This window comes from Macrotis lagotis, chromosome X, assembly GCF_037893015.1.
Source record: "Macrotis lagotis isolate mMagLag1 chromosome X, bilby.v1.9.chrom.fasta, whole genome shotgun sequence".
NCBI lineage: Eukaryota > Metazoa > Chordata > Mammalia > Peramelemorphia > Peramelidae > Macrotis > Macrotis lagotis.
The window spans coordinates 653,841,914-653,914,002 of record NC_133666.1 but is presented as its reverse complement, the minus strand read 5'-3'; the positions used below and the strand labels follow the sequence as shown (position 1 = coordinate 653,914,002).

The 72,089-nt window shown below is 37.3% G+C and overlaps 1 protein-coding gene and 1 pseudogene across 1 annotated transcript; both read left to right on the top strand.

Annotated features, from left to right (window-relative positions):
• Positions 1 to 1,200: 1,200 nt before the first annotated feature.
• LOC141499557 (natural resistance-associated macrophage protein 2 pseudogene) lies at positions 1,201 to 2,929 on the top strand (annotated as a pseudogene).
• A 28,062-nt stretch (positions 2,930 to 30,991) lies between these two features.
• Positions 30,992 to 71,280, top strand: LOC141501219 (ceramide synthase 4-like). Its single transcript, XM_074205014.1, is given in 13 exon segments — positions 30,992 to 31,464; positions 31,654 to 31,846; positions 46,340 to 46,513; positions 50,439 to 50,523; positions 50,526 to 50,558; positions 52,007 to 52,125; positions 52,281 to 52,338; positions 54,421 to 54,471; positions 60,022 to 60,114; positions 60,705 to 60,833; positions 67,431 to 67,537; positions 67,882 to 68,038; positions 70,404 to 71,280. Coding segments are annotated over 13 exon segments (1,626 nt in total). The 5' UTR covers positions 30,992 to 31,208; the 3' UTR covers positions 70,575 to 71,280.
• The last annotated feature ends 809 nt before the right edge of the window (positions 71,281 to 72,089 follow it).

The following is a 72,089-nucleotide window of genomic DNA, read 5'->3' as shown; positions in this document are numbered from 1 at the left end:
GGAAGGGGCCTCAGCTGCAATGGAGGCATGGACTCAGAGTTACTCAGACCTGAGGAGCCCAGGGATGGTGTCTGCAACTCTCCTGTACCGGAGCTCTCCCCCCAGCCCTGTCAGCAAACTCCAGAGGGTCAGTACCAACACCAGTGCCTCTGCTCCCTAGTTGACTCAAACCCCAAGCAGTCTAGCCCCACCACTGTTCCAACAGGTCCATCTCTCCGACCCTCAGACTCCCTGGTTCCAATTCAGCTGCTAATCTGGCTGATCCAGGGCTGATCCACCCTCTGCAACTGGACTCACCTGCCCAAATTCACCCAAAGCTGCAGAAGACAAATCCTGAGATAGATATTCTTTCTCCTGGCTTTTCTTTCTGGATTTTGTGGGTTGGATTTCTGTTAAGAGGTTTGTTTCACATGATAGATGGGAGACTTTAGGAGACTTTAGAACTGTGCCTGTCTTCTCTCTGCCATCTTGGCCGGAAGTCCCAAGAAAATAATATTTCTAAAAGTAGAATATCCAAATGAAAAAGGAAATACAAAAGAAAACTGAAGAAAGTAAATCCTTAAAAATTAGAATTGGACAAATGGAAACAAATGACTCTAAAATGTATTAAGAATCCATCAAAATCAAAAAACTGAAAAGAGAGGAAAATGTAAAGTATTTCACAGGAAAAATGTTAGACCTAGAAAATAGATCCAGGAGAGATAATTTACAAATTATTGTTCTACCTATAAATCCATGATCAGAAAAAGAGCCTGGCCAATATCTTTCAGGAAATTATGATGGAAAACTGTCCTGATATCCTAGAATGGGAAGGTAAAATAGTCCTTGAAAGAATCCACTGATTACCTCTAGAAAGAGATCCCAAAATAAAAACTTCAAAGAATATTGTCACTAATAGAATTCTCAGCTAAAATAGAAAATTCTGCAATAAGTCAAAAAGAAACAAATACCTATGAATCACAGTCAGGATTGTGTAGGACATAGCAGCTTTAACAATAAAAATAGGAGGGCCAGTAATATGATATTCCCCAAAACCAAGAAGCTTGGATTATAACCAAGAATCAATTTCCTTGCAAAATATGTTTAGGGGAAACAATGGATATTCAATAAAATATAGACCTTTCAAACTTACCTGATAAAAAGACCAGAACTATATAGGGGCAGGACCAGACTCGGGAGAGAGCAAACCAGTTCTGCACCATGGGGAAGAAGCTGGGCCAGGACGGGGCTGCGCCCATCTGTGAGCTGAAATCCTATTCTAAGTCCTTGAATGTACCACCATCCACCATGACATTAAGTTCTAAAGAGAAGATGTCTGCTGAAGGTGGTTCTGGAGACCATGGGGACACCGCCAGCCTGGGTGCAGTTAACACCATCTATAGTAATCAATCCCCTTCACAAGCACCTGCATTTCAAGAAGAGCCCTTCAGCACCTACTTTAATGAGAAGATTTTGGTTCCTGATGAAGAGTATTCTTGTTTTAGCTTCCACAAACTCTGGGCCTTTACAGGACCAGGCTTCCTCATGAGCATTGCTTATCTGGACCCAGGGAACATTGAATCTGATTTGCAATCTGGTGCTGTGGCTGGGTTTAAGTTGCTCTGGATACTCCTCATGGCTACTCTGGTGGGGCTCTTGCTGCAGCGCCTGGCAGCCAGACTGGGTGTTGTCACTGGTCTGCATCTGGCTGAAGTGTGTCACCGGCAGTATCCCAAGGTCCCTCGAATTATTTTGTGGCTGATGGTAGAGACAGCCATCATAGGCTCTGATATGCAAGAAGTCATAGGGTCAGCTATTGCCATCAATCTTCTGTCTGCTAGGAGGATTCCTTTGTGGGCTGGAGTTCTTATTACCATAGCAGATACCTTTGTATTTCTCTTTCTGGACAAATATGGTTTGCAGAAACTTGAAGCATTTTTTGGCTTTCTTATCACCATCATGGCCTTGACCTTTGGATATGAATATGTTACAGTGAAACCTAACCAGGCTGAGGTGCTGCTGGGCATGTTCATACCCTCTTGTTCAGGCTATTGAACCCCACAGATTGAGCAGGCTGTGAGCATTGTGGGTGCTGTGATAATGCCACACAACATGTATCTGCACTCTGCACTAGTCAAGTCCAGGCAGGTGAACAGGTCCAGCAAACAGGAGGTCCGAGAAGCCAACAAGTACTTCTTCATTGAGTCCTGCATCGTCCTTTTCATCTCCTTCATCATCAATGTCTTTGTCGTCTCAGTCTTTGCCGAGGCCTTTTTTAATCAAATGGACAGGAAAGTGCATGAGATCTGTGTCAATAATAGCAGTCCTCACAGTGACCTTTTCCCTCAAAATGACACTATTGAGTGTAGACCTCTACAAAGGGGGAGTAGTCTTGGGATGTTACTTTGAGCCTGCTGCACTCTACATCTAGGCTGTTGGCATCCTGGCTGCAGGGCAGAGCTCCACCATGACTGGAACCTATTCTGGCCAGTTTGTCATGGAGGGATACCTGAACCTAAAATGGTGACGGTTTGCTCAAGTGATCTTGACATCCTCTATCGCTATCATCCCAACACTGTTGATTGCAGTCTTCAAGGATATGGAGCATCTGACAGGAATGAATGACTTCCTGAATGTATTGCAGCGTTTACAGCTTCCCTTTGCCCTCATCCCTGTCCTCACATTTACCAGTTTGCATCCAGTGATGAATGATTTCGTCAATGGACTCATTTGGAGAATATTAGGTAGGATCCTTGTTTTTCTTATCTGTGGCATCAATATATACTTTGTGACTGTCTATGTTCAAGACCTGGGTGACTTGGCACTTTATGTGGTGGCTGCTGTAATCTCTATGGCCTATCTCTGTTTTGTGTTTTATCTGGTGAGTGATTTCCAAGGAGTATTTGGGGAAGGAGCCAGGGTCATGGAGGCTCCCATTGTATGTTGCTAGATGGGTTTTAAAACCCATGAGAATGACACCCGTATGCATGTTGCCCAGTCTCCTAACCCCTTAGCAAGATACACAGGAAACTCTTTGAAGATCAAAAATGTAAAGATTTTGCACAAAAGAAAAAATAAAAAAAATAAAAAGACCAGAACTGAATTGTAAATTTGATCTTCACATACAAGGCTCAAGAGATGCATAAAATGGTAAACGTAAAACTAAGCTGTTTACATCTCTACACAGAAAGATAATGCTTGTAATTATTGAGAATTGTAGTTCTATTAGTTGGAAGGAGTATACTTAGAGGTCATGGGTGTATATTGATTATGATGTGATGATATAAAAAAAGAAAAAAGGGGAGGCAGTAAAGGGTAAATCATCACACAAAGAGGCACAAAGGACTTATTATAGAGAGGAAAAGAAGGGAGGGTGTGACCATAGATTGAATTTTACTCTCAACATACACTTCCAATTGGGTTTAGAAATTTATTTTAACCTACAACAAATAGGAGGGGAAAAGAGGAAAGTACAGCTTATAGAAGGAAGGACAGATGTAGGAGGGGGAAAGGGAAAGGAAAAAGGGGAAAAATGACAGAAGGGAGGGTAGATTGACCTGAGGTGGAGATCAAACACAAAATATTGGTAAGGAAGAATAGGATGAAAGGAGAGAAAAAAGTATAAATGGAGGAAAAGAGGATTGAAGGAAATACAGAAAAAAAGTGACCATAACCGTAACTATGAATGGAATGAACTCTGATTAAATGGAAGCAGATAGCAGAGTGGATTAAAACCTAGAATCCTTAAATATGTTGTTTACAAGAAACATATGAACCATCACAAAGGTAAAGGACTGGAATAGAATATATTATGCTTTGTTTGAATTAAAATAGAAACAAAGGTAGTAATCCTGATTTCAGAGAAAAACAAAAGAAAAAATATAAAAATCTAATTAATAGAGACAAGGAAGGAAATAACATCTTTCTGAAAGATATGAAAGACAATGAAGTAACAGCAATACTAAACATATATGCAACAAGTGGTATAACATCCATATTCTTAGTGGAGAAGAAAAGTGAATTGCAGGAAGAACTAGACAGCAAAACTATACTACTGGAGGACTATAATATCCTTCTCTCACAATTAGATAAATCAAGCCACAAAAAAAGCAAAAAAGAAGTAAAGGAAGTATACAGAAACTTTGAAAAGTTAGATATGATAGATTTCTGGAGAAAAATAAATGAAGATAGAAAGGAATATACTTTTTTTCTCATTAGTACATGGTATCTGTACAAAATTGATGATGTATTAAAGCATTAACACTTCACAATCTTATGCAAAAGGAAGAAATGTTAAAAGCATCTTTCCAAGTTCTCAGATCATGATGCAACAAAATTACATGTAATAAAGGCTCTTGAAAAGATATTCTAAAAATTAGTTGGAAACTAATAACAATCCTAAAGAATGAGTAGATCAAACAACAAATCAACAGTTTCATCCAAGATGAGTGACAATAATGAAACAACATATCAAAACTTATACACGATGCAATCAAAGTAGTACTTAGGGGAAATTTTATATTTCTAAATACATACATGAATGATACTGAGAAAGAGATCAATGAATTGGACAAGAAACTAAAAAGTTAGAAGAGGAACAAATTAAAAATCCCCAATTAAATACTAAAGTGGAAATTTTGAAAACCAAAGAAGAGTTTAATAAAACTAAAAGTAAGAAAGCTATTGGGCTAATAACAAAACTAGCAGCTGATTTTGCTTAAAAAACTAATAAAATAGGGGTGGCTAGGTGGTGTAGTGGATCAAGCACCAGCCCTGGAGTCAGGAGTACCTGGGTTCAAATCTGGTCTCAGACACTTAATAATTACCTAGCTGTGTGGCCTTGGGCAAGCCACTTAACCCTATTTGCCTTGCAAAAGCCTAAAAAAACCTAATAAAATAAATAAGGTTTTAATTAATTTGATTAAAAAAATAAAACCAAATTACAAGTATCAAAAATAAAAAGGAAAAATTCCCCACCAAAGAAGAGTAAATTAAAGCATTAATTAGGAGTTATTTTGTCCAAATGTATGGGGAAAATATAGATAAATATTTACCAAAATATAAATTGTTCATGTTAACAGAAAAGGAAATAAAATACTTAAATAATCCTATTTCATGAAAAGATACTGAACAAGCTATAAATGAAATTCCCAAGAAAAATTTCTCCAGGGCCAAATGGATTTGTAAGTGAATTTTATCAAACATTTAATAGAAAGAAAATTATAGACTAATTTCGTTAAAGAATAGTTACAAAAATTTTAAGAAAAATATTAGGAAAGAGATTACATCAATTTATTGCAAAGACTATACACTAAGATCAGGTAAAATTTATACCAGGAATGCAAAACTAGTTCAATATTAGGAAAATTATAATAATAATTGACCATATCAATAACAAAACCAACAAAAAGCATATGATTTTTTTCAATAGATGCAGAAAACTTTTTGACAAAATATGTACCTATTCCTATTAAAAATACTAGAGAACAAAGAAATAAAAGGAGTTTTCCTTATCATTTACTCATCATTTGATAAATAGTATTTATCTAAAAACATCAGCAAACATTATCAGTAATGGGGCCATGCTGGAAGCCTTTCCTATAAGATTGGGATGAAATACTATTATTCAATATTGTCTAAGATGAAGTGGGGAGGTGGGTGGGAAAACCTTTGACCTGTCATCCATATTGGTCTGGAATTGCCAAGGGTAACTACAAATGGGACTCAAAATTCAATAAATCTACTAACTTTTTAGGGGTGAATGAATTTAGCCCATGAATGATCCTTTAGTAGACCTTTGACAGGAAAAAAGGTTCCCCTGGTCTAGGAGAAGGGAAAGAAATTGAAGGAATTAAAATCAGCAATAAGGCAACAAAACTATCATTCTTTGCAGTTGATATTATGGTATACTTAAACAATCAAATAAAAAAAAACTATTTGCAACAATTAACAACTTTAGGCAAAGTTGCAGGATACAAAATAAGCCACATAAATCATCAGTATTTCCATATGTTACCAAAACACTCAGCAAGAAGAGATAGAAAGAAAAATTCCATTTAAAATAACCATAGATTGGGGTCGGCTAGGTGGCGCAGTGGATAAAGCACCGGCCTTGGAGTCAGGAGTACCTGGGTTCAAATCTGGTCTCAGACATTTAATAATTACCTAGCTGTGTGGCCTTGGGGAAGCCACTTAACCCTATTTGCCTTGCAAAAAAACCTAAAAAATAAAATAAAATGAAATAAAATAAAATAACCATAGACAATATAAAATAGTTGGGAGTCTATTTGCCAAGACAAACTCAGGAACTATATAAACACAATTACAAAACATTTTTCACACAAATAAAATCAGATCTAAACAATTGGAAAAATATCAATTACTCATTGGTAGAGAGCTAATATAATAAAAATGACAATTCTAAATTAAAAAAGCTATCTTTACATGTAATTAGAAAAAATAAAATATTACTTACCCACTTATATAACTCTATATAAGGTCATAAAAATTATTCCAGTGTTACATAATGGAATTATTTTCTGGAGACATTCATTCTGTGAAATATTCCTTTATGCAATAAATATGGTGTAAACATGGGAAAAAGAAATTGTAATTCATTTTTAATTTAAAATATATTTTTCTCACCTCATTCGTCCTATCTTTCCTCCCCATCTTGAAAAAAATCCTTTATATTAAATCTGCACATTTATTATAAATGAAGAGATAAAATAACAGATAAGACATTTCCAAAAATAACTGTCTCAATGCACTCTGAGTCCATGATCTTTTTGTCTAGAGATGCATAATTTTTTCATTTTATCATTTAATCATAAATCCTCTAAAATTGTGATTGATCATTAAATTGATCTTTCAGAGTTATCTGTCTTTATAATGGTGTTAATGTATAAATTGTTTGTTTGATTCTGTTCACTTCATTATATTTGAGTTTTATATGTCTTCTAAGTTTTTTCTAACAGATTCCTTTATCATTTCTTGTAGTGGTATAGCATTTCATTGTATTTATATATCTTAACTTATTCGGTCATTTCCCAATTGATTGGTACTACAAAAAGAACTGCTTTTATTTTCATGCCTCCTTTTTCTCTTTCTTTTATCTCTTTGATCTATAGACCTAGAAATATTAGGTCTGAGTCAAAGGGTATAAATAGTTCTGAGCCTAGTTCCAAATTGCTTTCCAGAATGGCTAGACAGATTTTTAATTATACCACCAGATATTTTATGTCTGGATTTCCAACAGCCCCCCCAAACTTTTACATTTTCAACTTTGCAAATTTGAGGAATGTGAGTTTAAGCCCAAGAATTTCTTTAATCTGTAATTATCTAATTATTAGTGATTTGGAGAATTTTTTAAATGACAAAAGTTATTATTGGATTTCTTCATCTGATCCTTTGCGCATTTACCAGTAGGGGAATGGCTCTTATTATATAGAAGCAGTTAGGTGGTGCAGTGGATAAAGAACTGGGTCTGGAGTCGGAAAGACTTATCTTCCTGAATTTAAATCCAGCATTTCAGTTTCCTCATCTTTGAAATGCTTGAGTGTTGCATTAAAACAGGATCTCTGGTACAATTAGGAGTAAGAAATTGTAAGCTTTTAATGCTCCAAAAATCTGATTCAGAAAAAAAATCTGATTTCTACTCTCTTGGTATGAACTCTGAATCTGAATTTGGGTCTTTGCAAAACACCTATGGCCTTGTCCTCATTGGAGTTCAAGTAAACTGCTGTTGGACTCAGCTCTTATCAGTCAACTGGAAATCTCTCCAGGTTCATAGTTACAGAAATGCAAACTTCCCTTTGTTTATGCATTTCTGCCTTGTTTATTCAGCTATTGACTTCAGATTGAAATGGAAGCTAAAACTGAGATCTTCCCGGCTGCTGGGATCACACAGAATTTGCTTGCTCACCTTGGAATACAATCCTTAAACAAAATTACCCTCCTTACTTTGCCCAAGATCTGTAACCTGGAATTAGCTATGAAATAATGACTAATAAAGCTTCCATTCCTGAAATGTAAATAGTTTAAATTCCTCTGTGTTGAATCTGAGACCTGTTTTTGTCCTGATACATATTCCCTCGGTTTATTGGAATGGTTTTCATGGCTACTTCTGGAGAGAACCCATTCTGAATGTCTGGAGACTTCTATAATCATCTCTCTCTGCTGACATGGGCTAGAAAAATGACTCAATGTGATTTTTTTTTTTGATTTATCAGTCAGGACTCAATCTGATGCAATTTTAAAGATATTTTTGGAAAAATCATTGTATACAGCTTAATTGAACTTATGTCCTGCCATTGTGCCATCTTGGCTTCATATTCTTTTTCCCATTAGAGTGTAGATATTTCATTTTCATTTGATCCTTTTTGATATCTTAATCATAGTTTTCTTTTAATGTTTCTCTTAATTCTAGGTTTTTAATTCAGTGTTTATATCCATTCTTGTCTTTTCATCAAGAATGCTTGAAAGTTCCCTATTATATAAAAAATCCATTCTCAGGCAGCTAAGATGGCACAGTGGATAGAACACCAGCCCTGGAGTCAGGAGGTCCTGAGTTCAAATCTGGTCTCAGCCACATAATAATTACTACCTTGGGCAAGTCACTTAACTTCACTTCCTTGCAAAAACTAAAACAAACAAACAAAATGAATAAATAAATAAATAGCTAAATAGCTAAATAAATAGATATAGAGATAAATAAATAAATAAATGATCCATTCTCCAAAACTCTCACTTCTATTAGATAGATGTACTGGGACAGTTATTCTTAGTTGTAAGCTCAAATATTTTGCCTTTTGGAACATAATATTCTAAGTTTTCTACTCTATTTTTAATGGTGACTGCTAAATCTTCTTTGAAACTGTGACTTCTTGGTATTTGAATTCTTTCCTTCTAACTTCTTTATTAACCTAGATATTCTGAATTTTGCTTATGAATGATTTAATTTTGAGTTTGTTTTTAGAAGGTTTTTTTCCTTTTTGTTTTCACTTTACCTTCTTCTAAGAGATCTAGACAGTTATCTTTCATGAATTCTTGAAATATGATATCTAGGCTCTCTTTTCACTCATGGATTTCAGTTAGTCCAGGGATTCTTGGCATTTTCTCTCCTCAATCAGTTTTCCAAGTCATTTGTTTTTTAGTTGACGTCTTACATTTTATTATTTTTTCAATCTTTTTTCTTTAATATTTCTTGTTTTTCTTGTTGAATCATTAATTTCTATTTGATTCATATTAATTTTTAGGCCTATTTCTTGGGTAAGATTATCACCAGGAAAGAAATAAATTCTGTTATGTCCTTCTTTCTTCTTTTGTAAACTGTGGGAATTGTTTATTAAACCATCTCAAATATTGTATCTATCCAAGACATATTTATAAAAAGAGTACCTGACTCACTGGGCTGCTCTTCTAGCTATAAAGATTAATTGAGCCAGCAAATATTTTTTTTGGATTTTCCTATATGGATGTCTAGGCAGATTTCTTTTGAATGACTGGAGTTAATAATAAGAGTAATAATAATAATAATAACAATTATATTAATAATTATTTGCTTTTCTGTAGGATTTCAAGGCTTATAAAACTCTTTTTCCCCAGCAGTCCTATGAAGTAAATTTTTGCTATTGCCATTATTGCCATCTTACAGATTAGGAAATCGAGGCTCCAAGAACTACGACTAGCTTAAAATAACCTAGTCTATGAATCATAACTTTAATTAAGAGTACCTTGGCCCTTTTTCTTATCTTGGGGTCAAGTTATTTTTATTAAGAATGGTTTGAGGAAGCTAGGAAGCTCCCAAAACTTTGCTTAAAACAACTTTAAATGAGGACTCTAAATAGACACTCAAGTGACAGTATCCATAAAAAAAACCAAAGTGAAAAAAGTTCTCAACTCAAGAGAACCTGGAGGAACTTCAGTAAAGATCTGTTTCATGTGGGTAAAAGGGAAGTATAGCCCAACACAGGTGAAAGAGCAAGTAAGCCAGCAACATGCTCTTAGATGCAGTTCATCTCAGGTCCTGGCTCAGTAAGCTAGAAATGCAGCATGCCAGCCATGAGGGTACCAACCACAACTCAAAAGACAAAATTCAAACCCAGGAGCACTGGTGCAATAGAGAACAAACTGCTAGCACCAACCAAGCTGTAAGTTAGGGATCAGACCCCTGACCCCAGCACAAAAAACTCCATTTGCACCAAGAGCAGAGTTCAACCATCAAAATGAACCCCCCACCAAAATCCAGCACCAACCATAAAAAAATTATAATACTGATAAGGATTATTAAAAAATGCCTTCTCAGAAGAGGAAAGCAGTGACACAATGCATACATGTGAAGACTCAAAGCGGTTTTTGAATTGTTCTCAAATCCAAAAAGACTTCTTGGAAGAACTCAAAAAGGATTTTAAAAAAAACAAAAAAAAAGAGGAAGAAGAAAAATGAAGAATAGAAATGAGAGTGATAAAAGAGGATTATGAAAAATTGATCGAAGAAAACAGCTTTAAAAGTGAAATTCACCAAATAGAAAAAGAGATCAACTTCTCCCAATTGGGTTAACCAAAGAAAATAAAACCTTAAAAATTTGGATTATACAAATGGAAACTAATGACTTTATGAGACTCCAAGATTTCATGAAAAAAAACCAAAAGGCTAAAAAAAATATGAAAAATGTAAAGTACTTCTTAGGGAAAATGACCAACCTGGAACATAGATCCAGGAAAGATAATTTCCCAATGAATGGTCTATCTGAAAGCCACAATCAGAAAATCATGCAGGAGATTATCACAGAAAACTGCCCTAATATTCTAAAATAAGAAATTAAAATAATCCTTAAAAGAATCCATCAATCACCCCCAGAAAGAGATCCCAAAATAAAAACTCCAATGATTATTGTAGCCACATTTCTAAATTCTCACCTAAAGGAAAAAATATTGCAACCTGCCAAAAAGAAGCAATTTAAATAATAGGAAGTCACAGTCAAGATTACACAGGACTTATCAGCTTCAGTTTTAAAGGATCAGAGGGCCTGGAATATGATATTCCAGAAAACTTGGTTTACAATCAGGAACCAATTACACTGTAAAATCCAGAATATTTTTTTCAGGAAAAAGGATGGTTCTTCAACAAAATAGAAGATTTTCTGATTAAGATTATTTGATAAAAAGATCAGAAACAAAGAGAAAATTTGATCCTCAAATATAAAACTTAAGAGATGCATAAAAAAGTAAACAGAAAGAAAATGTAAGTCAATAAGATTAAGAAAAATGTTAGTCAATAAGATTAAATGGGAAGACAATACCTATAAACTTGAGAATTGTAACTCTTTTAGGACAGTTGAAAGGAATATAATTAGAGTCTGGACATAAATTGATCATATTATGATGATTTACTTTAACCAATGACAGAGGGTATGGATATAAATTGATCAAGAAGTGATGGTAGCTCATGAGGGTTATATTTCTATTGGGAATGTTGAGGAGAATATACTTGAACTGAGGGCATGGGTATGAATTGATCTTAATGATAATATTGCTTATGGTTTTTGAGAATTGTATTTTCATCAAAATAGTTGAAAGGAATATTCTTTGAAAGAGGTTATTGGGTATACAGCAGTTATAAAAAATTAAGAGATGAAAAAAAGAATTATATGGGAGATGAAGTTGGAAATATTAGAGGATAATTAACAGCACATGAAGAGGCACAAAGGACCTATTATAAAAGAGGGAAAGGGGAAGAGTGTAAACACTTGAATATATCTTACTCTCAACAGATTTGGCTCAAAAAAGGAATGACATATATATATATATATATATATATATATATATATATATATATATATATACATATATGTATATACATATATATGTGTGTGTGTGTATTTTTTTTTAATTGGATTTAGAAATTTATCCTACCCTACAGGGAAACAGTAGGGAAAAGGGGAAAGGACAGATTAAAGGAGACAGTAATCAGACATAAAAACAATGGTAAGAAGGGAGAAAGGGGAAGGAAAAGGAAGAGTAGAAATATGGGAAGATGATGGTAATATTTGTCTTTCAATTGTGAAGAAGACTATGATACCATATGATGACATGACAACCACATGGATCAGATTTGAGTGAGAGGATGATGTGCTAAAGCACCAACCTCACTTTCTCCTCCAGTGTCATCTGGGTCCAGTTAACAGATATGAATCAGGGCCACTGGAGATGGCCCTGGATATAAGACAATCAGGGTTAAGTGATTTGCCCAAGGTCACACAGTTAGGAAGTGTTTAGTATCTGAGATGGGTTTAGAACTTTCATACTCCTGACTCCAAGGACAATACTCTATCTACCACAGCACCGAGGTGCCCAAATGAGGGAAAATAGGATGGAAGGAAATAAAAAAATTTTGATTTTGTTTCTTTATCTGTCATGATCTTTTTTCCCCTAAGTTCTAATTCTTCTTTCACAACATGGAAATATGCTATATATGACTCTACATACCAACCTATATCAGAGTGTTCACTGCCATGGAGAAGTGGGGGAAGGTAGTGGAAAAATGAGAAACTCAGAAACTTGCAGAAGGATGAATAGTTTTCTATCTTTGCATGTAATTAAAAAAAACAACATGGAAAGCCTTAATATGAACTGATGCAAAGTAAAATGAGTAGACCTAGGACAATCAGGGTTAAGTGATTTTCCAAGAACAGCAATATTATTGTAAAATGATCTATTGTGAATAACTTAGCTATTTTCAGCAATACAACGATCCAAGAAAATTCTTAAGGACTTATGGCAAAAGGTGCTATCTATGTCCAGAGAAAGAACAAATGGAGTCTGAATGCAGATACTTTGCTTTAATTTATTTTCCCGGGGTGGGGGTGGGGTAGGTGTTTAACTGTGAATACAGCATGATTTATATGGAAATGTGCTTTTCACAACTACATATGCATGACTTATTTTAAATTGTTTGCTTTCTTAATGGGAGGAGGGGAAGAAGAGAGAATTTGGAACACAAAATTTGAAAAAATAGTTGAAATTATTTTTCCATGTAATTTAGAAAAAATAAAATATTAAAGAACAAAAACAACAAAAGAATGTATTGGAAACCAATAGAAAGAAGTCAATTCTTCCTTTTCTAAAGAAAAAAAAAGAGTGAATGAGACTAGAATTGGGATCATTCCAATGATTAGTGTCAATCTCTCATTTAATCAAAAGTAGGGTACAGCAGACTCCACTTGTATGACAAGAGGGCTGTCTCAGAGTAAGTGAGGTGGTATTTCAGGGTGGTATGTGAACTCCAAAGAGCACTTCCTTGCTTTCCCTTTTTGTATAGTAAAAGTTTCATATTTGATATGTGTTAGGGATGACCCCTGGCTCTTCAGGGATTCCAGGATGGTTATTAGAGGGGAGGCAAATGTCATTTGCCATCTCTGATTCCAAATCAAAACTATAAATATGTAGAAAATTTAGTACAATGATTAGTTGAGGAGAATGAGACTATGGAACTATAATACTTGCTACTTTATCCAAAGGTAGCTAGGCAACAGGATATGGAATATCTTTTCTCTGATGCTAGTTGCTATGGAGCAATTTGGACCCACATAGACACATGATGAATTTATTATGGAATAAAGAGGGAGACATGAAAGTCATTGGAATTACTATATGAAAAAAACAAAACCAAGAGGAAATAACAGAAAGAAAAATCCTATTTAAAACAACTGCAAAAGGCATAAAACAATTGAGAGTCAATGTTCATTTCTTGCTTAGATTCAATTACAAAAATTTCCCTAAAGCAATAAAAAACAAATTACTTCTACATAGGATGACTACTAGAACAGAAGGCATAGAAGCTTTCCACCATATATTTTCTTCAGCAAAGTCCTGAAGTCTCCATCAGACCAATGAGCAAAAAAACCAATAAGAAGCTACAACATGTGACTTCTTCCCCTAGATAATAGGCACAATGGACTGACAGAAGCCAGCAAGTAATAGCAATATGGACCATTAATATAGCCAGTTCTAGTACAAGTTAGCCTCTAAACACAACCAGAAATGACTATGGATGTGTGTAGCCTACAAAGCTCTGTGTCCCCCTAAGAGCAAAACTGGAAGAATTGACAGAGAATTTCCAGGACAGAGAGGAGTACTGGAGTTTGCCATTATAGGAGATGAAGTTGCCTAGTCACAGTTCTAGTGCAAAGAGGAATGTTAATGCTTGTTGCAGAATAGCAAATATTCTTCCTGGGTAAAGACAAGAGCCAGACAGAAAAGCAGTATAAACCACTCCCCAGATCACACCATCTTAGAAGCACTTAAAATTTAGAGACCCCCCCACCTCAAATTTGTTCTGAAAACAGCAGTATGTAAAAGCTTGAAAACTTGGGATAGCGCCACTCCAACCTTTGGTGAACAGAGTCCAATTGTAATATAAAATTCAAAGTCAAGAAATAGGCTGGAAAAATAAGAAAACAACAACACTTGATTCTACTATAGGGGCAGGTAGATGGTACAATGGAGTCAGGAGGACCTGAGTTCAAATGCAACCTCAGCCACTTAATTACCCAGCTGTGTGACTTTGGGCAAATCACTTACCACTCCCCCCAAAAAACCCCTAGAAAATGCTACTATGGTGTTAGGGAAGAACAAGGCATATAGAAAAAGACAATAACATAAAAACAGCTACAAAGAAAAGTCTCAAAAAATACTAAATGGAATTCTTGGAAGAGTTAAAGACATGAGTAGTAAAAGAAAAAATGAGCAAAGAAAGATAAAGAAGCAAGAAAAAATGTTTAACTTTGAAAATCCCATCATTTTATTTTATTTGAGATGAAAACCAAGAAAAAAGACTGAGAAAGGTCAGACAGGTAGACAGAATAATAGGAGAGAGTGGTGGAGTTGACCTTAAAGATACATCTTGTGGCCATGATTAGTTATTTCAACCATACTCCCTTCTGTTAAATGAAATATTATCCTATGAAAAGGTTTCATATGTTTCATGTCAATTGTGGAGACTAGACTGGATGATCTTTAGTGTTCCCTCTGGATGTAAATCATATGTTGTTATAAATATAAAGGGATTGAGAGTTGGAAGAAAAAGTAATTCAGGAGGATGAGTGATTTGTTGGCATATGCAAGGTGCTTACCATCCTGTAAGAGGCACCAATGGGGAGAAAAACAAATAAGAATTTTTTGACACCCAGAATTTGAAAAGCTGTTTATGTGTGTGTGCGCGCGTCTGTGTGTGCGTGCGTGCGTGCGTGCGTGTGTGTGTGTGTGTGTGTGTGTGTGTGTGTGTGTGTGTGTAAACCTGGAATCACAACCTTATGTAATACAGAAGGGTCTTAAAATCACTTAATATTAGAACAGTAAGAAATCTCAACCAGTACAACCCATAGTTGGAATATTAATCAGTTTTACAGTATTCCTAACAAGTGCTCATCCAGCCACCATGGGAAAACCACCAGGTATTGGTAGAGGCAGCCCATTTCTTTGACTTCAAGCCTCTGACTGTCTCTTAATAATTTAGTAACTCCCATTGCTGCTATTCTCTCCTCTGAGGCCAAAGAAAACAAGTTTAATTCCACTTAAAGTCCTTAAATGTTTGAAACTTATGGTCCAATCATTCAAGCAGTATTTCCTAAGTACCCTATTATGCACCAAGCACAATGTTCCCATTCTCACTTTTGCAAACGGTTGAAGGCTGCTGAGGTCCTTTTAAGCTCTGAGTATTAAAGACTCCTTTGTTCCAACTTCCCAAAGCAAAGAGACCATGTTTGCTTTGAGAAACCCACTTTGACAATGAAGGTGACAGTAAATCCAGCCCTGTTCACCACTCTACCCTATGCATATACACATTATATTGTTTATATGAACACTAGATACTTATGTGTCTATGTATATGTGTTACATGTATTTAAAAAACCACACTTATTTATAATTTCTGACCTAAAGCAATAAAAAGGAGCATTTTCATAAATACAGCTGATCACCAAGAGGATTTTTTATGAAACTGTGAGTCCCTTGCTTTCATATATATGTGCTCATCAATATATATATATATATATATATATATATATATATATACACATATCTACATACATGACTATATCTATATCTCTATAACTATGGTGGATTTTACCTCTACCAAATTCTCTGACAATTGAAAAACAAAATGATCAACATATATAATTAGTGAGAAAAGAGGTATAAATATAGGTATAGATATAAACACATAGGATCTGCAAAGTCTTAGTGTTTGAGTCTTAAGCTATTAAATCTTAAAACTGAACTGAAAATTTTATCACTATTTTTATATTTATATAACATAAACATTCAACAAAATTTTCTTTTTCAAAATTCAATTTTATTTTATTTTCAGATTCACATTTTCTTTCTCTCTATCCTCCCTCTCTCCTCATTCCCATTGAAATAGCAAGTAAAAAAAAAATTACAAACATTTTAGTCAAGCAAAATTCCTATATTGAGCATATCAAAATAAATTATAAATTTAAAAAATAAAACAAATGCATTCTGATTCTGTCATTTCTCTATCTGGAAGTAGATAAGAAGCTTCATCATATTCCTCAGAAGTTGTGGTTGATCATTTTGTTTTTCAGTTCTCAGAGAATTTGCTAGAGGTAAAATTCATCATGCCTTGAGCCTTGCAAGTCTCTACAGATGCTCATCCCAGAATCCAGTCATCTCCTTAATATTCAAATGAGTCTATCTTAGATCTGAGATTCTAGATAAGAATTTTTTTTTTTAGTTTTTGCAAGGCAATAGGGTTAAGTGGCTTGCCCAAGGCCACACAGCTAGGTAATTATTAAGTGTCTGAGACCAGATTTGAACCCAGGTACTCCTGACTCCAGGGCTCCTGCTTTATCTACTGCACCACCTAGCCACCTCTGTAGATAAGAATTTAAAGGGGAAAGTAGGTGAAGCTAGAATGACTAAATAGAAGGTCAGATGAAAGTAATGGCAAGAAATCTTTGTCTCTCTGTAGAGGTTTGGGATATTCCCATTCTCCAGACTATGTCAACTCTCAACTTCACCCAACCTCTCTATTTTTGCCACTATATTCTTTTAAATTTATTTTTTTTATTCTCATTTTGTACAAATGTTTTTTTACATTAATAAAACATTCTTTTTTACAAGTAAACAAAATACCCCTCCCCCCATGAATATAGATAGACTTGCTTGGGCAAAAAAAGTAAAGGGGAGAGAGAAAAAATTAACATAAAAAAATAGTAATAATTGTAGGTATGGCCAGGTGGCGCAATGGATGAAGCACGAGCCCTGGAGCCATGAGCACCGGAGCCCATATCCAGCCTGGTAGACCCAACAATCACCCAGCTGTGTGACATGCAAGCCACGCGATCACCACTGCCCTGCAAAAACCAAAAAGAAGGAAAAAAAAGAAAAAGAAAAAGAAAAAAAGAAAAGAAAAAAAGACCTAAAATAAAATAAAATAGTAATAATAGTAGGGGTGGCTGGGTGGCAGACAGAGCATTGGCCCTTGAGCCAGGAGCACCTGGGTCCGAATCCAGCCCCAGACACCCAAAGATCACCCTGCTATTTGGCCCCAGGCAGGCCACCCAGCCCTACTTGCCCTGCACCCTCCCCCAAATAATAATAACAAAAAATGTGCCTCAGTCTTTGTTCCAACACCAACAACTCTGTCATGGGTGGATCTCATTCTTTATGATAAGTCCATCACAAAAGTTACTTCCATATTTTTCCAATGTTGCCATTGCTGATCGCAACTCCCTCCTTTCTTATTTCTCCACTACCATGTACTATATTTTCTCTCTCCTTTCACTCTGACTCTGCTGTAGAGTAGCTGAGTGGCGCAGCAGACAGATCCCTGGTCCTGGGGCCAAGAAGCCCCGAGCCCCCATACCACCCCTTAGGCCCAGAATCCACCTGGCCCCATGGTCCTGGGCAGGCCTTCCAATCCCAGCCCCTTGCAAGAAGTAAAAAAGAAAATGTGTTATATCTGACCAGTCTCCCCCCATGGTCCATCCTCTCCTCCTTTATGCACATCCCCCCCCTTCCCCCTGCTCCCCCCTCCTTCTTACTCCAGATGTCTATACCCCATTGAGTATATTTGCTGTTTCCTCTCCTAGTCATCTCTGATGAGAGCAAAGGTTCCCTCATTCCCCCTTGCCTCCCCCCTTCCATATCATTGCAATAGCTCATTGTAATAAAAATAATCTTATTATATGAAATATCTTGGCCTATTCCCCTTCTCCTTTTTCTTTCTCCCATTCCATTTCCCCTTTTTCTATTGACTCCATTTTTACACCATATTTTATCTTCAAATTCAGCTTTCTCCTGTGCTTCAACTATAAAAGCTCCCTCTACCTGCTCTATTAACTGAGAAGATTCATATGGGTATTATCAGTGTCATTTTTCTATGCAGGAATACATGCAGTTCATCCTCATTAAGTCCCTCATATTTCCCCCCTCTCCTCCAATCTCCATGCTTCACCTGAGTCCTGTATCTGAAGATCAAACCTTCTGTTCAGCTCTGGCCATTCCAAAAGGAACCTTTGAAATTCCCCTGGTTCATTGAAAGTCCATCTTTTTCCCTGGAAGAGAACATTCAGCCTTGCTGGGTAGTTCATTCTTGGCTGCATTCTAAGCTCTTTTGCCTTCTGGTATATTGTATTCCAAGCCCTACGAACTTCCAATGTAGTTGCTGCTAAGTCCTGTGTGATCCTGACTGCAGCTCCACGATATTTGAACTGTGTCCTTCTGGCTGCTTGTAATATTTTCTCTTTGACTTGGGAGTTCTGGAACTTGGCTATAATATTCCTGGGGGTTGGTTTTTTGGGATCTCTTTCTCTGGGGGATTGGTGGATTCTCTCCATTTCTATTTTGCCCTCTGCTTCTAGAATATCAGGGCAATTTTCCTGTAGTAATTCTTTGAAAATGATGTCAAGGCTCTTTTCCTGATCATGACTTTCAGGTATTCCAATAATTTTTAAATTATCTTTCCTAAGTCTGTTTTCTATTATCAGTTGTTTTTTCAATGAGATATTTCACATTTTCTTCTAATTTTTCATTTTTTTGGTTTTGAAGTATTGATTCCTGATTTCTGGTAAATTCATCAATCTCCCTGAATTCTATTCTTTGTCTGAAGGATTTGTTCTCCTCAGAGTTTTCTTATCTCTTTTTCCATCTGGCCAATTTTGCTTTTTAAAGCATTCTTCTCCTCAATAACTTTTTGAACTGTTTTATTCATTTGACCTAAGCTGGTTTTTAGCGTGCTATTTTCTTCAGCATTTTTTTGGATTTCCTTGACTAAGCTGCTGACTTCATTTTCATGTTTTTCCTGCATCTCTCTCCTTTCTTTTCCCAGTTTTTCTTCCAACTCCCTCATTTGATTTTCAAAGTCTTTTTTGAGCTCTGTCACAGCCTGAGCCCAATTTCTGTTTTTCTTGGAGTCTTTAGATGCAGGAGCTTGTGCTTCCTCATCTTCAGACTGAGTATTTTGATCTTTCTTGGGCTCATTTGCAAAATATTTCTCAATAGTCTTCCTTTTGTTTCTCTGCTTGCTCATTTTCCCAGCCTGGGCCTGGTTTTGGGGGTGCTCCTGAGCTTTTGGAACACTCCCACAAGGGTCTCAGTGTGTGAGGCTCTGTCCTCCCTCCTGGTCTGTGAATGACCATAAGCGCCCCACTTCTGCTACGGGCCAAGGTGGGGGGGGCTGCTGTTCTATGGGGGGGCCTAGACTTCGATCAGGATCTGAATGTGGTCAGAGCCCCAGAGTCATGTTTCAGGGGCAGAGGACAGAGCTCAGCAGTCTCTTTTCACTCCCCTCCCTCAGCTCAATGGGCTCATGCCCTGGGGGCTCCTGCTTAGGGCTTGACTGCTTCTGTTTCCAGATCTCGGCTGGGGTGGCTGTGCTGCTCTTTGTGTGCCCTGAGGGCTGGGCTCCACGTGCTCACTCTGGCAGAGGTCCCCCCCATTCCCCCACTTTGTGCCCGGTGCTCCTCGGGGTGCAGCTTAGGAGACTCCCTCACTGCTGTGAGCCTTGGCTTCCAGCACCCTGGTGCTGCTTTGGGGAGGCTGAAGTTCTTTCACTCTGGCGCACCACCCCTCTGGCGGGCCGCCCCTCTGACCCCAGGGAGCAGAGCCTTTCTGCTCTTTTCCAGGTCACCTTGAGTAGGAGAACTGCCTCACTGGGTCCCTTTGTGGGTTCTGTCTCTCGAAAGTTTAGTTAGAGTCCTTAGTTTATGAATTTTATCAGAGAGCTCCTAAGACTAGATCCCTTCTTGTCCCCATCCTTGCCACTATATTCTTTGAAAAATCTGTCCTCTAGGGCTGTGTTTGTGTGTTGAAACAAGAATAATGCATTAATTATGGTACTTAAAATTGAGGTGATTAATTGAGGTAATTAAAATTGAGATAATTAATGCATTAATTATGATACTTAAAATTGTTTCTGAGAAACTATTTGGAACCATGGTTCCAAAGTCACTAAATTGTACAAACTATTAGACCCAGAGATCAAAGAAAGAGGGAAAAGACCCATATATACAAAAAGATTAATAGTAGCTATTTTTCAAAAGCAAAGATTTGGAAACTAAGGAGGAGACCACCTTTTGAAGAATGACTGAACAAATTGTGATTAATGACTGTGACAAAATCTTACTGAACTGTGAAAAATCAGGGATGGAGAAATGGAAAATTTCAACAGACCCTAGGAAGACCTTTATGTACTGCTACAAAATGAAGAGGCCAGAAGGAAGAAATAAAGGTATGTAAAAAGAACATTTTAAAATCTAAGAACTTTGAAAGACTGGAAAACTCTGATCAATGCAATGATCAAGCATGATTCCAAAGGACTGATGGCATCATCCACTTTTCCAGATACATAATGGATTCCAAATTTAGAGTAAGACTGATATTTTCAGCCAGTGCAAAAATTTGTTTTGCTTGATGATGCATATTTATTATAAGAAATTTTTTTCCCTAATATGGGGGAAGTAGAAAAGAGAAGCATAGGATAACAAAAAACAAAAGAGAATCACTGAGACTTTTTTTTAATAGAAAGAGAAGGCTGTTCAGAAAGAAACATTATAGAAGCAATATAGCTTTGAAAACTACAAGTTAAAGTTATTTAACAAGAGAATTGGGTTGTAGATAAGAGACACCTGAATTTTCTTATGTAATCATTTTGAAAATGCCAATTTTATTTTCTGTTGAGATTTTTTAAAACAAAAATATTTACTCTCTAAAGTGATTTTTTAAAAGTTAAGTTTAGATCAAATACTATAATCATAAAAAATTCAAAATGGATATGTGGTTAGAATATTAGGAGCTACATTATTTTTTAAATAGAAGAGAGCTACATCAGATATTTTCCATAGTTATATATAAGGAACTAACAGAAATCTATTGAACCAATGATCATTCCCATAAGTGGTCAAATAATGTAAACAGTTCTCAAAAGAATTACAAACTATATGAAAGTGGTCCAAATCACTAATAAATTTTATTTCACATCCAGAAAATTGGCAAAGGACAAAAATTGGGAATAGTTGATGTTAGATGCATTGTGAAAAGGTATTGTAAAAGCCTTTTGTTACATCATACTGTGCTACTGCACTAGCTTGCCTCCAGTCTCTCCCAACTCCAGGTCATCCTCCATTCAACCATCAAAAAGCTCAATGATATTTTTTTATCTGAAAGCTAAAGTGAGCTCTCACCATGCTATCTAGACCCACTTCTACCTTTTCAGTCTTGTTAAATCTTACTGCCCAACATGGACTCCTTTGAGTCAGTAACATGGGTCTCCTATCTATTTGACAAACAAAACATTCTATATCTAGGCCTTTGGAATTTTCTATAGTTATATGCAGAAAAATTCTACCAGAGTGACAAAAAAAGAAACTGAGTCAGATCTCTGAAGTCAAACACTTTATTAAAGAGACCTTTCAACAAAGCAGATCCTAGATCTCTTCATTATCTGAGGTCACAACTCTTTCCTGGGTTTGTTTTTATAGGCATTGATAACTGAATCATAGTACAATTCCATTGACTGACATTTGATGCATATACCAGAATAAACTAGAATAAGCAAAAAAAATGCCAGTAGGGGCATGAGTTAGGTAAGGTTAAAATATTTCCATTGGCTAAGTGATCATAAAACAGATGAATTTCTCCCAATCAGAGATGGTACATCTGGGCCATTCCTATGACTGAACAAGAGGAGATATGGCTATACATCTTTTCTAGGAACAAATCAGGGGGACCCTTCCACACCAGGTCATGAGCAGGGATTTTCCATACTATTTTATCGTACATCATGGGGAAGGGGAACTTTCAGGACAATGCTACTGCTCATACATGGTTTGAGTATGGAATTTAAGCAAAACAGGATGGAGATATCTTGTGATTTAGCGAGCAAGTGGTAAAAGTCTAGAACAGTTCTTTATTATTTGAATCTATATTCCTATGTAACCTATGCAACTTTGGGTTAGTATAGATTGCTTATTCTTATTATCTATTACTAGCTCACTGATTAAATATGTTTAACTAAATGATTATGTATTCTTGATCATCAATAATCATTACTCATATAATCATAATGGATTGACTAATATTAATTAGAATAGAATTAATTGATGAATCAACTGACTTATATGGATTAGAATTTAAGTAAGACTTCTAACTTATAGAATCAACTATAAATCAGCTTTCTTAGTTGAATCCCAAGCCTGGAATGCCCTCCCTCCTCATTTCCACCTATTGAGTTCTTTTAAGTTCTAACTAAAAAGTCAATCTTTTAATGTAAGACTTTTCTGTCATTTCTTAATTCTGGTGCCTTCCTTTACTTAATTTTTTCCACTTATATTGCATATAGCTTGTTTTGAATAAACTTTTTTCCCCAATTAGATTTTTTTTGCAAGGCAATGTGACTTGCCCAAGGTCACACAGCTGGTATATTATTAAGTGTCTGAGGCCAAATTTGAATTCAGGTCCTCCTGACTCCAGTCTGCACACTATTCACTGCACCCCCTAGCTGCTCCTCTCTATTAGACTATAAACTTCTTTAGGGCAGGAATTGTTTTTGTCTCTTTTTGCATCCCCAGCATCTAGCATGATGTCTGACACATAGTAGGTGCTTAATAAGTGTTACTGATTGATTTTTCTCAAGTCAGTCCTATGAGGGAGAGAGAGTTTTTTGAATTTTATTTTATTTTTTAAATAATGTTTTTATCAATTACATTAAAAATTAATATTAATTTTATATTAAATTATCTTCCTAAGGTCCCACTCTGAGAAGGTAAAACATAATTTTCATATTAGTGGAAGAAGACACAGACCAAAACAAAACAAAAAATTTAACAAATAAAGTAAAAAATAATACACTTCAATTTACATTAAGATTCCACCAATTCTTTCTCTGGAGATGGATAACATTTTTCATGAGTCCTCTGGAATTGTTTTCAATCATTGTATTGGTGAGAATAATTAAATCATTCACAGTTTATCTTCATACAATACTGCTAATACTGCTGTTACCATGAACACTGTTCTCCTGGTTCTTCTCACTTCACTTTGCATTAGTTTGTGTAAGTCTTTCTAGGTTTTTCTGAGAGAATCCTATTCATCATTTCTTAGAACAAAATAATATTCTATTATAATCATATACCACAACTAGTTAAGTCATTCCATAATTGATGGACATACATTCAATTTCCAATTCTTTATCACCACCCCCCCCAAAAAAACTGCTAGAAATATTTTGTATGTGTAGGTCTCCCCCCCCCCCTTTTTAAATCTTTTTTAGTATAGACCTGGATACCCTCAGTTTTATATTTCTTTAATCATAATTCCAAATTGGTCTCCAGAATGGTTGGGTAAATTCACAGTTTTAATAGAGTATTAGTGTTCCAATTTTTCCACAGCTCCTCCAACATTTGTCATTTTTTTTTAGTCTTTCCTACAAGCCAATCTTGTAGGATTATGATCACAGGTCAGAGTTATTTCAATGTACATCTCTCTAATAATGATTAGAACATTTTTATATGACTATAGATAACTTTCATTTCTTGATCTGAAAAATGCCTGTTCTTATCCTTTGACCACCTATTAATTTGGGAATAACTTGTATTCTTATACATTTTATTCAGTTCTCTACTTATTTGAGAAATGAGATCTTTGTTTGAGGCACTTGCTATAAAAATTATATACCAGTCTTCTGCTTTCTATCTAATCTTATATTGATTTTCTTTTTGCAAAATCTTTTTTTTTTAGGTTCTTTTGCAAGGCAATTAATGGGGTTAAGTGGCTTGCCCAAGGCCACACAACTAGGTAATTATTAAGTGTCTGAGGTCAGATTTGAACTCAGGTACTCCTGAATCCAGGACCAGTGCTCTCTCCACTACATCACCTAGCCTGCAAAATCTTTTTAATAGAATCAAAATTATCTAATTTAAAGGATCTAATGACATCTTTTGATTGGTCCTAAATTTTTCCTTTAACCATAGGATCTGAAAGTTTAACTGTTTTTATGCTCTCCTGGTTTGTTTATAGTGTTGCCCTTTAAGTCTAAATCTTGAACCCATTTTAACCTTATTTTGATATACAGTGTAAGATACTGATGTATACTTATTTCATGAAATATCTTTTTCCAGTTCTTCCAATAATCAAATAGTAAAATTTTGCTCTCAAAGCTTGGGTCTTTGGGTTTATCAAACACTAGATTCCTATGATCACTTACTACTATATCTTGCATATCTAGTTTATTCCACTGATTCACCATTTTATATCTTAGATACTGCCCATTTTTTTTTTTAGGTTTTTGCAAGGTGAATGGGGTTAAGTGGCTTGCCCAAGGCCACACAGCTAGGTAATTATTAAGTGTCTGAGACCATATTTGAACCCAGGTACTGCTGACTTCAGGACCGACCGGTGCTTTATCCACTGCACCACCCAGCCGCCTGGACACTGCCTATTTATAATGCAGTTTGAGATATAGTATGACTAGCCCACTTCCTTTGCATTTTTTCATTAATTACCTTGATATTCTTGAATTTTTATTCTTCTAGATGAATTTTGTTATTTTTTTCTAGCTCTATGAAATAATTTTTGGTTAGTTTGATTGGCAAGATATGTAAATCAATTCAGGTAGAAATGTCATTTTTATTACTTTGTTTCAGCCTACACTTGAGTAATTAATGTGAGGACACTTGTTTAGATCTAATTTTATTTGTGTAATAAGTATATTATAAATGAATGAAAATTAAAAACCTGCTAGAGTGAGAGAAAATTGTACATTGTATTCACAAACCTTGCAAGATACACTTTACAAGGCATGAGTACTTCACCTAGGGGTGAAGCATGAATTAGTCTTCAAAGTCAGGTAATTTATGGTCTTCAGAAACTCTTTCCCCGCCCTCTTGGATGTTCATAGGCTCTCAGAGTTTGAGTTACAATCTAAGAGGTCCACACATTTGATGACATGCCCCTAATTTGATCCCCCCTTCCACATCATAGGACGAATGATATGCTAAAGAACCCCAATCATCACAGGGGGTATGTGGGTTAATATTCAATTACCTAATTGCACAAACTCAGTAGCATTAGGTCAAGATCTCTAGGTCACTCTTGATTGATTGAGAACAGGTTTGGGGTTTGGCATCCCTAGAATGGGATTAGGAAAACTCTTCCAGTCTTGTGATTGGCTGAACCTTTCCCTCTTTGTAATGGATTCCCTAAGGGCTCCCCTCCACACCTTGTGTCTTGTTGTCATTGTGTTCATATACATCTTGGTTTTGTCTTGGCAGGCAGATTCCCAAATAATTTACATCATCTCTTGAGTAATTCATATGGAATGTTGCTGGACTTCTTTGGTAATATGCAGAAATGCTGATGATTTATGTAGGTTGATTTATTTTATAACCTGCAATTTTGTTAAAGATGCTAATTATTTCAAGTAGACTTTAATTGATTCTCTAGAATTTTCCAGGTATACAAAGAGTTATAGTTTTGTTTCCTGTTTGCCTATCCCAGTATCTTCAATTTCTTTTTCCTCTCTTCTTGCTTTAGTTAGAAGTTCTAATACAATATAACAATAGAGATAACAATGTGCATTCTTGCTTCACTTCTGATGTACCTGGGAAGGTTTCTAGCTTATTTCCAATTCAAATAATGTTTGCTAAAGGTTTAAGATAGATACTACTTTTCATTTTAAGGAAGGCTCCACTAATTCTTATTCTCTCTAATGTTTTTAATAGGAGTGGATATTATATTTTGATCAACAGATTTTCTTTATCTATTGAGATAATCATGTGATTTTTGTTAATTTTATTTTTGATGGAGTCAATCATGTTCTTAATATTGAGGCAGTCATGCATTCCTGGTATAAATCCCACTTCATCATGGTGTATAATCTTGGTGATAGATTGCTTTTATAGCCTTGCTTAGTATGTTATTTAAAATTTTTTTCCCCAGTATTGGATAAAGCACAGGCCCTGGAGTCAGGAGTACTGGGGTTCAAATCAGGTCTCAGACACTTAATGATTACCTAGCTGTGTGGCCTTGGGCAAGCCACTTAACCCCATTTGCCTTGCAAAAACCTAAAAAAAAATTTTTTTTTCCTCAACATACATTAGGTTTCTTTGACCTACTTTAGTTATCAGCACATTATTTGTATTGTAAAAGTAATTTGGTAGTAATCTTTGTGGTCTATTATTCCAAATAATTTATTTAATATTGAAATTAATTGTTCTTTAAATATTTGGTAGAATTTACTTATAAATTCATTTTATCCTGAGAATTTCTTAGAGATCTCATTGATGTCTTATAAAACTTCTTTTTCTAAGAGAGAATTATTTAAGTACTCCATTTCCTTTTCTGTTAATCTGAGGAATTATTATTTGGAATTATTCATTCATTTCTCTTAGACTGTCAGATTTATTGGCATATTGTTAGGTAAAATAACTCCTACTAATTGCCTTATTTTCAAGTTAATTCACTCTTTTCATTTTTGAAAATTAACTTATCATTTATATATTTGTTTTGTTTCTTTTTAGCAAAACCAACTCCTTGTTTTATATATTGCTCATTAGTTTTCTTACTTTCAGTTTTATTACTCTCTCCTTTGATTTTCAGTATTTCCAAATCAGCGTTAAAAGAAGATTTTAAATTAGTTCTTCTGTTAGTTTTTTAGTTGCATACCTAATTTATTAATGTGTTCCTCTATTTTATTGTGGTAAGCATTTACAGATGTAAATTACCTCTGTTTTGGATGCATCCCATAAATTTTGGTATGTTATTTCATCATGCTCATTCTCTTTATTGAAATTATTGTGTCTATGATTTGTACTTTGACCCACTGATTCTTTAGGATTAGATCAGTTGATTTTAAATTAATTTTTGATCCATCTTTTCATTGTCCTTTATTAAATGTAATTTTTATTATATCATGATCTAAAAAAATTAATTTAATATTCCTGCCTTTCTGCATTTGATTGTGAGGTTTTTATGGCTGGCTAATACATGGTCGATTTTTGTAAAGGTGCCATATATCACTGAGAAAAAGATATATTTCTTTCTATCTCTATTCAACTTTCTCTCTATCATATGTAACTTTTCTAAAATTCTATTCAACTCCTTTACTTCTTTCTTGTTTGTTTTTTAGCTGGGTTTAATTAGTTCAGAGAGGGGAAAGTTGTGGTTTTCCACTACTACAGTTTTGCTATCTATTTCCTCCTAAAACCAATTTAAATTCTCCTTTAAAATTCAGGTGCTATATCCAATCTTTAGTATTGATTTTATTTCATTGTCTAAGGTAATGTTTGAGTAAGATGCAGAATTGGAGGAAGAAAAAAAATCAAAATATTTGAGCTTATTGCCTGAGTAGCTTTCCCAGGTGGACTTTACTTGAGCTCTACACTTTCAAAGATGATTGCAAAGGGAGCTTCAGAACTCCCTAAGGGGATGGAAAAAAGTATTTAGAAAAAAACATCTCCAAAAGGTTAAATAAAGGTTAAAGAGAAGAATGCAGGCAGGCTTAGAAATAGAAAAAGAAATTTTGTCAGTTGATTGACTACAGATAATCCTGCATCTTCATTAAAGGATGGGAATATGGTTCAATCAATGGAAAGAACTGGATACAGGATTCAGAGAATTTAGGTTGAATTACTCTAATGCCACCATTGTGTAGCCTTGGACAAGTAACTTAATTTCATTGGATGGACTTCAATTTTTTTTTTCAATCTATAGAATGAAAGCTTTTGATTAGATGATCTAGAAGTCCCTTCTAGCTCTTATCTTAGGTTTGAGATATTTTTAAAATGGTATTATCTCTATTCTTGATGAGCAGATAACCTTGTAATAAAAACACTCAATAGTATAATATAAAGGACTGAGCAGTGGGGGCTTTCATGGACAGACCTGACCTGAGTCAATACCCTATTAGTTTAGGTTTGATGTTGGGATGAAAATGAGGCACTTACAGGTTTTTCAAACCATTAACTAAAGGAAGTTTACTTGCTTCATTTACTATATTTTTTAATATAATTATAATATATTATATTATTTGCTATATATTCCTATATTTATCAAACATACTCTAGAAACTGCCTTAGAGAAATGAGGCTTCCCTTTACTTCCATATGAAAATGAGTTTAGTCTTCAGAAGAGACTTTAGTGACTGGCACAGCCTTGAGATATTTTCACCTGGGTGGATCTTTTTATGATCTTGGATGTTCAAGAAGTCATGTAAAAATGGTCAGAGCCACCAGGAATCATACTGAGGCACAGTTTCATCCTTGTCTATCTGGGTTAATGGAGTCCCATAGACAGTCTTACAACCTCTCAGAAAAGAACTAGACTAAAGGGGATGGGGGGTTAGGCTGTTTCTTCCATGAAAGGGACTAAGGAAAAAACAAATCCAATCAGCATTTGTTAAGCTTCCACTATGTACCAAGGATTGTTCCAGGAAAGGGGAATCAAAAAAATGACCTTGTCTGGGGGTTTACATCCTATTGGGTGTGGGAGTGAATGCAACTAGTCCTTTGATAGATAGGGAGGATGGGAACATGGTAAAAAGGAAAAAGTCTCCAGGGGAATCTGATGAGAGAGAGAACACTTTCTGTGAATTAAACATGTTCTTTAATTATTATATGTTATTTTAAAATTTGATACCCAAACTAATTTGTTAAATCAGAGAGAAAACTCATGCACTGTTTCTCAGTGTAACATCATTGAAAAGAAGTTTTAAAAAAATGCCAGGATTTCAGGAATTTGTTGTGTGACCTTGAGTTTAGGCCCTACCCTTCCCAGGAACTTGGTTTTCTTCTCTGTTGTACAATAAATAGGATTAGATAAATGAGATCATGTGCATTCATAGTGACTATGATGTCTGAGCTCTGACATTGTATGTTCTAAGGTTCCTCCCAGCTCTGACATGCTGTGTCCTCCGGACCCTCCTAATTCTGACCTTCTGTATTCTAAGGGCCACTCCCCAGTTCTATGGTTTGTTTGTTTGTTTGCTTTTAGGTTGGGACATTTGTATTCTAATCCCCTCCCTAGTTCTAACTTTCTGTCTTCTAAGAACCCTCCCAACTCTGACTCTTGTGTTCTCTGAGTCCTTTCAGTGCCAATATCTTCAACTTCCCAAAGATGATTTATGTGTGTAGAGGACTACCCTGATCCCTACCATCTGAAGGCTAAGTAAGTATTTTTTACTCCTTCCCCGGAGTTCTCTGGTATCCTTACAGGGATACCAGATGTCTAGGTTCTCCACAAATTTCTCCAGCTTCCATCAATGATAGTTCCCCCCTACCCAGTTTTAGAAAGTCCTAGTTCTATTAACTTTTATACAGCAATATTCCTTCAAGACATAATGACAAACATATAAACTTGTTGCCCCCACATTATCTGTCTCTCTTCCCCCACCACACCCTTGCCACCACCTCATTCTCTAGGAAAGGGAGAGGGATCAGAATCATAATTTGGCTCGGTTCCTATAGGGCACAGTCTTAGGTCCAAGTTCAATGCTACTTCCTGTAGGGATTGAGTCCCAAGCACATTAGCGTCTCCATCCCTTGGTTTTTACCACCTTGCCTCCTCACCTCCCATACTTGAAACCGAGGACAAGCAATGTAGTACAGAAATGACAACACCCCCCCCCCATACACATTCCCACCTGGGCCAGATCTAATTCTCAAGTCAAAGAAAGAGTCCACTTTGAGCAGAGCAAGTTGCCAAATACATTACTGTGAATGACAGATCATTCTTACAGAAAGGAAAGAAGAGGAGGGAACCAGATCTGAGTCAGGAAAGGTCTTGGGCTAGGTTTTTGTGTCTGAGAAGAACAAGTTGTGCCCACATTTGGGGAAATCAGTCAATCAACACTTGTCAAGGGCCTTCTCTCTGCTAAACACAACTAATCTTTGAGCATAATAAAGAAAGGTTAAATAATTTCTGCTCTGAGATGCTCAAAATTTAATGGGGAAGTAACATGCAAAGACTATTCTCAAGTTATTTACAGGATAAATTGAAGACAATCAACAGAGGGAAGGCACTAGCATGGGGGGGGGGCGACTGGGAAAAGCTTCCTGTAAAAGGTGAGATTTTAACTGTGACTTCAAAAGAGAGAGAATTGGGGGGTGGGGGGAACGTGCCTCTGACTACCCTAAGGCGGTACTTGTTGGAGCAGTTGGGTCTGAGAGGGCCCTAGCATCTTGTGGTGAGGAACCCCTAAAGCTTTGGGGAGTTCTACTGGATGGGCGTGTTCCTTGGAAGCCACGAACCTGACTGTGTTTTGAGGAGCCTGGATCAGTGGGAGTGAATTAATTATTATTATTAATTATACTTACTATGTACCAGGCCCTATTCTAAGTTTTAGGTATATGAAGAAAGTTAAAGACAGGAGTCCTGGCTCTAGGAACTCCCCTTCTAAGAATGGACATGCAAGCCATTTCTAGCATAAATGGGACATAACTCAAAGGGAAGGGGAGGAGGTAAAGGGGGAAGAGAAGGGGGGTGGGACAGGGAAAGGCCTCCTGCAGGTGGGAAACTAGATGAGTCTTGAAGGCCAGAAGTGAGATGAGGAAGACATGAAAAACAGCCCAAGAAAAGGCCTGGAGTCAAGAGATGGAGTAGCTTGGGTTCGGGGAAGAGAGCAGGCCAGTGTGGCTGGAGGATGATGAAGTGTTAGGTTAGGTTTGAAGCCTGGAAAGGGAGGCGGGAGTCCTGGGCCCTTGGGTTCAGGGAATGGAGGGGTGGGGTCATGAGCCTGGGAGCACCAGAGGGATCCAGGGGGAGAAGGTCCCCCTATTTCTTGACTGGGCTGAGTGCCCCAGTGTGAGGCAGGGTGGTGATCCTGTCGGAAAGCGCACGGAGGAGTGGGTGCGGGGCTGGAGGCTGGCGAAGTCCCTGGAAGCCCGGAGGAGGTGGTCTGAAAGCGCAGTGCACCGGCTGGAAGAGCCCCTGGGCCCAGGCGCAGAGGGAGAAGCTTCTGGGGTTTCAGGTGTCTCCTCTGACCCTCCTGGGCACCCCTTTGCCCACATCCCTACCCGATTCCTCACTCCCCCCGCCCCACCCCCCTCCAGAGCCCGCCCCAGGTCCTTCAGACGTTCTCATCACCAAGTTCCCTTTGTCCCGCCCGCTCCCGGGCTCCACCTCACTCGGAGCTCTTCTCTCCCCTGCACCCTCCAAGGCCCCGGCAGTTCCCTGAGAGACCCTTCGCTACGGGCAGCTGCCCACTCCCTCGCCTTCCGCCAGAGACCCGAGCCACTCGACCCCAGGCCGCTCCAGACCGGGGCAGAGTCGCCCCCGACCGCTGTCCATCCCTCCTCCGCCGCCGGGCAGCGGCAGCGGCAGCGGCAGCAGTGTCAGCCGCAGCAGCCCAGGTGAGTCTTGCCTCCCCACTGCCTTGGTCTTCTGCCCGGCCCCGGCACCAGCCCCCATCCTCCCCGCTGGCCGCCGGGGCTCCCGCAGGCCGGTCGGGTCCGGGCGGTGGCACTCTCTGTCCCTCCTGCCTCCGGGCACTTCCTTCTCGGTTCTCCTTCGGTCAGCGCGCATTTGTTCTTGGTTTCCTTTAAGAATCTTATCGCCCAGGAATTACCGCCCCCTCCTCCCGCACCCCCCCCCCCCCCCAGTGCCAGCGCCTCCCCTCGCATTGTCATCTAGCTGGCCGGTGGATGGTTACACGTGCCATGTCTCTAGCAGGACGGGGAGAAGTCGAGAGGCCACAGTCTGCTTCAGGGCACATGCAAAGTGGGGAGTTTGGGAAAAGGAGGGCTGCTTCATTGGTTTACCAGAAGCTTCTACAATCTCAGGGAAGTCTTTCTGCTATACACACACACACACACACACACACACACAGATATATCCATCAACATACTACACACACCACATGCAAGGGTATAGACACAAATATAGATGCATTCATACACACAGATACACCCACATAAACACACCACACACATGCATAACGCATGCACACCACATGCAATCAATCACACATAGACACACACATGTAGATGCATACACACCACACACAATTAAACATCTACACACAGACACATATGCCACCATGCATGTACAGTACAAGCACACATGAACACATACACATTACCCTTCACACACATGCACCAGAAACATAGACATACAAACCACACATCCCACATAAATCATAAATATACACATGCATACATATCACACATACACTAAAATCTAAAAGCCGTGAGAGTAATCATGAAGTCAGACAAAGCAAAAGCAAAAATAGACCTAATTTAAAGAGATAATCAAGAAAACGATATTTTGTTAAATAAGGTATCATAGACAATGAAGTAATAGCAATATTAAACATATCCATTCTATGGCATAAAATCCAAATTCTTCAAATAAAAGTTAAATGAGGAGGATATACACACACACACAAACACACCCAGCACACATCCTTCCTACTTTGTCCCATTCTCTTTCTCTTTCTCCTTCTCCTGTAGTTCCCAAGTAAGTGATCCCGCCTCCTCAAGACACAGGACTCCTCGTTGTCACTCATGCCCTCACAGAAGACAACCCACATGCCTTGCCCCCATATCATGAATAATATCCTTTTCAAACATACATATATACTTTTGTTTCACACATGTCTGTCACTTGGGTCACATCCAGTTCCCATAAATTCTGTTACCCTCTGGTTGCACATTTAATCCCTGTTTCATGTTCTCTTCTGTATCTTTCACAAGACTAATTCTAGGAGAAAGGGCTGGTCCAATTTGTTCCCAGATCCAAGATAACCTCTAAATTCAAATGGCATCTAGTCAAAGATTCTGGAGTATTTCCTACTTTTTTAGGTTAGAGGGTTGAGGAGCAAAGTAGATCTCAGTCTGAATTCACCTCCAGACCTTGCTTGACTGAAAGGCAGAAGAATGTCTTATTGGAAGAGAAATTAGATTGGTTCTCATGGATGAGTACCATTCATGATGGGTGGGATGGGATTAGGTGAGGTATAGTCTTCAACATTTCCTGAAGAGAAGAAATGGCCCCTAGAACTAGTCTCCTGGGCCTTCTTGTGAATATAAATGGCAGATGTTGAGCTCAGAGTCCCATTCCCAAAGAAGGCTTGTTATTTACTCCACTCCCCCTCTTTTGCCTTTCTTGCCTTTCTCTCTGCCCTACTCTAATGACTCCCAATTGATCCCACTTCCCCATTTCACACCCTTTCCTTTGTGTTTCACCCTAACTCCTATGATATCTTCCTATATCCTAATTAACCATATACTATCCAAACTCCCCTTCCAATTTTATTTCTTTCTAGATTTTGTCCTTCTGCCTTAGGAAGGGGAATTGGATAATATACAATCAACCAAGGCATAGGGTACCTTATCTACATGATTTCCATGACTCTTCTGCTCTTATTTGGACACTCTTAATCTTTGTTAACCGAAGACCACAATCTGGAATCCCTTATGTTAGAGTTTTGATTCCATAATGTCTTGACTACAAAGTCAAACTTGGTTCTATGAGGTCCTGACCCTTCCCTTGCTTTCTTTATTTTGGCCTCTCTTATTCTTATCTTGATTTCAGAAAATTCGTTTCAACAGTTTCAGCTACTCCAAAGTGGACTGAGTTACTTTGTGACATCATGGGTTCCCTTTCAAGAAGATGCTAGTTGTTCATGTATGAATTTAGTCTTTTTAGTTCTGCAATTCTGAGTCTGCCTCAGACTCTAGGAAAGACATATGAATTCCCAGAGAGGCAGAACCAAGATTGTGGAGCAAAGGCAACAACTTTGCTGAAATCTCCTACCATTCTCCTCTAAACAACTTTAAAATAATGCTTCAATTTGAATTCTGGAATGACAGAACCAATATAACATCAGAGTGAGACATTTTTCAGTCCAAGAAAACTTAGGAGATCAACAGTAAAGGTCTGTGACACCAGGGTCATGACCAGTCTAGAGCAGAGCCAATGCTATAGTAACACCAGCAGCAGTCTTTGGAGGTATATATAACAGGAGCTCTCAGTTCACAGATGGTAAAGGTTCTGGACAAAAAATGTTAGTCAAAAAGGCTGGGTGCAGGGTCTGGTTGCATTGTTCATATGCAATTACACATATATAATTCTGAATTTCCGTGGATGAAATGGAAGTGGATAGCAGAATCCATCTTCTTTCACATGATTAATATGGAAATATGTTTAACATAGTTATATATGTATTATCTATATCAGATTACTTGCTGTCAAGGGGAGGGGGGAGAATGATGTGAAACTCAAAATCTCACTTAAAATGAAAACTGAAAATTATGATTGAATGGAGTTGGAAAAAGTAAATAATTTTTTTAAAAAGAAGGGAAAAAAAATAAAAAGAAGGAAAAAAGGAAACCAGAATCCAACAAAATGTAGTTTACAAGAATAGGCTTGAAAGAGACACAGAGTAAAACACACAGAGACTGAAGCAGATTCTATTATGTCACAACTGAGATAAAAAAGACAGTGGTAATAATCATGAACTCAGACAAAGCAAAAGCAAAAATAGCTATAATTAAAAGAGATAATAAAGAAACTATATTTTCTAAATAAAGTACCATAGACAATGAAGTAATATCAATATTAAGCACATATACAAATGGCATAGAATCCAAATTCTTAAAAGGAAAGTTATAGGAGGAAATAGTAAAATTATATTATGGGGACACTTCAATATTCCCCTTTCAGAGATAGAAAAATCTTACTTTAAACTAAATAAAGAAAAAAGTGAGGAGAATAGAATTTTAGAAAAATTAGATATGGTACACCTATAAGGAAAACTGAATGGAAATGGAAAAGAATTCACTTGACATCTTCAAAAAAATTAAGGCTTAAAAACCCCACAACCAAATACAGAAAAGCATAAATATTAAATCCATCCTCTTAATACCATAATGTAATAAAATTGTATTCAATAAAGGACAATAGGAAGATAGATTAAAAATTAATTGGAAATTGAATAATCTAATCCTAAAAAATGAGTGGGTCAAAGAACAAGTTATAGAAAAAAAATCATTGATTTCGTTAAAGAGAATGGCAAATTTGAATCAACATATCCAAACTTAGGAATGTAGCCAAAACAGTACTTAGGGGAAAAATTCTATCTCTAAATGCTTACATCTATAAAGGAGAGAAAGAGTAGATCAAGGAACTGAGCCATGTAATTAAAAAAAAACCTCAAAAAAGAAAAAAATTTAAAGTGCTATATTGGAAATCCTGAAAATTAAAGGAGAGATTAATAATATTGAAAGAAGACCATTGAACTAATAAATAAAACTAGAAAATGGTTTTATGAAAACATCAATAAAATAGATAAAGCATTGGTTAATTTGATTAAAAAAGAAAATCAAATTACCAGTGTCAAAAATGAAAAAAAATTCATCAACAATGAAGAAGAAATTTAAGCAAATATTAGGAGTTATTTTGCTCATTTGTGTCAATAAATTAGACAATCGAAGTGAAATGTATGAATATTTACCAAAAATCAATTGCCTAGATTAATAGAAGAGGAAATAGAATAAATATATCTTAAGAAATTAAATAACCCTATCTTAGAAAAAGACATTGAAACAGTCATCAATATGCTCCCTAATTAAAAATCCATCAGATCAAAATGGATTCACAAGTGAATTCTACCAAACATTTAAAAAGCAATTAATTCTAGTACTGTGTAAACTAGCTCAGAAAAATAGACAAAGAAGTCCTATCCAATTTCTTTTATGACACAAATATAGTGTTGATACCTAAATCAGGAAAGGCAAAAACAGAAAGAAAGCTATAGATCAATTTCCCTAATGAAGGTTGATACATAATGTTAAAATAATAGTAAGACGATTACAGCAGTATCTCACAAAGATTATATACACTATGAGCAGGTGGAATATATAACAGGAATGCAAGACTGATTCAATATTAGGAAAATTATCACTATAATCGACTATATCAATACCAAACTCACCAAAAACATATGATTATCTCAATAGATTCAGAAAACACTTTTGATAAAATGCAACACTCAATTCTATTAAAACACTGGAAAGCAGAGAAATAAATGAAGTTTTCCTTAAAATGAGAAGCAGTAAAATTATCTAAACTATTATTGATTACAGAAATGCAAATGATTAAATCAACTGTGAGGAACTGATTCCTCACATGTTGGAAGGGATGTGGAAAAACTGAGATACTAATGCACCATTGATGGAGTTGTAAACTGATTCAAACCTTTTGGAGAGCAATTTGGAACTATGCCAAAAGGACTATAAAATTGTGCATACCCTTGGATCCAGTAATACTTACTACCACTAGATCTGTATCTAAAAGAGGTCAAAGAAAAAGGAAAAGGATGTAAATGTGCATAATATTCCTTGCAGCACTTTTTGTGGTGGCAAAGAATTTGGAAATTGAGGGGATGCCCATCAATTGGGGAATGAGTAAGTTGGGATATATGATTGTGATCGAATATTATTGTACCATAAGAAATGGTAAGCAGGATGGCTTAAGAGAAATCTAAGAAGATTTATACAAATTCATGGACAGTGAAGTGAAAAAAACCAGAAGATTGTACACAGTAATAGCAGTATCATAAAATGATCAGTTATGAATGACTTGGCTATTTTGATCAATGCAATGATGCAAGACAGTTCTGAGATCCTTATGATGAAAATGCTAACCACCTAGAACTGAGAGTCTGAATGCAGATCAAAGAATATATTTGCATATTTTTCTTTTTTTTTTGTTTTATAATACAGATGACACTGAAAAGGTTTTGCATGATTTCACATATATAATTGATACAAAATTTCTTGCCTTTAGGATGGGTAGAGGAAGGATAGGGTAGAGAGAGTTTAGAATTCAAAAATTTTTAAAAAATAAGTTGCTTTTTTTTAAAAAAAGTATGGATTCTATTGGATCAATTTGCATCATCTAAAGGGGAAATTTTAGAATTTCAAAGTTGGAATCTTTGTTTTCTCGCAAGAATTTTCTTTTTCATTGGACTAATTAATGCCAAAAGACAAATACAAGAGAGACATTTTAGAAAAATTTTATTTATTTTGAGTTTTACAATTTTTTCCTTCATTCTTTCTTCCCTCCCCCCACCCCCCAGAAGACATTCTGTTAGTCTTTACATTGTTTCCATGATATACATGGATCTCAGTTGAATGTGATGAGAGAGAAATATCCTTAAGAAAGAAAAATAAAGTATAAGAGATAGCAAAATTACATAATAAGATAATGGTTTTTTTTTCTAAATTGAAGGTAACAGTCTTTGGTCTTTGTTCAAACTCCACAATTCTTTCTCTGGATACGGATGGTATTCTCCATTGCAGATAGCCCAAAATTGTCCCTGATTGTTGCACTGATGGAATGAGCAAGTCCATCAAGGTTGATCATCACCCTCATGTTGCTGTTAGGGTATACAATGTTTTTCTGGTTCTGCTCATTTTGCTCAGCATCAGTTCATGCAAATCCCTCCAGACTTCCCTGAATTCCTATCCCTCCTGGTTTCTAATAAAACAATAGTGTTCAAAGACATACATGTACCACAGTTTGTTAAGCCATTCCCCAATTGAAGGACATTCACTTAATTTCCAATTCTTTGCCATCATAAACAGGGCTGCTATGATTATTTTTGTACAAGTCATGTTTTCACCCTTTTTCATCATCTCTTCAGGGGTTTATAACCCAATAGTGGTATGGCTGGATCAAAGGGTATGCATATTTTTGTTGGCCTTTGGGTGTAGTTCCAGACTGCTCTCCAGAAAGGTTGGATACATTCACAGCTCCACCAACAATGTATCAGTGTCCCAGATTTCCCACATCTCTTCCAACATCGATCATTGTCCTTTCTGGTCATATTGGCCAGTCTGAGAGATATGAGTTGGTATTTCAGAGAGACATTTTTTTTTTGCAGTTCACTCAGAGAATGACATACTCCATCAGCAACATTCATAATCTGGCTAGAAGTATTTATTCATTACATAAAACAAACAAAAAAATCAGGGTTCTCATTATATTGCAGCTGGTCATACAAAGAAAAACAGGAGAATGAATATTATTAGTTTTAGGAGATTGAGGAGGGATGTGTCCTTTTAGAGTTACAAATTACATTAAATCAAAAAGAACTGTCCATCAGCCTAGATAAGGGAGAACAATCTTTATACTGTTGAAGTCCTCTTTTATAGCAATTAAGTTTTTTTGTACCAATTAAGGGAACAAAGAAAACATTGAAAGGAATACATTTTTGTAGCTGTTCATAGTTCATGCAGGAATCATATTAAAACGAGTATTATAGAACTAAATGGAATTAGTCACATCCTTCTAAAAGTTCACTTTCAACAGGTTCAAGTAGACTGCACATAAATCCTCTGTACAATAGTCACTATCTGACAGGTCATCATTCAAAGATCCTAGAGAAGAAGAACCCATAGAGCACTGACCTTGGGTTCAGGAGGACAAAAGTTCAAATCCAACCTCAGACAAATGCCACTTACTGTGTGACCTTTGGCAAGTCACTTAAATCTGACTGCCTCACATCCAGTCTTTTCCAGTCATCCTGATCCATATCTGGCCGCAGGACCCAGATGCCTATGAAGGAGAAAGTGAGGCTGGTGACTTTGCACAACCCCCCCCCCCCCACTCAAATACAATTAATGTGCTTGTCATGCCATCACCTCCTGATAATGTGATCTTCAAAGTGAAGAATAAACATTATTATTTTACCTTGGCATAGCTGCAGTTCGTAGTTAGTTTTTTCCTGGCATCAACCCCCCAGCAGCTTCCACTGTTCCTTTGCAGCTGCACAGAGCAAGGTTAAATTAACCCCTTTTCAACTGGCAGTCTTTAAATACTTGTCTAAGCTAAATATCCTCAGTTCTTTGAACTAGTCTACATATGTGAACTCATGGCCTTGAGCATCCTAATGTGTCTTCACTAGACCGTCTCTAATATATCAGTGCTCTACTAAAAATGGAATACTTAGAACTATATTCAGTATCCCAGATATGTTCTGACTAGGTTAGACTAGAGACCAGTCTAGTCTAAGGACAACCCACAACTTACTTTTGAGTTAATTCTACATCATTAACATTTTCTTCATCACTTTCTTAAGTCTAGAAATTAATGAACCAATCATCAAACCTTGATATGTAGTACTGGGAATTTTTCTAGGTATACATGTTCATACCCCAAATGCACTCAGTATAGTTATACTAGCCTTCTTGCTGTACTCCCCACACAGGACATATCCCATCTCTATGGCTTAATAATAGCTGTTCCCCATGCCTGGAATGTTCTCCCTCCTTACTTTTGTCACTTAAAATTCTGTTTTTTTTTTCAAAGCAGCTCAATTTTGACCTCTCAGGAGGCCTTTCCTGATCCCTTTCCCCTTCCTCCCTCTGAGACTACTAATTATAATGTTAATAATTATAGTTGTCCTTCGATTCCAAAAATAACGACCAAATTAATATTGGTGTGACAGTTATAGTGATGGGTAGGCTTCTGACTTGCCTTTTCCAGAACAATTCCACCCTGTAACTTGACTTGATAGGAAAGAGGACTACTGATGCTGCTCTGGATGCTGCAGGAGTCTCTTGGCCTATGATTTGGTTTCTCTTGTTCAGTGAAGAACTTCAATGTACCATCAAGGTTGGGCAAGCACCTAGCATATGATTTTTGGTGATAAATGTGGGAACCCAGTATATCCAAAGCTGACTCTTTTATTTTACTTTTTTTTGCAAGGCAATGGGGTTAAGTGACTTGCACAAGGCCACACAGCTAGGTAATTATTAAGTGTCCAAGGGCAGATTTGAACTCAGGTACTCCTGACTCCGGGGCTGCTCTATCCACCTAGCCACCCCAAAATCTGACTGATAATGAACTAATCATTAGTATGGTCTTTCCTCTCAGACCTTCCACCTTCAACCATGCTGACCCTGGAACTCAAAGACTTTGGTTTCAGAAAGCTCTTTGGTAGGTCATGGGAATACCTAGTCAGCATCATTTATGGTTGGAACTACAATGGTATCTTATCATTTTCAAACCCCCCAACTTTTATTCTTGACTAATGAAAATATTCTTGGCAGATGATTTTTCTCTGGTTTATCTTGGGCTATTCCAAGAACCTTACCTTTAGCAACACAATTGCCTTCAGCCATCCTTCTTAATCATGGCCCCAATTCAAAAACCAATGAAGTAGAACTGGGGTCCTATTCCATTATTCCTAACTGGGGTATCCAGGTGACTCAGGCATGCTTTGAACACTCTTAATTTTTTCAAAATAAATATTCTGGGCCCCAAGGGATGCTCAGTTAAGAACAATGAGGGGGTGCAGAAAGGCAGGGGGTGGGACAGGACATGGCTTGCCTCAAGATAGACTACTAGCTTCATCCTATGATCCAACTATGACTTTTTTAACTGCAGCAACTTTAATATATGTTATTGGAGTTGAAATTACATTGGTAACTGAAGCCAGACTTGCCTTCCAGTGAATTCTCATTAAAGAATTTAAAATGTACTCATTCCTATTTCAGGACTTTGAAAGAATCCTGTATTGTTATTTTTTGTCACTACCTCCCCAGTCAGGAGTGGATAATTTGCATGCTTGCTACCTTCCTTGGATGTGGTAGTGACTATTTTCCTTTTACTGTATATATGTCCTTACTTGCATGTTGTCTCCTCCATCAGAATGTAAACTCTTTGAGGGCAGGGTCCATCTTTTTGTCTCTCACTGAATGGTCATGGCTTAGAGTCTGGTTCATAAAAAACACAATATCTACTTGTTGATGTATTTATTTTGCTTCTCTTTTCTCTGCCCAAGAGAAAAGACTTTCCTGGAAAGCTAAGAACTAAAGGTCACTGAGAGGGAGTTGTTTGATCACCCTTGTAAGGGATTGTTGTGTGTACTGTAAGGAGTACTGTAAATTTTTATCACCTGGTGTCCTTTAGCACCAGAGTGTTATTTACTGGTTGATTGAAGAGTGCCATGGGAGTGGGAGTGGGAGTAGACCAGGGACTGGGGAGGATATTTAAGCACTTGTATTTGGTCTAATAAATGGAGATCTTGGAGATCTAGGAGATCTTGTCTCTCTTGTCTCCTGCCCCTTCAACGTTCGCCTGAGTAAAGGTTAAGCAAGTCCGAAAAGGGACTCGACACACTCTGATACCTGAACTGGAGATAGTAAGATTTCACCTACCTACTGTGGAGGATTGATCAGTCGTAAATATTCTTCATCTAGGTTGCTGAGAGGACTGGTGTAATGGGATGCTGAACCATAGTCAGTGATCTTTATAAGGTTTTGCATAAGGAAGGATAGGGGGCAGGATTGGAAAAGGGCAAATATCCTATCATCTCAATAGGGATGAAAAAGGCTGCCAAATCTAGAATGTATTTTAAAACAGAAGGTGAATAGTTAGGAAAATATATTACCAATAACAAAGGTGGCACAGTGAATAGAGTGCTAGGCCTGAGACCAAGAAGACCAGAGTTCAAATGTGACCTCATATACTTTCTAGCTCTGTGACCCTAGATAAATTACTTAACCTTCTCTACCTCAGTTTCCTCAACTCTAAAATGAGGATAATAATAGGGTTATTATGAGAATCAAATGTGATATCATTTATGAAGCACTTTGATTTCTTTCCTTCTATTTTAATAACATTCCTCAACTTTTAAATCATGAATCTATTATACAGATATTTTACTTAGATTTTAGTGAATCTCTTGATAAAGTCTTTTAAGTCAAGTCAACAGCAATTTAGTAAGAACCTTCTATGGGCCAGGCACTATGTAATCCTAAGAAGAGAAAGAAAGTTTTTTTTTTTAAAGCTCCCTTTCTCAAAGAATTCATGGTCTAGATGAGGAGAGAACAAATAAATAATATAGACAGGATAAATTCAAGGTGACTATAGAGGTAAAGTTCTACCATGAATGGATTTTGGGAAAGATTTCTTATGGGAGGTTTGGTTTTTAACTGAAACCTGAAGGAAGCTAGGGAATCTCAGAAGAAAAGATGAGGGGAGAGAGCATTCCAAGTATAAGGTGGCCCACATATTGCCTACATTTGCCCACAGCTGAGAGATGGAGTGTTTTGTTCAACATGGCCAGTAGAAAAAATGAAGAGATGTGGACTAAAAGAATATAGTCAAGTGAATTCAGAATCAACAATTTGCTAGATACAGACTTAAGATTTTAGGATAAGAATTCGTTATTTGATAAAAATTGAGGGGAAAACTGGAAAACAGTGAGTCAGGATCAAAGTATAGACCAATATCTTACACCATTTACCAAGATAAGATCAAATTGGACATGTGACTTACATATAAAGATTTTGCAAGAAAATTAGAATACAGGACATATTATCTATCAAACAGTTTTATAGATAGGCAAACAATTTAAGAATAAACGAGAGAGAGCAAGCTTAGGTGAAAAATGAATAATTTCAATTGATTAAATTAAAAAGGTTATATACAAATAAAAAAAAATATGGGGAATGACTTTATGAAGCTCCAAGTCCCATGGTTCCAAAAAAGTATTAACTTTTACCATGTAAACAAAAGGAGTTGTAAGAAATAATATTTAATGCAAAAGATCTTCTACCTAGTTGTCTCCCACAGAGGAAACTTTATTTGTAGTTTCAATAAACTTTACAGTTGTCATTACAGTAGTAATTTCTATTTGAATAAGAATAAAAAACTAAGAAATAATAGCAAAAATAAATGCTCTGTCATTTATTTTCACTTCTGGATGTAGAAATTCATGCATCATTAATTCATTGGACCATGTGTTAGGTGACAGTGGTCAGAATAAAGTTGCAGTTAAAGAAAAAAGTCCTCCAGGATATTCTTCCCCTCATCAGAACTCAATTTTCCCATCTATAAAATAAAAAGTCTGGACTAGTCTAAATAAAACCATTCTGAGTTCTAAGGTCCCTTCTAGCTTTAACATTTTGGACCCTCTCAACTCTGACCTCCTACTAGTCTGTGGATGATTGGTATTGGTGAGTGGGTTCCAGTTTGGACCTTACTAGGCTTCCTTCCTCTATGTTTTCCTGTTTATCCAACCCTTCCTTTTCCAATTCCTCAAGGACTCCTGAAGTTGTTGTTTGTCCTTCATTTTCAAAGAGGACCATTGCCATCAGTAGGGTGATGTTTTAACTTGAAAGTGGTCTATGTAGAGTCATCAACCTCGTTCTGTCCTCCAAAATCATCAGAATCCAATGGCAAGACACGTCAGGATGACTAGTGATGGCCCTGGATACATAGGGAGACCTGGGTCATTTTAAGCTGTTGGTTTATCTGAGGCAATACCGATTCAGTAAAGGCTAGGTAAGAATTGAGAGAAAAGCTGCCCTAGTTTACCTTCAGTAAAGGATCCGTCCAGTCAGAGAAGACCTTCAGAGTTTCTGACAGAACAGAAACAATTGCTATTTACCCTCATTCTGAGCCATCAAAGCTCATGAAATACCCTTTTAGGAAGGGGCATGGGAAAAACCCAGCTTCAGGTAAAAGTTCCCTGGCAGTTGTTGCAGGCTGGAACTGGAACACATGATTTTAAGGCTGGTCCTCAAGGGTTTCTAAGTTAGAAAAGAGGGGTATAGTCTAACTTCTTCCCTTTCCTTGTAAGCCAAACCTCTGAAAATTTCCTTTGTCCAGAGAAGGTTGAACAGTTTATCACCCTCTTCCCATATATAAGCCCTAGGACCTGCAGGGGAATAAACATCATAATGGTAGATGGGGATGATCACAGGAGAACACAGACAGGAGATGTTTGTATCATGAATACCCACATAGCTACTGATGGAATATGGCTTCTCTTTTGGGATGAGTTCATCAGTGCTCAGGCATTCATTTCTCCTTAGATTGCTCATGCTGTATCCATGTTCTATTTTCCATTGGGTCAGGGTTTGAAGGAACTAATAGAACACCCTGTCTAATGCTTCTGCTTAATGTTCTAGCCCCACTAGGCAACCCACAATTTATTGCTTAATGCGGTTGCTGGATGCCTTCCTCAAGACTGTACAGCTAGCACCATCCTTATCCTTGAAGCAAGGAAGGTGGTATATGTGCCTCGCTGGGCTTGAAAACAATATTATCTCTGAAGGAGCACTGGGAGATGGAAGAGAGAGGGAAAGTGAACCTGGAAATCTCTCATCAATAAGGAAGTGTCTCACCTTTAAGTTCATGAGAGATGAAGCTTGTAAAGACAGATAGACTCGGCAAATACCCAAGACAGTCAATCATTGAACAAAATTAAACTTTGTGTTCAGTTCTAGGGAAACAAAAGATGAGGAGAGGGAACAGGAGAGACTAGGAGACTGGACTTCAGCCACCAAGGAGATCAGTGTCCCAGAATAATTCTTTTGTAGAAGTCATAGACATTCTTCCACTTAATAAGACCAGTCCACAAGCCGTTATTAAATGCTTAATCATGGACCAGGGCTAAGCACCAGGATTACCAAGACAGGCAAAAATAGCCCCTTTGCCCTCCAGTGGCCTAGGCTTGAATCTTAGTATTAACATCAAATGCCCAGTTTTCCTCACCACTCATATTCAGTCTCTAATCTAGTCTTTTGGAATATGTCCCTATAGCCTAGCTTGAATCTTTCCTCTTATCTTTACTCACACAGCACTCAACTAGTCCAAGCAAGTATCTCATCCCTCTTGAGCTTCTCCTTTTTTTCTCAATGTTGCTTTAAACAACATCCCTAATATTGTCCTTAGCTTTCCTCCTTATCCTCTCATTTGAACTAAACACTCAGAATCTTGCCACATTTTTCTATTCATTCATCTCTTGTCATCTTCTCTGACTTCCATATCTATATATATCCCAGGAGAATACAGATAGGAGATGTTTGTATCCTGAATGGCCACATTTTATATTTTAAATATATATTTTATATATTTTATACATATATATATATATTTATATATTTAACTTTTTATATTTTAAAATCTGGACTCCTAGTGGGTTCCCTATGCATCCACAGAACAATATAGATAGAGCCCTGGGCCTGGAATCAGGAAAACTTGAATTAAAACTGGGCCTCAGATATCTGATGCGTGAACCTGGAGTGAATCACCCTGATTTCTGTCTGAAATAGAGGAAGCAAAGCTGGACAGATCCTGAGACAGGGTTAAGTACAACCCCCACCTGAAGCAAAAATTTTCTATTTTGTCAGCAACAGGTGTCAGTACCCAGTCTCTCTCTAAATGCTTTCAATGATGAGAAGATCATTCTTGTTGCTTGAATTGAATGGTTGTCCCTAGCTTGGTCATTCTCTTTTCTGTTCTAAAAACCCTCTCTACTCTGACATTCACTTAGAGCCTTGTACCTCTGGCATACTGGGCTCTAAGGGTCCTACTTTTCTTTGGTTTTAGAATGTATTTTGCTCCTTGAGAAGCTGCCTCCCCCAGCTTTTGCTATCTTAGCAATCCATGGTTACATCAAAAGCAGTTCCGTTCTGCATTAATCTATTTAAGACAGATACCACACAGAATGGGATACTTGGTCTCTTAAGCAGCAGTCATCATGTTAGATGAGAACCACCCAGCCAAAGGGGTTCTTTCTCATCCATCCTCTACTGCCCAACTCCATTGACTTTTGGGTGACAAATGCAGTGGAAATAACTCTAGACAGGCATTCAGAAACCCTGAGTTCTAGGCTCAACTCTGGACATGACTCACCATGTGATCTCGGGGTAAGTCTCTTCTATCTGTAAGACAAAGTGATTAAAGTCTCTTAAAGTTATGATATCCTCTATTTCTAAAACTGTTGATCTGAATGCACTGACTTTGTTAAGTAGTTTTTGAATAATCAACACATTCTTTTACCTCCTGATTCCTCTTGAGAAATTTGATGTCTTTACCCTCAGGATGCTGGCTATGTTGTACGAGTTATTTTGGAAGGCTGAGTACTGGATCCCCCCTGGGTACACTTGGGCTGATTTGGAAGATTCAGATGGCATCAAATATCCTCATCCCAAAGACCTGCTGGCAGCCATTCCCCTGACATTTGTCTTGCTAATCATTAGATATGGCATTGAGAGGTAAGTCAACTTGTGAAGCTTTCCCCTAATTCCCCTTTTTTAAAGAGTTAAAATTTTGTTGATGCCTTTTGTTTTTATAGTTCTTTCAGTGTATGCCCTCTCCTCTTCTCACCCTACCCAGTGTACACATTCCCTTGAAACAAAAAAAAATCAATCAAGACCAATCAATGCATCAATCACATCTGACAATGTATACAGCATTCTGCATCTATAGGACCCTATTTCTAAGGAAGCCAAGCACTGGTTAATGCCTTCATCTCTTCAAGAAAGAAAAGAGGCAAGATTTGTCAGAAAATCAATTAACATCCAAGTCCATTTACATTATTGCAGTCAATGTCCATACTGTTCTTAGGAGTTTTGCTTCATTCTGCATTAGTTTGATCAAGTTTTTTCAAGTTTCTCTAAAATTCCTCACATCCATCATTTTGTTTAGCCAATGATATTACTTTAAATTCATATATTCACAATTTATTTAGTTATTTCTTAATTAATGGGAATTTATTACATTTGGGTTTTTTGTGGTTTTTGTTTGCTACTACAAAATATGCTATTATAAAGATTTTATTATATGTAAAACCTTTCCTTTTGTCATTGACACTCTTAAGGAACTTTATTTACCTAGCAATGAGATGACAGTCAAATGGTATCAATAGTTTAGTGACTTGTAACATTAATCCAAATTTCTTCCAAGAATGATTGAAACAATCAGAGCTCCATCAATATTATATAATTATGCCTAACTTCCCACAGTCTTGGCAGTATTGACAATATCTATCTTTTGTCATTTTGCTGTTTGATGGGTATGAAGTGAGACATCTGAGTTCTTTGGTTCTACATTTCTCTTAATATTAGTGACATGGAGCAATCTTCTATTTGGCTATTGACAATTTGTAATTCTTTTTAGAAGTTTGTTTTATCCTTTGATGACTTGTCTATTGCCAAACCATTTTGACTTTCTATATGTATATTAGTTCTGAATATATCTTGCAAAGAAGGTTCTTATCAAAGATATTTATGTAAAGATTTTTTATAGTTAAGATTATAATTGTTAGGTTTTCATTTTCTTTCATTTATTTCTTTTCCATTAATTATTATGCTCTTCTTCTGAGTCTATGATATGTCTTTGAACTTACATCCATTTCATCCTGTTGTGTTTCAACAAGATATCCCCTGGGTAACTAATATGCATTTCTTTTAGTCCTATCAAGGGTATTTTCCAGTGGCCACAGAAGGTCACACCCTTCAAAATAGGTTTACAAAATGTTTTCTTCTCAAATCTTGTGGGTTTATAGCATTTGAATAGTTAATTACTTTGGGCAGCCCCTTAGTTCTGAGGGAGGGGTGGTCCTCCAGAGGATGGATACTCCAGGTTCAAGAAACTCTTACATTATTTAATTCGTGAATCTCTGCTGATGCATTCACCTTTAATAGCTAGTAAACAGGGTCAAAAAGGGCAATAAAACTGATCAAACTTTTGATCCATCAATAACTCTACATCTCAAAGAAATGATAAAAAATGGGAAGTCTCACATGTTCAAAACTATTTATAGCAGCTCTTTTTATAGTGGCAAAGAATTGGAAACTGAGGAGCTACCCATCAGTTGGGGAATGGCGGAACAAGTTAAAGTATACGAATGTTATGGAGTACTATTGTTCTATAAGAAATTATGAGCAATCAGGCTTTAGAGAAGCTTGGAATAATTTGTGTGAGCTGATCCTGAGTGAGCAGAACCAAGGAAACATAGTAGGCATTATCACTAAAACTGTGAGATGATGACTGTGATGGATGCAACTTCTCTCATTAGTTCAGAGATCAAGGACAACCATGAGAAGCCTGCTATGGACAATGCCATCCACATCTAGAGGGAAAAAACCCTACAGAATTTGTGTACAGAGCAAAGCATACTATGTTCATTTTTTAGAACTTCTTTTATATTTTTTCCTTTCTTTCTCATGGTTTTTTTCTCTTTTTCCTTTAGTTCCAATTCCTCTTTTACAATATGACTAATATGTAAATGTGTTAAACAGGAATGTTCATGTACTTCTTTTCCTAGACTGTTTGCTACCATGGGGAGGGGAAAGGAATGGACATGCAACTATCATTGCATGTAATTGGAAAAATAAAAAATTCTATTAAAAATAGCCAGAAGGGGTGGCTAGGTGGCACAGTGAATAGAGCACCAGCCTTGGAGTCAGAAGTACTTGGGTTCAAATCCGACATCAGACACTTAATAATTGCCTAGCTGTGTTGGCCTTGGGCAAGCCACTTAACCCCATTGCCTTGAAAAAGTCTAAAAAAAATAGCCAGAAGAAATAATTAGTTCAAATCAAAAGCACTTAATAAAATGTTAGGGTGAGAAAACTCTCCCCAAAATATACCTTATCAATGGAAAGAGTACACACACATACATATATGTAATTATATATGTGTGTGTATGTATACACATTTATAGGGAAGCTCTTTGAGGTTGCTGGGTTGTTAATGTTTTCTCCCCCTTACAGAGATCTCATAGGATCCCAAATAGTCCTGGTCCAAGCTGTAAAATACTTATCATTTGGTCTCCTGAACCCTTGGTCCACATAGGACTGTGGTCTGCTAATTTGACTATAGTTTCTCTGTAACACTTCCAGCTTCTGACAAGTTTCCTCAGTATTCTACCAAGACTTTTTTTTTAACCTACTTCTCTTAGAAAAGACAGAAGAATCCTTGTTGTAGGACCAGAAGAAACCTCCCCTGCTTTATTTCCTACTGAAGCTTTTCATTTCCCCAGTAGGAAATTTTTAGTCGTAGGGGACAAATTCTTTAGAAAAAAAATAATGACAGGGTCCCTCCTGGCACTGAATGTCCAGACTATGTCTTCTCTTTGAAAAATTTTATGATATCTGACTTGGGCCTTTATGTCAGAAACCTCATGCTAACTTAGAGTGAGTGTTCTAGTGATAACAATTTTCATCTTGGGTATAAATCAGACAATGTTTGTTTATTTAATGGTTATCAAATCTGGGGATCAGAGTGTTTTAGTTTTTAAAAACTAAATCTTTCCCTTTGTCCTCATGTTGATGATTGGGAAGGAAAGGATACAAAGGCAAATTATGTCCAGGGTTGAGATCTTTGTTTGTCTCTGCTTTCTCCTGGCTCTTTCCCTTGCAGATGTAGTGAATCACAGTCATACAGATATGATCAGATATAACTGAGTCATAAGAAATGGAGTGGTGCCTTAGCATTTTTCTGACTCATTGTATTAGGTTCCAACTAAATTGTGGAACACTGCTCCCCAGAAAACTCTTTACACTCTTTACATATGAGTCTGCTTTCCTCCCCCACCAACCTTTGAAGTTCGGAACTAATACCACCTTCTCCAAGAAGACTTGACTTCTCTCCCTCCCTTGATCCTAATTGGTAATGGTCTTCACCTTAGAAGGTACCTTTTCCTTTAAATGCATTGAAGAACTTACCATATTATGTATAACACTATGAGTGCCTTATTCCTCTACCAGATCATAAACTTCTTAAGGACAAGAACAGTGTCTTAATTAATGGTTGTGATGTACGATATGAACTTTACCAAATGCTTAATGAATTTCAAGGAAGGACAATAGTATGCTCTTTGCCTGCAACTACAGCCTTTTGAGGAGTCTATTTAAGCCACTGAAAGGGATCTTCCTGCCTCCTTTCTTGATAGCCTAGAAATTCCTCTCAAAAGAAAACTATATGATATTCTTTTCCCCCAGGCTAAGCATCTAATATGTGCCCCGCAGGTAGCCCTTACCCTTCCTACTTCATCTTCCCATGCTTCATCTCTACCAGGTTATGCCTATTTAACTTTGGGAGGGGAGTTGGTGGGCAATATTTGACAGAGAGTTCTCAAAGAGCCATAAATGGGAGAGTTCCTGTGTACTCAGTTCCTCCTGTCTCCTTTCACAGGATCATAGGACTGCCCTTGAGCAAAGCCCTGGGTGTGCGTGACCCCCTCAGGATCAAGGCTACTCCCAATCGCATCCTGGAATCATTTTTTTCCAAACCCAGAGTAAGAATCCCCAAAAGGTGAGCAGGCCATAAGTTTGAATGCCATTAGGGTCCTGGCAAGTTTAGGCTCCATTTCCTTTAACAGGGTAGTCTTTGCTGTTCAGTGATGCTTGAATAAGAAGTGGGGGAGATGGGAGATCTTGTGAATCCAAGACTCACTCAAATATCCACTCTGTGTTCCAGATTCCTCTAGAAAGGGTGATACTCTGAGCAGCAAATTCTACCAACCTTTAACCCCACAGAGGATTAAAAGTTCACTAGAACTGGGTTTTAATCCCCCTTATGCAATTGTCTGCTTTTATGATCTTAGTCAAGTCACTTGACTTTTTAGGTTTTTCTGGAGCCTTAGATTTCTCATCTGTAAAATGAGGGGAAGGTCTCTAAGGTCATTCTGAGTTTTCTCAATCTATATTCTGTTTCTCTCCTAAGAGTCAGTCCCAATACCTCATCTCCACATTCAATCAGTCACCAAAGTCTTGTTGATTCTCTTTCCATAACATATCCTAACACTTATTCCCTTCTTTCTATTCCTTCCACTGCCTCTTTAATTCAGGATCTTGCCTCCTCTGCTCTCCCCCCAAACTATTACAATGGCCTCTCCAATTTTTTCCATGGTTGCCATTGTCTTCCCTTCTACAGTCCATGATGCTCCACCCAGCCACCAGACGTTCCTAAAACTCCTGTCTGACTTGCCACTCCTGTGCTCCCTTGAAAAACTCTGTTGACTTTAAGGTAGAATTCAAATGCCTCTTTTAAACCTGTAAAATCCTTTACAACTGGACTCCAATCTACCTTACCAGACTTACTGCATATCATTATCCCACACACTCTGTTGAGTCAAATTCATCTACTCATTGCTGTTTGTATCTGGCTTTCCATCTGTCATTGTAGAGACGAATTCCCATGTCTGGAATGCTCTCCTTCTCCAGGAATGCTCTCACTTTTTCTTTGGGAAAACTTCAACTTTCTTCAAGACTTTTACTTCCTTTAAGAAACTTTTCCTAATTTTCCCAGTTACTAATATTCTCCTGAAATTACCTTGTATATGTTTACATCTATTTTGTAATTGGTTACATGTACACATGCTATCTCCCCCTAATAGAATGTAAGATCAGTGAAGACAAGGAATGTTTAGTTTTCATCTTTCCATAGTATCTGGCAAGTTGGCTTCAGAGACTATCCCCCAGTGGGAAAACTCCTCTTTCCAAAAGGGCAATACAACAGGGACCATGGGAAATATTTTTATTAAGGAATTTGCATCCCAATTCAGGAGGAGGGAGTTGATGGAGGAGGAAACACCCTTGGGGACTAGACTCAAGCCCTTTGCATTAAAACATGACCTCTACTGCATTCTTGGGTACTCCCTCATTAGGGATATTATATGACCTTAGGGGAGTAGACAGTCACCTGAAGCTAAGGTCCTTCCTTTATCTGACCTAACTGTAATCTTCACCTGTTGTCTCCAGGAAGCGCTGAGGGACCTAGCCAGCCAGTGTTACCTCTCTGTGAGACAAATTGAGTGCTGGTTTCGCCGTCGCCGAAATCAAGAGAGACCATTAAAGAGCAAGAAATTCTCTGAAGCCAGGTGAACTTGGGGGACAAGATGGAAGACTGATTCCTAGACTGGGGTCAGTGGTAACAAACCTGACTTGGAAAGCAGGGGCCCCATTTGTTCATCTCCTTCCCACTTCAGTAATATGACTTCATGCATCTATCTCTACTTCTGTTCTGTATTTTCAGTTGGAAATTTTTATTTTACTCCACTTCTTTCTTCGATGGCTTGCTCATCTTCTACAATGTGAGTATATCCTATCCCATCCCTACTACATGACCATCTTTTTTTTTCATTTGAGTCTTCATCCTTTCCATTGCCTTTGTCTTGTCCTCTTGCCTTTTTTTAACCTAATTAACCTCTTCTATCTTCCTCTATCCCTTCTATTCCCTCATTTTCTCTCTCTCCTTGCCTTTTGTTTTCTGTTCCCACACTATTCACTTCCTCTTCTTGCTTTCCCCATTCTTCCTGTCCTTTTCCATTTTCTCTACTCACATGTCCCTACACTCATCATCCCGCTCCCTTCATCCCTTGTGAGTTTTGTCCTCTCCATCTCTCATTCTCTTCATCTTTTTCCTCCCTCCACCCCTAGTTCCCTAATTCTTTCCACTCACATTCCCTTGATTTTCTTCTTGATTCTAATCCTCCATTCTCTTCCCTCATAGGTTCTCCATAAGTACTTTATACCTACTGTCTTTCTCTTGTACCCTGTTCCCTTCTCTTCTTTTTGACTTCATTGTCACGTCACCCTTACCTTGCACCAATTTCACCTTTACCATATTAACTCCAAATCAAAACAGAAATAATGCCATTCAATCTTAGAAATGAGGGTTTCAGAGGGAGCAAAAACCCCCCTTTGTAGGGGAGTGGAGAAGGAAGGAGCAGATCACAGAATCCCAGGAATTGAGAATTGGAAGAGATCTTAGCAGCCATCATGTCCAATCCATATAGGGCAGGAGTCCATGCTATAAAATACCTGGCAAATGGCTATCACACAGCTTTGACTTGAAGCCCTCCATGTAGGAAGAAAACATCACTTCCCAGAGTACTTTGGGACAACTCTCATTATTAAGAAGTTTTTCCTGAGATCAAGTCAATTTTGACCTCTTTCTAACTTCTACCCATTACTCCTGGTTCTGTCTCCAGGGGTCAAACAGGATCCCTCCTCCTCATGACAACTGGAGTGGAAACAGTCATCACATTCCACTTGAGTTCCTCCAGGGTAAACATGCTCATATGACATGAATTCAAATCCTTTCCCATACAATCAGTTGCCAAATCTTACTGATTCTATCTCCATAATATCTCTTGAAATCAGATTCTCTCCACTCCCACTAGATCCTCCTAATTCAGATTCTCATCACTTCTGCAAAAGTAATAGCCTCCTAATTGACTCTGATGCTATTGTTTCCCTTCTAACAGACCATCATCCTCCCAAATATACTTAAGGTTCCTGTCTAATCATATCACTTTTGTCCTCAAGAATCTTGAATAATTCTCTATTGTCTCTAAGATGAAACACAAACTATTCACTTTGACCTATAAAACCTTTCATGGTTTGACATTAATCATCTTTTGAGGCTCATCACATATAAACCCCTACATGACATCATATTCTAGACAAACTCACTTATTTCTTGTTACTGGTTGCCCTCCTCTGAATACTCCCCCAGCTTATCCATTTCCTTCTGAAATCATGGGATGTGTAACTGTACCGAATTCTTGAAGTGAAGTCTGATGAAGACAGAGTAAAGCAGGACTACTCCTCCTTGTTCTTGAAAAATATACCTCTCTTAAGGCAGCCCAATGTCCAATTAGCTTGTTTGGCTGCCATATTACACTGCTAAAATAGGGAGACACACACACACACACACACACACACACACAGAAAGACAAGACAGACAGAGACATTGAGAGACAGAGAAGCTGGTTAGGTAGTTGCTTTCCACTTTGACAGACCTCTCTAACCCAGTTGAGCTATTCCAGAGCTACCAGAGAACAAGATGCTAATAGACAGAGAAAGGAAGAAAGGAACAAAGTGTCAATGCTCTTATTTAACCAGGGATTAAATCTCATAAATTTGATTCTGATTTGTACTGAAACTGAGGAGGAAAGAGAAAAGAAAGGTCAGGATTAGTATTGGAGGCAATGTAAAAATGGCAATGCAGTAATTCCTATTGAATATCTGTAGTTCCCTAGAGGAAGGTTTAAAGCTATAGAGAAGAAACACTGCGTGCAGGGAACTAGTCATTCTTTTTTTTTGGAAAGGGGCGGGGGGGAGTGGTGATTCTCAGAGCAGAGTCTGGGACATGTCCTTATTTCTTTCAGGAAACCTGGTTTGGTCAGCCAGAGACTGTCTGGAATGGATACCCTAAGCAGGTGAGCAGTCCCTTGACAAATGCAGGTGCCAGATTTGTTCTCTGAAACAAGTCCTAGGAATAATGATGTTGATGATGAAAGGTATCATTTTTATAGCACTTTTAAGGTTTTTGCAAAGCATTCTACAAATATATTTTATCTTTACAACAGTGCTGAGGGAGGTGCTATGATTATCATCATTTTACCAAACAGAAGTTAAATGACTTGTATAAGGTCACACAGCTAGTCAGATCTTCCTAACTTAAGGTCCAGTGCATCACTCATTGTGCCCCCAATGACCAAAATGAATGAGGTTGCTTCAAACCTTCCCCCTCTTCCTATTCCTCTCCTAACCTTAAGAATCATAGAATCTCAACAATGGAAATAACCAAAGAGACTGGCTGCTCTAGTCCATAACAGAATAAAATTCTCTATAATTACTTGCAAAATGGCTGCACTGCCTCTACTTGAAGTTCTCCAGAGAGGGCAAACTTCTTACATTCCAAGGCAGAGCATTCTACTTTGATACAACTCTCTTTGGTAGGAAGTTTGATCTTATATCAAATCTGGCTCTCTAGAGCTTTCTTCCATTGAACCTAGTTCTTCCCTTTAGGAACACCTTCCATATGATGGTCCTTCAAGTATTTGAAAACATTAAAATTGTCCTCCTTTTATTTTATTTTCTCCATGTCACCTATACTAATTTTTTTTTAAAAATTAAATCCTGATTGTGGTATGATCTCAAGAGTCATAACTATTCTGATTATTCTTCTTTGCAACTTTCTCCAGTTTTCAATGTCTTTCTTAAAATAAGATTCTAGAACATAAGCACAGTGATGAAATCAGACTGACTATATTTCTTTCCCTTTTCACAAGTGATAATCTTGGGCATTCACTACAAAAGTTGTCCCAATTCTTTTCTGCTCACACCAACCCCTTCACATCCTTGTCCCAAACTTAATTGAGGAAAGAAGACTTTTGCAGTGATCTCCCACTTTTTCCTTGTCCACATCTGAAAATCCCTTGAGCTCATTCCCCCTTTAACTCTTCTATATATCTCTGATGAAGAGATGTCTTCTCATCCAGGTCAATCCTGTTACAGATTCATCTGATTCTATACCCTCCTGTCTCCTTCAGCAAATTGCTCCATAATCTTGTGCAAAAGGACTTTCTTAGTGCTGAATATTATTTCTCTCATAATTTATACAAATATTGAATTAATTCTTTTAGTTGCCTCATTACATCGCAGAGTTATATTGAATTTGCAGTTCACTAAAACTTCAGATATTTTCTGAACTGATACCTATTTAATACTTAATTGTCACCAATTGATAACTAGACCCCATAATTTACTGATGAAATTCATTTTGTAAACTTTCATATTTTGACTTTTAAGACTTGATGGTCACCCCTCATAAATTTCACCTTATCAGCTTTATCTACATACCCTAGACAATCAAGATTTCTTTAGATCTTGTCATCAAGTTGGCCAGCTATCTTTCTGACTTGATGTCATATGAAATTTGGTCAGCCTGTCATCTTTATCCAAGCCATTTGTAAAAGGTTTTATGTTAAACAGCACAGGGCCAAGCATTGATCCTGGTACATCTCATTGATGGTCTCCTTCAAAGTCACTGTCAAAAGACTGTTCTTAAGAGTATGGCTATTTGTTGAAGGCCAGCCCTTGCGAGTGGAACACAGGTGCTTCTGGGGATGAAGGTCACCAGGGATAAGCATGTATTCTTGCTCATTTTATGGATTGGTTGGCTCACCAATGAACCCTGACCTAAACATGTGTGGAGCTAGAAGTGTATGGGAAACTTTCTGATAAGAAAGTCCACGGACTTCAAAGTCCACAGACTTTCTGATAAGGAAGTCCACAGATTTCAAAGGATAAATATCATAAATATAACCAGGGAAGACACGCAGTTGGATTCCTTCTGACTTGTCATGTCTGAGATACATTTTGTTATAAGAATCTAAGTTAAGAGATGGTTTTCATGATATTCTTTGTTGTTTTTCTTCAACCTGGCTCTCCTCAAATGTTCAGGCGTACACCAGAGTTATTGCGGGCAATAAATATTCAACCATCTCTGAATCCATCTAATGAATCTCTTTTCCTTTCAACAAGAATATCCTGAGAGATTTTATCAAATGCTTTGCCAGCCTTTACATCAACTCTGCAGCATTTCCCTAACTTTCTAATCTTTTAATATTTTCAGGGAAAAAAATAAGGTTAGTTATGTTCTGTAACTTCAAATATATCCTCACTGCAATTTCCTTGCAATTGATTATCTTAGGCATTCACCATAATAGATGTTCCAATTCTTTTCTTCTCTCTTTGAACTGTCCAAACCACTCTGCCTATGTGTCCTGACTTTGTCCCTTGTTTTACTGAGAAAAGAGGACCATCACGATGAACTTCTACTTCCCCTTTCCACATCTCAAAACCCCTTCATATCAGCTCCTCTTTTTTCCTCTCTATAATAGTATTTGATAAAAAGAAAGATGGACTTTCTTACCAAGGTCAACTCCTCTCCAGGTTCCCTTGATCTCATTTCCTTTTTCTTCTTCAACAAGATGTTCCCTAATTATCCATTCTCTAATATGCCTACCTTCTGGCTTTTTCCCTCTGCTTACAAACATATTCAAGTACATTCCTTTATTAAAAAAAACAATTGCTAGACCCTATAATCCCATTAAGTAACTTGCTGTTCTTTCTAGTCCTTTGCAATCTGGTATCAGACCTCATTCAACTGTGCAGTTCTGTCTGAAGTCACCAGTAGCCTTTGAATTACCAAATTGAATGATCTTTTTTTTTAAAAAAATGTGCTTCTTTCTTGACTATAACCTTTGACATTTTTGACCACTCTCTCTTCCTGGATGCTCTCCCCTTCCTGAATTTTTGTGATTTTGCTCTTTCAATAAAAAGAGTAATAAATAATAATAATAATAATAATTTTCATGCAATATTTAAAAGTTTGCAAAAGGCTCTACATAATGTTCTCTCATTTGATTCTGTCAGTTACCCTGAAAAGTAAGTACTATTATTATCCTTATTTTTTTTGTTTTTTTTTTAGGTTTTTGCAAGGCAAATGGGGGTTAAGTGGCTTACCCAAGGCCACACAGCTAGGTAATTATTAAGTGTCTGAGACCGGATTTGAACCCAGGTACTCCTGACTCCAGGGCCGGTGCTTTATCCACTGCGCCACCTAGCCGCCCCTATTATTCTTATTTTGTAGATGATGAAACTCATGTTAAAAGAGATTGTGGGGGGCAGCTAGGTGGCACAGTGGATAGAGCACCAGCCCTGGAGCCAGGAGTACCTGAGTTCAAATACTGTCTCAGACACTTAATAATTACCTAGCTGTGTGGCCTTGGGCAAGCCACTTAACCCTATTTGCCTTGCAAAACAAAAGCCTAAAAGAAAAAAAAGAAAAGAGATTGTGACCTCCTCAGGGTTACACAGGAAGTTTCTGAAGTAGTATTTGAACTCAGGACTTCTTAACTTCAAGTTTATCACTTTATTCATTGACCATCTCTTGCCTGGCATTTTCTACTGTTTTACTCTTCCACCTCAGTTTTTTTCCTTGACATATAAGCCATGTCACATCCCTTACTTACTGTTTCATTCTTTTTGTTGGGTCTTCTCTCTCTACACTCTCTTGCTGGTTAGGTAATGCAGTGTATAGCTTGCTGGACTTGGAAGTCAGAAAGATTTGAATTCAAATTTTGTCTCAAACATTCCCTGCTGTATGACCCTGGCAAGTCACTTAGCTCTGTTTCCATCTGGAGAAATGCACCACCATCCAGAGCTGTTAGTAAACTTAAGTGAGATTACATATGTAAAGTGCTTTGCAAATCTTAAAGCATTATATAAGTGTCAGTTATAATTATTTATATTATCACCATCATCATCATCATCATCATCATACTGGTGTGCTTCATTAGGTCCCCTGGGTTTAATCATCATCTCTATGTTGATGACTCCCAGGTTTCTTCACTTAGACTTATTCTCTCTTTCTTGAACTTTAATCATACATCTCCAGTTGCCTTTTGGACCTTTTATGCCCAATGACTTGTTACCATATTAGATTCAACATGTCTAAAACACAGTTCATTATCTTTCACTCAAAACAATCTGCCTTTAAAATTTCTGAGTTTTGATGAGAACAGCCCTCTCCTTTCAACTGAGGTTTACAATTTCACATGGTAGTCATTCTCAACATGTCCTTTTCCCCTCCTTCACAGCCAATCAGTTCCTAAATCTTATTTTTACCTCCTCAATACCTGTCTCATTTGCTCCCTTCTCTCCATTCACACATAACAAGTCATCATCACTTCTCACTTAGACTCTTTCATTAATCTCCTCTATGACCTCCCTAGCTTGTCTCTCCCCATTCCAATCCATTCTACGTGCCGCTGCCAGAGAGATTTGTTTGATGACATCACATCCTGATTTAATAAACTCTATTGGTTCCATTATATTTTAGAGGTCAAAGATAAACTGTTATCTAGGTATTTAAAGTCAATAATCTTGTCTCCACCTACCTTTCCAGCCCTATTATCCAATCCTTCTCAAGTGTCTGAGACCAGATTTGAACTTAAGATCTTGAGTACCAACCCTAAAGTCAATAAGACCTGAGTACAAATCTCACCTTACTAGCTGTGTGACTTTGGATAAGTTACTTAACCCTGATTGCCTCACAACTGGAACCATTTCCAGTCATCCTGATTCCTATCTGGCCAGATGACTCCAAAAGAGAAAGTGAGACTGATGACTTAGTGCAGTGCCTTCTCCCCTCACTCAAATCCAATTCATTTCCTAGTCATGGCATCACCTCCCTGATGTCATAGTGTTTTAGGACGAAGGAAAAACATCACTATGATGTAGCCAAATGGGACTTCTTATTTATATTTTTTATATTTATATGGACTTATACATGATTCTCCCTCTCCCATTTCAGGGTTTGGAATGTACTTCCTTTCCCCCTTGCACATCTTGGAATCACTATAATCCTTCAAGATTCAGTCCAAATACCACTTTGTTTTTGAAGCTTTCCTTGATTACCCAGCTGCTAGCAGCTTTCCCCACAAAATGTCTTCTATTTTAATTGGATGTACTATATACATATAAGTGTGTGTGTGTGTGTGTGTGTGTGTGTGTGTGTGTGTGTGTGTTGTGATATTGTGCACGTCCATGTTGTTTCCCCTAATAGAATATAAATTTCTTGAGGTAAGGAGCTGTATCATTTTTGCCTTTATATTTCCACTGCCTACCACTATGCTGGCACATAATAGATGAGTTTAGTAGATGTTTGTTGGTTGCTGGGTATGACTTAATTTTTGAAAGACTGGTCCCATCGCTTCTCAGCCTTTTGGCTATGATCAAGTGAAAGACTGGTCCCATGTATGTTTTAACCATAGGCTGCAGCTTAGAATAACTGGAGGATGGAGTAAAGCAGGGTGCCTGGCCCATGGTACTGGAGTTCCTAAACGGTTGTTTCCTTGTTAAATGCTTTGTTTTTCTTTGGACAAGAGCAATAACCAAGTGACTGCTTTGACCCTTAGCCTCTTCAGCCTGCCATATACTGGTGGTATCTATTGGAGCTCAGTTTCTACCTCTCCTTGCTGCTCACTCTGACCTTTGATGTGAAGAGGAAGGTGAGTATAGAGGGAGCCCGGGTTTGGGGGAAAGCTCGTATCTCCCCACTCAGGAGTGATGATTAGAGGGAAGGAGAGCTTGGCTTCTAGTGTCTCATAAGAAAAGTGTCTTTCTTGTTCCTAGCCCTTAAGGTCAGTCCCTGATATAAATATGCACAAGGCCTTCTTCCAATGAAACTATAAGGGCAGACCTGTTCCACTTGAGCTTGGTGGCTTCTGTAGAAGACTGGGTAAGAGGACCAGGAGCTAAGGGGTCAATCCCATACTTTTCAATTCAATAGCCAAGGTGCTCTCCTTGGATCTCTACCACTAGGTCTATATCCAACTCAATCACCAGCTCTCTCTCTACCATATTGGGATCCACTTGACCTTCCCCCTTCATCTCCTCTTTATATCTTACTTCAATCTCTGTCTCCCATTGAAAGACTTGAACCTTCCCCAAGAGGACTGGCATGTAATCAGCAGAAGTGGTGGGAGGAAAGGTGTACCTAGATGTGGGTAATAGTCTAACCCTGAGCATGGGCACAGTGAACTACATCCTCTGGGAAGTAAGTAAGATCTTGCCCTCATGGCTACCCTCCTCTTCCCAGGACTTCAAGGAACAGGTCATCCACCATTTTGTTACTATTGCTTTGATCTTTTTCTCCTATTCTGGCAACTTTGTGCACATTGGTGTCCTGGTGCTGCTACTACATGATGTCACAGATATCTTCATGGAGGTGAGTGAGCCCAGCATGGAGGAATATAAGTGGAATTTGTCTAAGACCCTGGGAGCTGCATGTATGTGGGGGCCATAACCCCAGAGATGGGAATAGAACTGACCCTACATTCCATCACCATTATTGCAGTTCATTGTGCCTGGTGGCCCAGGGGTCCCTAACTAAAGAAGGAATTTAGGGTTTACATGGACCTCACCCCATTACTGGGGAGGATAGAAATGACCCCAAGAGAAATAAGACTTCATCTCTTCCTCTCTTTGCCTCAAAGAGTATAAGTCCATGGAAACCTTTAAAAATTAATGTTAACTATGGTTAACTTTAGGTTTTTCCACAAAATAAAGTAGAAGATATGCTAACTACATCCCTTCTTTTAAAAATTTCTCATTATACAATATGGGTGTTAGTTATAGGACAGTTATTCTCTTCCTTCATCACAGGGAATAACTAATGCAAAAGATACTCAAGTGAGTGTTAGCAAATAGTGTTAATTCTGTTATAATAAATATTGTGTGACATAAACATTCTGTGACATAAACATTCCCAAGAAACACCATACCACCAAAATCACCCAATTAAAAAAAAAGAGATTTTGAAGATGTTGAGGTTAAAATCACACTCAAAAACTTCACCAGTGACACATAAAAAGATAAACCTGGGGCTACACAGTGCAGTGGATAGAACATCAACCTCGGAGATAGGAGTGCCTGAGTTTACATCCAGTCTCAGACACTTAATAATTTACTTTGTATAAAGAAAGAAACCCCATTGCCTTGCAAAAAAAAAGCAAAAAGAAAAACAAAAAGAATCTATAACATATATTACCATATTTAACATATATTAAATAATTAAGAAGTATGAAAAAATACTGTCTGTGCCCTTGGGCTGTTACTCCACTTGTACCCTTGTATTAAGGAATAAAAACTTCATAACTAAATGCAGAAAGACAAATATTAAATGTATCCCTTTTAGATCATAATGGAATAAAAATTACATTTAATAAAAGGTCATGCAAGGGGGGCTAGGTGGCACAGTGAATAGAGCACCAGCCTTGGAGTCAGGAGTACCTGGGTTCAAATCTGACCTCAGACACTTGATAATTACCTAGCCGTGTGGGCTTGGGCAAGCCACTTAACCTCATTGCCTTGAAAAAGCTAAAAAAATAAAAAAAATAATAAAAAAAAGGCCATGCAAACATAGAATAAAAATTAATTAGAAATGAATTTATCCCTAAAGAATGGGAAGTTCTAGAACAAATCGTGGAAACAATCAATAATTTCACTAAAGAAAATGATACCAATGGAACAACATCTCAAAATTTATGGGATGTAGCCAAAGTAGTGTCAGTTCTTGGAGGAAATTTTGCATTTCTAAATTCATTTATCAGTAAAATAGAGAAAGAACAGATCATTGAATTGAGCATGTAATTTTAAAAAATTAGAAAAACTCAAATTAAAAATCCTAAAATCAAGAGATATTAAGAAAATTGAACTAATAAATAAAACTAGAATCTGGCTTTATGAAAAAAGAGCAATAAATTAATTTGATTTAAAGAAAGAAAATTAAATTACTAGTATCAAAAATAAAAAGAGGAATGCATCCCCAATGAAAATCAATAAAGCAATTACTAGGAGCCATGTTGCCCAGTTTTCAATACATCTGACAATCTAAGTGAAATGGATGAATATTTACAAAATATTACGATGCCCATATTAATAGAAGAGGAAATAAAATACTGAAATTAACCTTAGAAAAAGAAAGTCAACTAGTCATCAATGAGCTCCCTAAGAAAAAAAAATCCCAGAACTCCATGAATTCACAAATGAATTCTACCCAGCATTTAAAAACAACTAAATCCATTACAACGTAAATTATTTGGAAAAACAGGCAAAGAAGGAATCCTTCCCAGTTTCTTTAATACACATTTACAGTTAAATCAGGAAGAGCAAAAACAGAGAAAGAAAAATATAGATCAATTTCCTAATGAATATTGATGCAAAAATTTTTATATAAAATTCTAAGATTACAGTAAAATGTCAAAAAAGATCACACATTATTATAACTTGGGATTTATATCAGGAATGTAGTGCTGGTTTAATTTTTTGAAAACTATCAGTATAATTGATCATATCAAGCACTGAAACCAAGTAAAATCATATAATTGTCTGAATAGAGGCAGAAAAAAGTTTTCAATGAAATATAATACTCAATCCTTTTACAAATAATAGAAAGCATATAGAGTTTTACTTAAAATTAAATCTAAAACCATCAGTAAACATTATTTATAAAGGGATAAGCTAGAAGCCTTCCCAATAAGTTCAGGGGTGAAGCAAGGATGCCCATTTTCACCACTATTATTCAATATTGTACTAGCAATGCTTGCTATAGCAAAAAGAGAAGAAGAAATGAAGTAATTAGAATAGGCAATGAGGAAATAAAACTATCACTCTTTGCAGATGATATAATAGTATACCTGAAGAATTCTATAGAATCAACTAAAAAACTACTTGAAACAATAATTTTAGCATAATTGAAGGATATAAAATAAAACTTCATCAAACATCAATATTTCTGTATATTACCAACAAAGTCTAACAGAAATTGATAAAAAGAGATATTCCATTTAAAATAACCTATAGACAATATAAAACACTTGGGAGGCTACACGCTAACACAGTTACAAAACACTCTTTATATAAAGATAGTTGTAGACAACTGGAGGAATATTAATTGTGAGACCAAGCCAATAAGATAAAAATGACAAGTTTACCTAAATTATTTTGCTTATTTAGTGCCATACTAATCAAACTACTAAAATTATTTTATAGATGTGGAAAAAATAACAATAAATTTCATCAATAAAAACAAAAGGAAATCAATGCAAAAAAATGGAAGGAAGGTTGCCTAACGTTACAGGATATCCTATGGTATTGCAAAATAGTAATCATAAAAATAATCTGGTAGTAGTTAAGAAATAGAGGGGACAGGGGAGGTGGGGGAGAGGGAGGAAGAGGGCAGGATTTGCAGCAAGTTTCTTTGATTAAGACTTTATTTCTCAAATGAACAGAGAATTTATAAAAATAATAGTCATTCCTCAATTGAGGCTGTGAAAAGGCAGTTTTTAGAAGAAGAAATCAAAGATATCCATAATCATATGAAAGAATGCTGTAAATTATTATTGTTTGGAGAAATACAATTAAAGCAATTCTGCACTACCATCTCACATCTATCAGATTAGTTAAAGGAAAACCATAAGTGTTGGAGGAAATAGGGAAAAACTGGGGCACTAATGTACTATAGTAGAGTTGTGAACTATTCCAATCATTTTGGAGAATAATTTAGAACTATACTCATATATTACTACACCGTGATCTAGCAATACCCCTACTCAGTCTATATCTTTAAAAAATCAAAGAAAAAGGAAAGTAATCTCTATGTTTTTGTGTTGTCAGAGAATTGGAAATTTAAGGGAGTGACTGAATAGTTTGCATATGATTGTGATGCAATATTGTGCTATAAGAAATAGTGAACAGAATGACATCAGAAAAATCTGGGAAAACATATGAACTGATGCAAAGTGAGTAGAACCAAAAGAACTATGTACACAGCCATGGTCATATTGTAAAAATCATCAACTGTGGATGATTTAGCCATGCCAATAAATACAATGATCCAAGATAATGCCAAAGGATCTCTATCCTCAGAGAAAGGAGCTGAATGTATGTTGTAACATAATTTTTTCACTTTCTTTTTTCCTTTTGTTTTTTTTTTACCTTATTTTTGAAACCTGGCTGACGTGAAACATGTTCTGCATGATTTCTTATGTATAATTGATATCATATTTCTTGCTTTCACAATAAGTGGGAACTGGTAGAAGGAAGGGTAAGAATTCAGAACCCCCCAAAATAATAATGTTTAAATAAATAATATATTTTATATGATCTCCCTGACTCATGTCTTCCCACTCCAATTCATCCTCCACTGAACTATATAAGTGATTTTTCTAATGTGTAATTCTGACTATTCAGCAAACTCCACTTCTCATTACCTCTTTTTGTTGTTTTTCTCATTTGTGTGATTTTTTTTTATTTCTCTATTTGGAGGTTCTTGGCAAAGATACTAGAATTGTTTGCTATTTCCTTTTCTGGCTTATTTTACAGATGAGGAAACGGAGATAAACAGGGTTAAGTAACTTGCACAGGGTCACACAATAAGTGTCTGAGGTCGCATTTTAACTCAGGAAGAGGAGTTTTCCTAAATCCAAGTCTATCACTCTTAACCATTGTACCACATAGTTGCTACCCTTAAGGATTAAACAAAAATACCCTTATTTGGAATTTACAGATCTTCAGAACTTGGCCACTTCCAATCTTTTCGGTCTAATTAAACTGTATTCCCATCATGAACTACATGGTTCAATCATCCTGGTCTACTTGTGTTCATCCTACATAGCACTCATCTGTCTTTTTGATTTTTCCATGGCATCCCTCTGACCTAGAAGATGCTATCCCTCCTCACCTCTGTCTCCTAGAATCCCTACCTGCCTTCAAAGCACCACCTTGTGTGGAAGAAGATTGTTCCCAGACTCCACCTGCTGGTACTGCCCATTTTCTTCTTGAAGGGAGAAAGGTGCATTTCCATAGAGGACCATTAGTAGTCAGGCAGGATTTTTGGGAACTGACAAATTCTAGAACATAGAAGTCGCCAAGTTCTTATGAACTCATATCTTTATCAAAAAAACATTTTTGAGCTTGCATCTCCATGTGTGCATGTTCTTCTGTTCTCATTAAAACATTGCAAAACACAAATATAAATTGAGAGAGGAAGTGAAAAATGAAATAAAAATTTAAAATTATTTATCACTGTACAAGAAACATTCTCTTGAGAGAAATGTGACTGGATAGATTTTTTTTTAATCCCGTGTATGCCTTATTAAAAAAAAAAAGTTAAACTAAAATCCAGGCAGGCCCAGGGTGAGATCTCACCTTTGTCACATATTGACTCTGTGACACTGGCAAAGCATCTGAATCTTTCAGTTCTCTTTACCTGAGGTGGCAGTGAGAGCAACACTCCATAGTTCAGTGAAAGATTAAATAGTTAACAAAATAAATAAAAATACAAAAGGACATAGAAAATATCAATATATGGGTTTTTTAAAAGTCAATATGCAGTTGAACAAGTTAAAGACTCTTAACTTATTTGAGTTTGACACCACTGTTGAAGGTAAAGATCCTAACCTGAATTGATAGGGGTGATTTCCTCAACCTAGATCTGGGGCCTATCTCTATTCCTACCTAGTAATTAAATGGTTAATTAGATCACTGTAGTTAGTTGAGCAGGTTTATTTTCTTTGGGGAAAAAATATGCTTTATTAAATGAGATTCAAAATTTAATAAGAAGTCATAGCTATGGGTGATCAAAGTAGTCAATATAAAAATTAAGCAAATATAAATTTTCTGTGATTTCAATATTGCGAAAGAGTATTTGATTTATGATGACTTCATATCTTAAATTAGGTGACCTCCATGGCTAGCATATTCAATCTACAGTTAGGAAGATCTGAGTTCAAATGATGTATCAGACACTTGCTAATTGTGTGACACTGGGCAAATCAATTAACCTTTGTCTGCCTCAGTTTCTTCATCTGTAAAATGGGGATAACAATTGCCAGGGTGATTGTGAAGATAAAATGAAATTATATTTGTAAAGTGCTAGCTATTATTATCATTTGTATATTTTAATTGTGTTTTTGTATGAGTTTGAGGAACAGAAAATAGACCAGCCTGGTTAGAGAATAAAGTGCAGGAAGGTGAGGCATAAGGTTAGACAGGAATTTGGGGCTAGACCATTAAGGGTTTTGAATGCCATACACATTTAAACCTGGAGGTGATAGCTTTTTGAGTACGGGAGTGATATGATCAGACATGTACTTTAGTAACATTCCTTTGGCAGCTGAGTGGAGAAGGAGTTGGAGTAATGAGAGACGTGAGACAGGTTAGGTTAATTAACAGGTTGCTTACAGTAAAGGAGGTGAGAGGAACTAACCCTAGTTCTGATGGCTGTGTAACTGGAGCTAAGAGGGTGTGGATAAGAAATGTGGCAACTGCTTGGGTTTGGTTTGGGGAGGGGGAGTGGTGGCAAAAATGAGGAATCAAGGATGACAGTAAGGTGACCAGGGATGTGATACCTTCAAGAAAAATGGAGAGGTTCTGGAGAAGGGTGGATTTGAAGGGTATAAGATCTCCAATGAGTGTCATACCTATCCATATGTGTATATCTGGTGACTTACTGGGTCCTACACAAAATTAAAGCCAAGGGTAATGCTCTTTCTCACTGGAAAATACCATGAAATTCATCCCACCTTCCAAGGAACATCTTTTTAAAGAAAAGCTCCCAAAAGAGTCAGAGCATTCTAAGTAGAATGGATTGTCTGTGAGATGTAATTAATGAGTTTCTCATCATTGTAGACCATCAGGTGAAATGATTATTTACCCAGGGGGACTCCTCAAGAGATGTGGGTTGTACTAGATAGCATCTGAGGTGCCCCTCCCCGAACTCTGGGTTTGTGTTACCAAAATTCCCTCTGTCATCTCCTTTCAGGCTTGTAAGATGTTAATTTACACACAGTGGAGGCAAGCTCGGGACATAATGTTCATGCTCTTTGCCCTGGTGTTCTTCGTTAGCAGAATCATTCTCTTCCCAACCAAGTGAGCCTGGTCCTAAGAGGTGGGGTGGGTTAAGGGCAGGGAGGAGGAAAAGGGTCAGATCCTGGGAACTTTCTTCTGCCAATACCTGCCTCCTAGAAAGAGGAGTGAGCCTCTTGCCTAACAAATCCTATGTGTGAGAAAAATGGGATGAGGTCAGGTCAAAGGTCCTTTTTAGGATATTCTTCCCCATCCCAGGGACTTTTCACTCAGTCCCTCCCATTTCTTTGGTGGTAGGGGGGTTGTTTCTGGTGACCAACATGTCTGAACCCTGGTAGAATGCCTCTTCCCCTTTCCCACATTGTGATCCTGAATTCCCTCTCCTCCCATATCTCTCTCTCTTGCAGAGTCCTCTACACCACTTACTATACTTTCCTGAACAACTACCAGGTCTTCTTTGGATATTATTTTGCCAACGTCCTTCTGATGATCCTGCAAGGTCTCAATGTCTTCTGGTTTTTCCTCATTCTCCGAATGTTCTACAAGCTTTTATCAGAGGGTCAGGTAGGTGCAAATCTTGCTCTAGCCCATCCACTGTCTCCTCAATCCATGACCATCAGCAGAGGAGAATTGGGGTGGGGGGAGGAAGGCAGCAAAGAATAGAAGATGGAAGGAGAGCATGAGAGTCCAGGTCAGGCATCCTCATAGGCACCTAAGTACTATCTACAAGGCATCTTTCTATTCAGCAATCTTGGCTTTCACTTGTCTTTCCTAATTTCTCCTCATTTTTCTCTTTCTCTCCTTGTATTCTCTCTCTCCCTTTCTCTTTTACTTTTCTTTCTCTTACCCTCCCCTTTTCTCCTTTTTTTCTTTGTCTTTTTTCTTCTCCTTTCCTTTCTTCTCCTTTCCTTTTTTCTCCTCTTTTCCTGTTCTTTTCCCTTCTCTCTCTCCCCTCTCTCTCTCTCATTTCTTTTACCCATTATTTTTCTATCCTTTTTCATTGTCTCATCCTACATATTCATTCAAGAGTCAAATCTTGTCACTTCTGTCTCTACAATATCTCACCCTTTTAAGCCCTTCTTATGACTCACATACCTATCATCCTAATGCAGGTCCTCATTACCTTTCATTGAACTATTTAATTCATTCTTCACATAGCTGAAAAGTAGTTTCCCCAAAGCACAGATGAGATAAGAGAAAGGAAATGATAGAGATCTCAATTGTTTCAGTGAAGTGAGATCCTCACTTGCGAGAATGGAGTGAAGACTACTAAGGGAATCTTGAGGATGAATTAAAAGGTTTGAAATTTCCTTTGTGGTCAGTAGTCTAGTAAATCGATTTAGGAAAGCATAAAAGAATTCCTTTACTTCAGTGAGAGCTCAGTTGAGGATGTATATCATAAATTTGTGAGGGATCTCAATGTCTTATGATTTTTCTCAGCCTCCAAACAGTAGCATGTGAATAGGAACAAAGAGAAAGGTGGTGGGAGTAATTCAAGGTTAGGGTTTGACAAAGTATGATAGCTAATAGGACAAGGAATCAAGAGATTTAAGAGTACAGAATGTACAGGATACTGTTCAATTGGGCTGACTGACCAAGGGATCAAGATAAGAAAGGGGTTGCTAGGTAGAGGGAAAGCTGGGGTGCTAAAAGATCATGAGAAACTCAGAGTTTATGTACATGGAAATAGAATATTTGTGGACGATGGCAATATCAAGGGCATTACAGTTTCTATGTGTGCCTGGGTGAAAAAAGGAGTAGTGGGCCATGAGACTGAGTAGTTGAGTTGAAGTGTTGGAGAGTAGGAGTTTGGAGTACAGAAACACTGTGAGTTAGACACTGAATTCATGCTAAACTCCAAGGATACTGAAAAAACAAACAAACTGAGACTGTTCATATCTTTAAGTAAGGAGAGAAAACACAGAGAATACAAGTCCAAAATGGATGTTTTGGTTTGAGAATAATAGCTAACATTTATGTAGTGATTTAAAGTTTGTAAAGCACTTTACAAACATTATCTTAATTAGGAAGACATTGGGATTGTATTTTTTTATTTTTTTAGGTTTTTTTTGTAAGGCAACTGGGGTTAAGTGGCTTGCCCAAGGCCACACAGCTAGGTAATTATTAAGTGTCTGAGACCAGATTTGAACCCAGGTACTCCTGACTACAGGGTCGGTGCTTTATCCACTACGCCACCTAGCCTTCCCTGACATTGGAATTGTAAATGGAGTCATGATCAACTTGCCCTTTCCTGGAGCAATGAAATGTCGATACATGTTCCAAAGTTGGAAATCAAGGAAAGGTAGGGTTTTAGGGTTCATACAGTGCAAGGTCTGGTGGTCCAGTAGGTGAAATAGCAAGAAAGATCAATAGCAAGATAACTGACCATCCCAGAAGTTTCCTATTGCTACCAAAAAGAGGATAGACTCCATTAGTCATTTAAAATCTTGTACCACTTGACTCCAGTCTATTTTTCCATTCTCACTATACATTGCTCTCATTGCATCACTAAAAATCCAGTCCAATGATGTCACAAATATTCAACCATATTGATCTTTTTGCTACCTCTCACCCAAAACATTATCTTCATGTCTTTGTCTTTGTACATGTCCGCCCAGGCCTGAAATGCATTTTCAGGCCATTCAGGTCCATTTCTTAGAATTACTTATTTCTTCTAAGACTCAGCTCAAGTATTGTCTAAATTTAGCTTTTTCTGATTTCCTCCCCACCCCAACTTTTACTGCTACCCAAAATTTCCTCATCTGTTTAATTTGCATTTATTTTACAAGTGCAGGCTAGTTCTCCTGATAGTTTCCTAAGGTCAAGGACTATTCTTTTCTTTTGGTTGTTTCATTGCTTTGCAGAGTGATGGTTGCATGTTAGGGTCTTATAGATGCTTATTGATTGATTGTATCTATGTTTTTTTCAGGTGAAGGATGATGTGAGGAGTGACATAGAGGAAGAGGATTTGAGTGATGAGCAGCCACCAATGAGACAGCAGAACAATGGGAGAATCCAGTCCAATGATGTCACAAATATTCGAGCCCGGGGAGTTCAAGGAACTGGCCAGTTTATCATTGAGCCTGTCCCAGTGGCATAACCTAATCCAATTCAACGAATATCCCTGACTGACTGGTCTCCTGACAACCTGAAGAGCAAGTCACCTTAGGAAATGGCTCAGATTCTGATTGAACATGGACTTCATAGAAAAAGTCCTGTGCTGAATGGGGCCCTTCACTTTTGTTTCCCTATATCTGTTTTTCTGTCCCCACATTTACTGGACCTCAAGGTTAGAGGAGGAATGGAATGATGCAATATTTCTGTTGAAGATGTTATGGTGAATTTAGTGAACTTATTTTGATCAGCCTTTTCCCTGGGACCATTGTCCTTGGGCTTGACTACTGAGGTCTGTCACCATCCCTTAGAAGAAGAGAACATGGGGAAGGGGGATGAAGAGGGAGCAAGAAGATCTCTCAGAGAATTCTCCCAGGAGTTTCTCCATATCCCCAAAGTGATCTGGAAGAAAAATGAATATTATCTGAATGAAAAGGTCTTAGGTTTGCAGGCCTGGGGCTAGAGGGGACTGGCTAGCCTTAGACTTGCCTTCCCATCCTAGAAGGGAGTCATTGTTGGCAGATCCTAGGAAACAGAGAAGCCCATTCAAGGTAGGGATGGATTGTGAAACCTGGGCTTTACCAGACCCAGAGAGGGAACAATAAAACTGAATGGTGCAGGGCTTACTGTTTCTGAGCCCCTGAACTCCTTCATTTCATTTCCAGTTTATTCCCCATTTAGTGTTCATCTTTATCACTCTTGCTATTCTCTAAGTATTCTTTTTTTTTTTTTAAGTTTTTGCAAGGCAATGGGGTTAAGTGGCTTGCCCAAGACCACACAGCTAGGCAATTATTAAATGTCTGAGGCCAGATTTGAACTCAGGTACTCCTGACTCCAAGGCCAGTGCTCTATCCACTGTGCCACCTAGACGCCCCCACTCTTGCTATTCTCTCCCTGTGTCCTGTACACAAAAATCCTGGAATCTCAGAACTCAATCTCAGAATCTCAGAGGGACCTTGTTGGGCATCCAATTGAAACTCTACTTGTGTGAATGAAGGGCCTCTTCAGAAACCCCAACAAGTAGCATTTCAACTTCTTCTGGAGCACCTAAAATAAGGAGTTCACATCCTACATTGTTAAACATTCTACTGTTAAACAGCTCTAAAGTTAGCAAATTTATACCTATATTGAGGTCAAATTTGCCTTCCTGAGTTGCTTTTAGCCCTACAGTCTACCTCTATGGATAGCAATAGGGAGGGATAATTAGGAATAAGGAAACTGATTTGGGGACATAATTTTAGTCAGGTTAATCTTAGAATTAATCAGACATGCCAACCTCATCTGAAGCAGAATTCTCACAAATCCCCATTTTTTAATCCAGTCATCCCTTAACACAAAAATGGATCTAAATACTTCATGATATGATTATTCCCTCCAATGTTCTGGTACAACTTTTGTCAAAATGGACCAAGATATGGAACTGAAGAGAAAAATAAATTGACAAGGAGGTCCCAAACTCAACTTTATCCAACATTAATTCTCAAAGCATTCAGTCACTAAC